Source organism: Bidens hawaiensis, unplaced genomic scaffold (genome assembly GCF_021521415.1).
Source record: "Bidens hawaiensis isolate Kalapana, Puna unplaced genomic scaffold, B.hawaiensis_p1.1 tig00011664_1, whole genome shotgun sequence".
In the NCBI taxonomy this organism is placed as follows: Eukaryota; Viridiplantae; Streptophyta; class Magnoliopsida; order Asterales; family Asteraceae; genus Bidens; species Bidens hawaiensis.
The window spans coordinates 72,490-144,578 of NW_027491920.1; the positions used below are offsets into that span (position 1 = coordinate 72,490).

The 72,089-nt window shown below is 35.4% G+C and overlaps 2 protein-coding genes and 1 pseudogene across 3 annotated transcripts; 1 reads left to right on the top strand and 2 right to left on the bottom strand.

Annotated features, from left to right (window-relative positions):
* Positions 1 to 3,258: 3,258 nt before the first annotated feature.
* Positions 3,259 to 4,310, bottom strand: LOC143538683 (ABC transporter F family member 5 pseudogene; annotated as a pseudogene).
* An 8,674-nt stretch (positions 4,311 to 12,984) lies between these two features.
* On the top strand, positions 12,985 to 18,053 carry LOC143538684 (uncharacterized). Of its 2 annotated transcripts, none has more exons than XM_077032184.1 (3): positions 12,985 to 13,102; positions 14,425 to 14,694; positions 17,841 to 18,052. In XM_077032184.1, the coding sequence occupies exons 1-3, from the start codon at positions 13,076 to 13,078 to the stop codon at positions 17,886 to 17,888; spliced, it is 345 nt and encodes a 114-aa protein (XP_076888299.1). In that variant the 5' UTR covers positions 12,985 to 13,075; the 3' UTR covers positions 17,889 to 18,052. The 2 variants fall into 2 exon arrangements, with proteins under 2 accessions (XP_076888299.1, XP_076888300.1); XM_077032185.1 differs by having other exon boundaries at positions 13,072 to 13,102; positions 14,428 to 14,694; positions 17,841 to 18,053.
* Positions 18,054 to 19,043: 990 nt separating this feature from the next.
* On the bottom strand, positions 19,044 to 26,724 carry LOC143538692 (putative inactive ATP-dependent zinc metalloprotease FTSHI 4, chloroplastic). The gene is made up of 15 exons (XM_077032191.1): positions 26,460 to 26,724; positions 24,802 to 25,403; positions 23,908 to 24,166; positions 23,674 to 23,805; positions 22,777 to 22,851; positions 22,584 to 22,709; positions 22,393 to 22,502; positions 22,236 to 22,314; positions 22,019 to 22,156; positions 21,800 to 21,911; positions 21,535 to 21,698; positions 21,348 to 21,453; positions 21,206 to 21,282; positions 20,920 to 21,063; positions 19,044 to 19,397 (listed from the first exon to the last, which is right to left on the bottom strand). Exons 1-15 carry the CDS (start codon positions 26,685 to 26,687, stop codon positions 19,254 to 19,256), a joined length of 2,496 nt encoding a protein of 831 aa, XP_076888306.1. The 5' UTR covers positions 26,688 to 26,724; the 3' UTR covers positions 19,044 to 19,253.
* Between the last annotated feature and the right edge of the window lie 45,365 nt (positions 26,725 to 72,089).

A 72,089-nucleotide genomic window follows, 5' to 3' on the forward strand; every position in this document is an offset into this window, starting at 1 on the left:
TAACGGATGGAAACTTTGGCAAATGGATGTGAATAACGCCTTCTTGTATGGCGATTTGGATCGTGTTATTTATATGGATCAACCTACCGGGTTCGAGAACATTACACATCGAGACTATGTGTGTAAGTTGAAGAAGGCACTCTACGGGCTTAAGCAATCGCCAAGGGCATGGTTCGGAAAGATGGGCGAATTTTTAAGGCATAACGGGTTCGAAAGTACATCTGCAGATGCAAGTTTGTTTGTAAGGAAAGAAGGTGACAAAGTTGCTATAGTTCTGGTATATGTGGATGACTTAGTAATTACTGGTGACCTTGTTGATATAATTGCTCAAGTTAAAGCAAACTTGAATACTAGATTCAAGATGAAAGACTTAGGTGAATTAAAACACTTTTTGGGATTAGAGGTTGAGTACAGTAAGTCATGCATCAGGTTACATCAAAAGAAATATGTAGTTGACATTCTTAGAAAGTTTGACCTGTTGTACTCTAAGCCGGCAACTACACCGATTGATGTTAACAACAAACTATACGCTGATGAAGGAAAGGTATACGAGAACCCTACCGAGTACCGGAGAATGGTGGGAAGTCTTATGTACCTAACATTGACCCGTCCCGACATATCATTTGCAGTGGGGGTACTGAGCCGGTTTATGCAACAGCCGCGTTTGCATCATGTATATGCCCTTAAACGAGTGATGAGATATGTTAAAAACACCATTGGTTACGGAATAAAGTTTGAGAGGGAGGCCGGTGTTATGCTACAAGGTTTTTGTGATGCAGATTACGCAAGTGACCCAAGCACAAGGAGATCAACTACTGGGTATGTATTTATGATAGGTGGAAGTGTCGTATCATGGTGCAGTAAGCGACAACCAACAGTTTCGTTGTCAACAACGGAAGCAGAGTACAGAGCCGCTGCTATGGCAGCTCAAGAGATGGTATGGCTCGTACAACTCTTGAAGAATCTGAATCAGATAATAGAGTATAAAGTCAAGTTGTTTTGTGATAATCTGTCTGCAAAACAGTTAGCCGAGAATCCGACATTTCTTGCGCGAACAAAACATATTGAGGTACACTATCATTTCATAAGGGAAAAGGTTTTAGAGGGAGAGGTCGATTTGGTGTACATCGACATGAATAATCAAGTTGCTGATGTGTTAACAAAAGGTTTGGCTAGTGTGAAAATTCGAGAGCTATGCAAACGCATGGGGCTGGAAGAGTTCGGTGTTGAGAGGGAGTGTGAAAATACAACACCGAATGGGTCTAATGGGCTGGTTGTTAAAAATAATGGGCTAATGTTTAAATCAAATAGTGGGCTAGCAAAGTGGCTGAGAGTGAATCGGAAGTTTAGGCTAAAGATTTAGATGCAGTTCAAGTTTGACTTAATTTAAGTTTGGTTTGTTTTAATGTTTTTGAATTTGAGTAGGAGTCAAATAAAGTATCGTAAGGAACAAGTTAATGGTAGTATAAATAGGGGTCAGAGTTATTTGTTTAGTTTTAGTTGAGTCTTGTAATCAGTTTTTGTTTTTTTTATTAATAAAGAAAAGAGTCGAGGGTTGTCTTCCCAAGACGGTGTGTTCGTGTTCGGTTTATTGCTCGATTCACTTGTGTTAATTTAACAATACATCGATAATTTGAAAGGAGATAAATGATTTAAAAACTTGAATGGTTTAGCAAGTCTTGTTCAATTGATGGTTCAAACAAAGAAACACCATTCCTTTGCATTGGTGTATTGTTTAATAAAGTTGGCTCTGGTATTACCCGTCGCAACCGTTGAAAGATCATTTTCGGCGATGAAGTATGTGAAGTCCGATTTGCGTAATCGAATGGGTTATGAAAATTTAAGCGACAACTGTATTTGTTACATTGAGAAAGACTTGCTTGTCAATGCTAAAGTAGATGATGTAATGGTTAGATTTCAAAAAATGAAAACTCGTAAAGAACAACTTTAATATATTTGTTTTCTAATATTTTGTTTGGTAATCTTTTTTTTATATATATGACCCGACTCGGCCCGATTCGACCCGACCCGATTCGACCCGACAGTTGTATTAGTGCCGACCGTAAAAATTCCCGACTCTTGTGTGAAAATTTTCTGGATCTGCCACTGACCCTGACTCGGCTCGTCTGGTTTGCAGCCCAATGTCAACTTAATCCCTGCGAAGTCGACTAAGCAACTTCAACATAATTAATCTTTTTAGACGACTAATATTATTTAATCAAATTTGTTTTTAACAGCAAAATTTTTTTAAAAAAATGAAACCTTTTCAGCTGTAGATGCGCGTCCAGAATTTGCTCCAGCACTTAACCTGCGAATTAAGCCTCGTGTATGCTCGATTTCCTTTTGCTTCTCCCATGCTTTAAACTGAGCTTCAATTCATGATGCCTTACTGATTACGTACTGAGAATAATTTCCATTGAATTTCCTAGAAACACCCATCTCGGTCTCCACTATCTTTGTGCATAATTGATCAAGAAAAGCTCTGTCATGAGATATGATCACCATTGGAACATCTTGCTTGTTAAGATAACCTTCAAGCCACTCAATTGTGTCTAGATCAAGATGATTTGTAGGTTCGTCTAGTAGTAACAAGTCTGGATCCTGCAAGAGTTAACATACTCAATCCCCTTAGCCATGCATACGTCTGATATTCAGTTTTTTTCGTATCCTGTATTAAGGGATGCTTAAATGTGTGTTTTCAAAGTTATAATTGCGACTTGAACAATATGTTGCTAGCATAATCAAGTTCTTGATGGTTGGAATTAGTCAAATTAACATTGATCTTAATAATCACTTTCCTTAAAGCAACTGTTTACCATTTTCTCCAAATGTAGCTATTTTGACACAAAATAATCAAAAAATCAAAATCATGTAAAGTTCACATCCAAGCACTAGAAGAGTAAGAGTGCACACAAAACTGCAATAACTGAACAGTAATGAGCGTAATCGACTTAACCAAATCCAACAAAAAACTGACGGTTTGATTTAATGTTTAAAAAAACGATTTTTTGGTTCAGTTTTGGTTTGCTATCAACCAAAAACAGAAAAAAGCAAACCATAATACCAATTTTTTTAAGCCTTTCAAAAAAAAAAAATACTAATTTTTAAGTACTTAAAAAAAATGGTGTGGACCAAAAAGTTTATGTACAAATTCGCAACAACAAACTAACCATTAGTTAACAATAGACATTTAGGCCCAAAGGTTCAAGCTTTAATTCCTTTATGGGACATGTTTTTGCAGCCCAATATTTTCAAGCCCGAATGGTAAAACCCAATGAAAATCGAACTATTTTCACAAACCAGGATTGCATTGTATAAGAAGGTTACATAGAGGTTCTGTATATAAAAATATTACACTTGGACTGATCTAAAGTTCTAAACATGATACATATATACAATGGTCTAATATCATAACAAACCAAAATTTGAAATTGATTTCTACCTGAAGCAATATCTTCCCAAGTGACATCCTCATTTGCCATCCACCACTAAAGGATGCAACAAGCCTATCCGAATCCTCTTCTACCGAAAACCCCAACTCAGGCATCATTTTATTAATCTTGACATCAACCACATCCAAATCCACAGCCTGTGCTCTCTTCTGCAGCAAATCAAACTCATCCAAAAGCCTTCCCATCAACTCCAAATTGTCCACGGACGCCTCAATCGCCTTCTGCACCTTCTCCAACCGCTTCGAGACCTCCATTTCCTCCTTAAAAGCATGCAGAAACTCCACCCTAACCGTCCGAATCTCGGAAACATCAAACTCCTGGCTCAAAAACGATATCCTCATGTTCGATTTCGCCTTTACAACGTTACCCGAATCGGGTTCTTCCGCACCCGATATTATTTTTAATTGTGTGGTTTTACCGGCACCGTTAACGCCTACTAATCCTACCTTTTCCCCCCTTTTGACCTCCCAGGATACATTACTTAAAACTGTAACGCCTTTAAATGTTTTGGTTATGTTTTCTAGCCTGACACCGGAGGATATTGATGATGCTCCAGTGGCTGATGGTTTGTTTCTTGGGCGGTGATACTGATCGGATGGGTTGTTTGAAAAGAGAGAGTCTATGTCGTCTTGGTATGTATTAGTATTAGTGGTGGCTTTGGTTTGTATGGTTATGTTTGTGGTTGATGTAATGGGGTTGTGTTTGTGGGTTAATGATTTAAGGGTGGTTATTGTTGGTGATGGAAATGGATGGAAATGGGGTGGTTTGTGGCGGTGGGAGAGGGTGGTTGTGGGGGTTAGGAAAGTGAGGTGGAGTTTGGTGGTGGCTAAGGACATTGTTTGTTTGTTGCTGTGGAGGTTATGATGGGTGAGTTGCAGGGTGGAAGAAGTGTGTATGTATAGTATAGGTGTGGAGTAAGAAGATGAAGGGGTTTATGGGGGGCTTTGCAGGGGGTGGGTATGAAGGTGGCAGTGTGACCCGTTGCCTTCAAGGCTTGACTTGAGAATGTAAGGGAGAAAAAGGGGGTGTTTGTCATTCCTTATGTTAACCTCCTAAGTAGTCCTAAGGTTATGTGTATTGGTGGGGCTACAATTTGGGGCGTTTTGCGTCGTGTGGCGTCCAGTCAGCAAGGAATGAGAATTTGTTTTGGGGTGTAATAGTGTAGGGGCAACAAATCGTAATATATTTATATATATATATATAACACATAGTAATATATTTCTTTTCCTCTTCCGGCGACAAAAACATCCCGCCCCTGCCCACTTTTGTCGCCCCGTTACATATGGCCTAAATAACTTATGAAGGTGTTTTTATCAATGTTTTCAGACCTGGGCCGGACGTTGACCCGAACGCCTTATCCAGTCAAAGGTCGGACCGATTCGAAAGGACGGGGCGGTGTTTGACCCGGATACCATCATAAATAATATATAATATAATTATATATAATTGTTAACTATTGTACTCTACGGTTAAGTGGTTACCCACAATTGTTAAATGATAACCTCTTTATGGGTTCAGGTAATGCAATTTTAAGAGTTGAGTAAGCTTTCGTTTCAATCTCCAAAGCCTTCTTTTCTTCTTTGAATATTGTCAGATGGCTTTAGGTGTGAATCCAATTGTTTCATCTCCAATCATTGGAACAGTGTATACTTCATCCAAACAATAAGAACAATCAGGGTGAACATAACCCAGTGAGCACGAAAACGAGGTTCACATTTAGCAAAGTCACTAAATTTCATCAATCGAGGACACTTGGAATGGGATCCAATTTCAGTGTCCAATTGTAACATTTGCTGCATGAGTACGTTTTGAGAAACTAACGCGTATAAACCAGCCATCTTGATAAGTAACAAGACAATCAAACTTCAAGGATTAAACTTGAAAATATGTTAACGAACGTGGAACAGTAACTATAACAAACTGTGAACAGTTTTTGTAACGAACTAAAATAACGAATCAATTATAACGAATTGAAATTTATCTGCGTAACGAATCAGGAACAGTGTCACACGAATTAGATTATAACGAACTATCAAACGAACCTAGTCAACGAATCAGGCCAAATTGACGAATCAGTTTGACGAATTAGGTTAACGAAGTAAGTAAACGAATCCAAATTCAAAGTAACGAACTATGGTAACGAATCTCTGAGTTCCGTTAACGAATTAAGTAACGAATCACTAAGTCAAGCTTAACGAATCACAAACTCAACTTAACGAATCTCTGATTCAAGGTAACGAATTAAGATGACGAATCTGCTACAGTTGATAGCGAATTAACTATAACAAACCAGGTTGTTATAACGGTTATAGCAAACTCTGACAACTATTGCCACGTGGCAAAAGTTTGTTAGATTTAAGGTTAACGAATCAGACCACGTGTCTGACGAATTAGAGAACACGAATAAGACTGATGACGAACTGAGTAACGAAGTGTGTAACGAATTGATTAAAAGCTAACGAATCACAGTAACGAATCAGATTAATGAAGAGGAATCTTCAACAGATGATGAAGATCTTCAAATCTTCATCATCTGTTTCCAGATTTCTGGAAAACCAAGAACACAAACAACCAAACCCAAATCCGTAATACACCTCCAATATTCACCAATTCGTTCAAATAACCTATCAAATTACTCGGAAACTTATCGCGAATCCAAATCAGACCAACTCGTAAACCAATTTACTTAAACACGAATCCAATTCGACCAAAAACACATATCTGTTTTGTCCAAACCCAGATTCTATCAAATTCAACACAGATCCAATCCAAAACACAATTCTAGTCCACCAAACCTTCCTTATACCTTACTCAACAACAATTCATTCTCACTCAATCCATATTCAATCAATTCAGCAGAGAATTTGATCAAAATCAAACCAGAAACTAAATAACACCAAATTACTATTAATATTACTTCAGTTAACGAATTAACACATAAATCAAGAGCAATCGAATCCCCGAATGCTCTGATACCACTTGTAGAAACGTCTAAAGATCTCAGATCTAAGATCTAATAAATGATTAACACGGATCTAGTTCATAATTACTCCTATAGATTATATGTTATGTATATATTAGTATGAGTGGTAGTATGTGTATATATTATGTAATAGATTAAGTATGAGAAGAATTGATAGAGAGAACAAATCGGCAGAGGTTCAATACGTTAAATCAAAACTTAAATAAAACAGTGGATGAACACCACTATATATAGAAGACAGGTCTAGTTCGTTACACATTCCGTAACGAACTAGGCTCCTGCTTCGTTACATTACATTAATAATAAACATTAACGAACTGCCTTCTAATTCCTTAAATATCCTTAACGAATTAGAAGGAAACTTAACTTAACATCTAGTTCATTAAACATCCTTAACGAAGTAGACTGTCCTTTAACGAACTACGTAATATAATAATAATTCTTTCATTGATAAATACAAAACATAAATACAAAGACTCGTGACGCAAAACCATGCACTAACATTTCCCCACTAGTTCCATGGCTCTTTCTCCATTTGGTTCTTTTGCAGGATTTGTGCAGTCACGAGCAAAGTGACCGGGCCCGTGACAGTTGCAACACCTCATCTTGCTTTTGTCGAATCCCACCCTTTTTTTGTGATAGCCTAGTTGTTCTTAGCAGTCTTCTTGGTGAAGTTCTTTGCCCTGAAGACGGCCATGGCCATCTACCACGAAATATCCATCTCCTCAACGTCTTCAGGATGAATTTGATCCAATTCAGCAAACACAACCGGCGAGACAATGTCACCAGCATGAAATGCATTTTAGTAGTTCATACAGCCTGCAATAAGGGCGATGTTCTCCTCAGTTTCCTTATGGATGGAGGGAATCTGAGACGCAGGCTTGGCTGAAGATTCCTTTGGTGAAAAAGAATTAGTATTGGCAGATGCCTTTGAGGGTCTTGGGGAAAACTGGCTTGAGGTGGATCTTGATCCGCTTGTTCCATCTTGAGCAGAGAAGGCGGTATTGGTGGATGGCGTATAACTAGCAATGTTATAAGAGCTAGCATGATTTATAGCATGTTGTTTGTCATCCATATCATATGAGTTAATAACGTCCTTCATCTCATTGATAGTTAGTCTAGTTAGGTTCTTTGTTTTCTTGATCAATGCCACATTCAGATCCCAGCTTTGAGGAAGTGAATTCAGCAACTTCTGATTAACCTCAAGAAAAGTTAGCTCAATCTTAGCAGATCTCATCTTGGTCACGAGCTTGGTGAATCTTTGTATTTGAGCAAAAAGAGATTCACCCAAGCGTGGTTGAACATATAGAAATCTTATTTTAGCAGATCTCGTCTACTCTGCAACATATCCTGATTTCCCTCAAACTTATCTATAATGGTTGCCCATAGCTCTTTAGCCAACTTTGCATCTTGAAGACCAATAGCAATATCCGGGGATAATGCTAGAGTGAGAGTAGAAAAGGCTCTCTCAACATCTTCTACCAGGGCAAAATCTTCATCAGTAAAACATATTTTCTTTCTGGTATGGGAGCCACAGACCTCTCACGTCGTCTAACGTATATGTCACCAAGTTGGACATTTTAGAATGCTTCCCCAACCCTTGGAGTCTTTCATCTTCATGTATCTTTCAAACCTGTACTTCCAATTGTCTTACCCTTCAGGAGATAACGGACGAGGAACATGAGTGGGGGTACCCATCACGGAGTCAAGGCCAACTATGCCATCCTTTGATTCCATTTTAGTCAAAAACCCACTTATTGGCCGAAAACACTGTGAGACGAGAAGATTTGGCCGAGAACCCTTAATTGAGAACTAGTAACACCGAGAACACACCTAGAACGTATGAATTAACCGAAAACCCATAACCAAGCCGCAAACACTTGCTGGAACGAGAACTCAATTCCGAGATCCTTTGTCACCGAGAGCCAAATCTTGCCGAGAACTATGCTTAACCGAGAACTCAGTTTTACTTGAACAATACTTCAAAGCTTCGATAAACAATGGATTTCGATATCTTTGGATTTTTTGAAAACATTTGAGCAAATCTTATCTCAAAATTCCAACCAAAAATCCTAACAACACGATGAATATCAGTTCTTCTTAGAAGACTCCAATAATCAACCAAACAAGAACATTCCGAAACTTCGATTTTATCACATTGAAAAATCCAAAAATCCGTTTCTTGGATTCGTTGATATCAAAACCAAGCTTAGAATAGGTCTATAGACTCCGATACCACTTGTAAGTCTTGAAACTGGATCACTACAACACAATATCAAACAAACACATGATTAGGTGGAATCCAAACACGTGGTGAATCAAGAAATAGATTGAGAGAACACAAACACAAGATTCAAAGCACACGTTTATTATAAACGTCACGTACTTACTTCCGAAATACAAAAACCGATTACGCTCTTACAGAGAATAATATAAGTGTCTCACCTAACAAATAATAAAACCATAACTTATATAGGTTAGTACAAGCCACACGGACCAAGCTCAATATAAACCCAATACTCGTCAAGCCTACCGAAAACCGTGGGGATTTCGGTCAATACTAATCAAACCATAAACGCTATACAAGGCATAAACTACAAAATATGTCCTAGCATGTACTATTGGTATTGTCATATTTTTTATGCAAGAACTATTATTTGATATAAGTTAATGCAAGTGTAGAGAATTTGATTTAACATATTAAACTTAAATTGCAGATTATAGAAACAAATGTGTTTATACAATTTATAAGGGAATTAATTGCAGGTTTTGACCTAGAAAAAGTCAAACCAGCTGGTTTAGGTTTGTTGATTGAAAAATCAAAATTGCAAAAGGGTCACCGGATTTATTTTACAATTGTATCATTTGTTAACAAGGGTAATACTTCTGATAGTTCGGGAATTTAACGTTGCCGTTTCGGGCTTCAACTTTGGTAAAATGGATCAAATTTATGGTTCAACAGAAGTGACACTTTTGCTAGAGCAAATTAAAGGTATTTTTATTTGACTTTGTGGTAGTCAATAGGGGAAATTTAGGCATTTCGTGACACAACTTCGGTTTAGGTTCAAACGTTAGTTGATCTTACAGGTTAGTACCAATGGCATTTTTAGTTCTTAAAATTTATAAATAAAATTCTTCTAAGAATATTCAAGTTTTTGTTACTGATCCCGATTTTGTATTTAGTTTTTTAAGGTTTGATCTAACAGTGTTTCATATATATGGGTTCAAGTCTCATTTGAGACATGTTTAATCCTATTTTTATACAAAAATTTTTACACAACCCAAATTATAACCAAGTAAACTCATATAAAAATTTTTTACACAACACAAATTATAACCAAGTAAACCTATATAAAAATTTAATTGTTTAAATCAACAAAATATTTCTTTTTAATTAAGGCTCAAAAAAAATTTTGCCTTCGCCAAATCGGGCCTGATGATGGTTCTAGGTCGTGTAGATGTGGATTAGTAATGATTGGTTGTATTTGGGCATGCTAGAACAGTCTTTCCCTAAATGAGGTCTCTTAATTAATGATGTAAAGCGAATGTTTTAACGGTGTAAAACAACTTATGAAACAAAAATATATTTTTAAGAGTTACTAATAGAACTCACTTAACGTAGTTTTTTTTATGTATGTTAAATTTTCTGCATGCCAACGCTCGAGGATCAGAAAGCTCTTGGCTTGAGCAAAGGATTTCTCGTCAGGGTGGCTAAGGCATTTGTTTAGAAAGTATTGTTATTTAACTTTGAATGACTTTTATGTAATGATTTGTGCTGCATATTTTATAATGAAATAAATCTTGTATTCAAGTATAAACATGTGACATGTATAAAATTGTATGAACTTGGTGTGGGGCCTAACAATGTCATTCTTGGAATGTTGAATTAGACAAATTAAATACTGTGTATTTAGATTTTCCTTAGAAGTTAATTAACCCAAATTATTAAAGAAAAACTTCATTAAATAATATTTAAATGTTATTAAATTATTAAAGAAATCAAATTAAATTAAACGAATCTAACCGATATGGATAGTACATAGTTCCTCATGGCATTTCTTAGCCGCACGATCCTATTGCCTTGAGGCACATGCATGGACTTAACATACAAAAGTGGTTCGTTAAAGTGGAATTGTTGATCCCCGAGAGAAGATTAGGGGTGTTTATCGAGTTGAATTTGAGTTACTCGAATTTGAAGATTTGAAATTTATATTCGAATTCTACTCGAATTCAAATACAAGTTCGAATAAGCCAATTCGAATGAGTTTTTTGAATTCAAGTCGAATTCCGGTTTATTCGATTAAGGAAAAGCTTTTACATAAAAATCAAAAAAAAAAAGAAAAGATAAGTCAATCACTATGTTCCTAAAGTTTTGAGAATCTAGCACGCAAATATATGCAAAATCAACGTAAAGAGTGTTGGGTGAAATTGCAAGATACTATGTTAACTGATGAGTTAAGGGTGGACAGAGTGGGCGGGAGGTGGGGGTGGTGTGGCATCGTACCGACGGGAACACCACCCCGCATCTCTTGCAAGCGCTCAAAATCATCCTGGGGTGGGATCTCCACACCCTTTACCATGCCAAAAGAAGAAGAAAAACTTCCAACGGTGATGGATGTTGGATTTTGGGATGGGATGGAGTGGGAAATTTACCTCGTCAATCTAGGTATCGAAGAATGATGGACGGGATGTGCGATGCACCCCGTCCACCGTAATTGGTCGATCAAATGTAGTTACTAATTAGATATTTTGATTATGATTATTATGTTTTCTTGTTTTGGGCTACAAAAATATTCGCCAGATGTCGAAACTAAAACACGCTCAAATGGTTGGTACCGAAAATACCAATATTGAAAATTTCCAAAACCGGGTAACAGGATCGAAAATGCTTGATATGGTACGGTACAGTTCGATTCGTTACCGGTATCACGCTGAATCGTAACTTGGGAATTCGAAACATATTAGAGCATGTTTGGGATTGAGTTTGAAAAATGTTTATTGGCTTATTGATGTTTTCAAAAAGCCAAAAAGTTTAAATGTGTTTGGCAATCACAAAAAAACTTGCTTATTTTAGCTTTTTGAAATGGTTAAAAAGCAGTTTTCCAAAAGCCTCAAATCCTGCATTTTCAAAATGACTTTTTGAAAAAACACATAAGTTAATAAGCATTTTTCAAACTCAATCCCAAACATGCCCTAAGACGTGTTTTAGTTTGGACAAAGGTCATTTTAGGCTGCCACAGGTCTCGATCCAGATTGTATTCTTTGCCGGTTAATGCCCAGATTTGTAGTTCCTGGAAGATGATAGCTAAGGTTATTGATGGGTTATTAGTTGAAGATCGGCCGCTTAATTTGAATATGGTGGCTGCTGTTGGGAATGGGAAATCTATTAGATTTTGGCACGACAATTGGCTTGGCGGTGTACCATTGAGATATAAATGGTCGAACCTCTATATCATGGAAAAGAAGAAGTTTTGTTTGGTTACAGAAAGATTGAAGCGAGAGAGCCATAGTTGGCGTCTTGAAAGGATACACTTTATGGGCCCGTTAGATGAAATTTATATTCGGGAGCTGACAGAACTGCAAGAGGCGATCTCGGGTCTGCAATTACGGAATGGGAGCGAGGATCAATGGACCTGGACCAACGAAGAAGTTGAGTGTTTCAGCGTCAAAGCTGTGAGACAACTTCTACAGAAAAACCGACAGATTGGTTCTCTTTTTGTACCGAGATGGGTGAACTGGATTCATTTGAAATGTATGATTTTAGCTTGGAGGGCGGCCATGGCTCGGCTTCCGGTTAAAACCGAGTTGATTAAAAGACACATTCATGTGGGTTCTACGCAATGTTCTTTATGCGAGTGGGGTGAAGAGACGATGGATCATCTTTTTTCGAGTTGTATAGTTGCTCACGAGGTTTGGAATGCAATTGGTTTCTGGTGCGGGTTAAATCCCATTTTTGCCTTTGATGTTCGAGACCTTCTGTCAACGCATAAAATGGTGGCAGGTAACAGGTGGAGGAAAAACATGGTTCATGGAATTATCATTATTGCTTGTTGGTGTATCTGGCGAGCGAGGAACGAAAAGATCTTCAGGGATACGAGGACACCGAGTAGAATTGTTATCTATAATATTAAAAGTTTATCCTTTTTTTGGTGTCAAAATAGAACAAAGTTTAAGATATTGTTTTGGGATGATTGGTGTAAGTCTCCTATGTACATATTGTAATTTTCCGCCGATCCTCGCTTTGAGGTCCTAGTCGGCGTATGTTGAATGAAGCTTAATTTTCAAAAAATAAAAAATTCGAATTCTCAAGTTAGTTAAAACTAGAATTTTGGTCTTATTCGAGTCCAATGGCAATCTGCGTAATTAAATGACTGTAACATGTCCAAAGACCCACTGAATAAAGTATAAATATCCCGAGGATTAAGTGTTGGACGACCATTCAGAATTGATTGTCGTAAAGTCACATTCACATTCACATTCACATAATACATTTACCACTCTGTCTCTTCATTTCTCATTTGAAGCTGTCGTCTTGCTGTAGCTTCTCTCTCTTTCTCTCTATCTCGATCTAGCTCTCACAGTTTAAGAATTTGTGTGTTTAGAATTTTAGATAGATCGCTCATTTGAAACAATAAATATTATGGACATGGAACATAGCAAGGATGAGGTATGATTTCAGCTTCATATTCTCTCTCTCTCTGTCTGTCTGTCTGTCTGTCTGATTTTGTTTTATGAATACTAATGTAAATTTTGGTGATTGTTTTATTTGTTTCATCTGTCGGAGTTTGAAATTCTTTGTATTAGTTTATTGAGAACACAAGTAGCTTCAGGTTTTGTTTAGACCATGGGTGTGAAAGTAATGGTTTGTGTTTTGGTGTTTAGATTAGAATCCATACGTACATATTATTCATAAAGTTTGTTCATAATAATATCCAATCCATATATCTATAGTTCTATATCATTATACCATATTTTAGGGATGTGTAAAAATATGATGAAACTCTCAAACTTATTCTTAAATTATATGGTTGGAGATGATATAAGAACATTCTCATCCGAATCCCTATAATTATGTGAGGGAAGTTTGCAAATTATAGGGTGAGGTTGTGAGTGATTGTGAATGTAAATTATAGGGTGGAGAGAGAAATATAGTGATTTTTTGTAAATTTGGGGAAACAATATTTATTTTTTAATATTTGTGGGATTGGTTGTGAGTAGAGGAGAGAGAAAACTGTAATGATAAATGTATAAAAAATATTATTTAATTAAACATGAGAGATAAATGTAGTATTTTTTAGTATAATTATAAAGATAGGGATGAGGAACCGGTTGAGAATGCTCTAAGGATTCTAATGTAAATGCTTTTATCGTAGTTTTTGATAAAATTTTCTGGTTTAGGGACACATCAAACGGGCGGGTTGCTTGAGTCAGGCTGACGAAAAAAATCTGGTTTTGACGGTTTGAACCGTTTCTGTTTTATTCTTTTTAAAATTAATAGTTTCTATTAATTTATTTTTAAAATATAAAAGATATAAATAATATTATTAATATGCTATGTTTTCATATTTTGAAAATGATTTTAATAATGGTAATAAATTAATAATAATAATAATAATAATAATAATAATATACCGTAATCAAAGCTATTGACTTTTTTTATACTACTCTTTCTTGAAACTTTGAACTATGAATGGTCTTCACTAACGAAGAAAGTCAAAGAAGTAGATTTAAGATCATGAAATCCACTAATGAAATAACTGACTTTTTATACTAGTTCACACCTTACAAGCTACAAATACATTTTCTAATAATAACTGACTGTGATAATCATATAATACGCACCTAATGTACGAGGTCCATACACATGTTATTATGTGATTACGTAAGCGTCTTGTGTATCACATTTAAACAATAAGTATAATATCGCACTTCTAAATATATAATTACTGGTTGTAAAACGAAAAATAACATGATTATTACATTGCTCAGAAGAATGCAGCACCATGGATGTCAGTACCTCAATTTGGAGATTGGGACCAAAAGGGACCACTCCCAGACTACTCTCTGAATTTCTCAAAGATAAGAGAGATGAAGAAACAAAACAAAAGAGAGATATCAAGAGCCAGCATTGGCAATGAAGAAGAACTCAAGGCCACCGCCAAACTCGATACCACAAATAACACTGCTCCTGTCGCCGCTCCCGCTCATCATAGTAATTTTGATCACCATCATGTCCAAGATGACCACCACTCTCCAACGGTAAACGACCTCGTTTTTACTACTTTGGTCAATGGTCATAAGTTTATGTCCTGTTTTAGGAACCAGTTTAAAGCTAGCATCCTCAATAACTAGGGGTGTGAGTTTATGACACGACAGGACCCTAACACAAAAATTGTAGGTTTTTGTTTAGTCTAAACAATTTCAGGTAAAACCCGCGAAAACATTTGGCTAAATGGGTTGGATTCAGATTGATCTGGTGGATTAACGGGTTCAATCTTTGTAAAATCATTTTTATGGCGTAACTTAAAATGTTGAGTATTTATGAACATAAAATTGTTTTTATGTCGTGACTTAAAGTTAAAAATTAAAGAGTTAATGTCCATTTTCGTCCCTGTGGTTTGCAACTTTCGCCACTTCAGTCCAAAGTTTGAAATTTTGTCAATTTAGTCCTTATAGTTTTAAACATTAGCCAATTGCGTCCTCTAGTCTAACGGCATCCAACTATGCCGTTAGTTTAAGGGGTATTTTTGTCTTCTATTTATGTTTAGTTAATGGCCAGTTTCGTCCCTGTGGTTTGATACTTTTGCTACTTCAGTCCAAAATTTGAAAATTTTTCAATTTTATGTTTAATTTATTCAGCTTTTTTTTCTTTTTTTTGTCTATAGCCTTTAAGAGCATAAGCCAAGCCCAAAACCATCAAGCATCGACCAAAACAGGTTTACGTTTACTCTGTCGATAACAATAATCATACCCCCCTCGTATTTAGTTTCTAGACATTTTCTAAACTCTCCCTCATGGTGGAATTCATTGGTAAAGTGGTCAAGGTAATTCCCTAAAACCGTACTATACCGATAAAACTAAAATCGTTTCTTTGGTTAATGCATAATAGTTACGGTTTAGAGATTAACATATTGTAGCAAACATCTTGGTCGAAATCACATCAGGAGGTCAAATATCCCGCATTTCTATGTTTGCTCAAGAAATCGATACACTAGATCGCATGTGTGTTCTTCAAATCGTGGTGTTGTTCTTGAATTCTTCATATCGACTACAATTCTAGGGTTGAATCCGACGAATTCAAGAACAATACCACGATTTGAAGAACACACATGCGATTTAGTGCATTAATTTCTTGAGCAAACATGGAAATACGGGATATTCGACCTCCTGATGTTGATTTCGACCCAAATGTTTGCTACGATATGTTAATCTCTAAACCCTAACTATTATGCATTAATCAGAGAAACGATTTTGGTTTTTTCGATATAGTTCGGTTTTAGGGAATTACCCTGACCACTTTACCAAATTACCAATGAATTCCATCATGGACTGAAGTAGCAAAAACAAAAAAAAAACTGAATAAATTAAACATAAAATTGACAAATTTCAAACTTTGGACTGAAGTAGCAAAAGTATCAAACTACAGGGACGAAACTGACCATTAACTAAATATAAATAGGAGAAAGACAATAATACCCCTAAATCTAACGGCATAGTTGGATGCCGTTTGACGGGGGGACGTAATTGGCTAATGTTTAAAACTATAAGGACTAAATTGACAAAATTTCAAACTTTGGACTGAAGTGGCGAAAGTAGCAAATCACAGGGACGAAAATGGCTATTAACTCAAAATTAAAAGAAAAATTGGTGTACAATTGTATTTTTTATTTTTTGTTGTAAATTGGTGATTTTAGAATATGAACATGCAAAACAAAATACAAGTCGTGTTCGTGTCAAATGGCAAACATTCACCACGGGTTCAACCTGCCAACTCGTGAACACGACCAGTTTTACACACAAATCAATAGCTAGCCATTACTGGATATAATAGTGTTTGCCTAATTGAGATTTGTACCAAAAGTTACCATAGGATCAAAGTTGGAGGTGTAGTTGGTATTTATCATTAGGGATAATCAATGCCTTGCCTAACAAGGCAGTTGGTGGTCGAACATCAACAACATTGGCGATAGTTTGGTGGTTGTGTCACTCCATCTGGTTGGCTAGCACATGACCGCTTTGGCCCATGATATAGACAACACGTTAACATAGCACGATTGTTTGTGCAATTGTGCCCATTAAAATAAATCCACTTTAAAATAGGATAGGGTGTAAATGAGTCGAATGCTGATTATTTAAAATCGGCTAGCTATAAGCGCAAGCCGGGGAGAGTTTTAAACTAGCTCGAGTCTAAATTTGAGCTTATTTAATAAACAAACCAAGCCTAGGTTCAAGCACCGGTATGTATATAAACTTTGTTTAGTTGAATAAATATATAATTACATAAAAATAATATTATTCATCTAGTCATGATGAAAATAATGAATAATGTGTTATGTTATATTTATATAATTAAAATTATAAATATACAAAAAATATTTATTTATGTGACTAAAATACTTAATAAATAGTAAACGGGCAGAAAAAATTTTACTCATAAGGTGAGTCTAAGCTTGAAATATTAATCACGAGCAGAGCTTGGGCTCTCTTATAACCTTATGTTTAACGAGTTCAACCCGAGCTTTGAGTTTAGACTTGGCTTGACTAGTTTACACTAGTTAGGCAAGATAAGTTTAAACATTCTTTTATTATTCTCCACGTACCAAAAGCCTAGGGATATTGTTGTAGATAACAAGGAATATATACATTGAAGGCATGTGCAACCATGTTCTCATCTAATAATATACAAGATTTATGATTGGCATGCTTGTCACAAATGTTCTCAATCCAATTCTAATCATTGTAGTAGATGAATGTCTACCCAATGATCAATGAATCTTTTTATTTTTTTTTATTTGGGTACTAATGGACCGTCTTTTTGAGTTGTGTTATTTTAGAGGATCTTTTCTTTTCTTTTTTTTTTTAATTTCCTCTTTTTTGTGTCGAAGACTAGTAATACGAATAATCATATTTCCGAGTCTAAAGAAAAGATGGGTGGTTCTGATTCGAAAAAAGAAAACGATTGATGAAAATGATAACTTAGGTAGAAGTTAGGATGGGAATGGGAACAGATTTTAGTAATCCCGGTCTCAATCTCAGTTATAAATGTGTTTCATACCCTTCGGGTGCATGTTATTCATTTCGTAGAAAATTTGATTCATTTGAACTTGATTGTAAAAAAGAAAACTAAGACCACCACATTATGTTCAATTATTGAAACTGATGTCAGATAAATGTGGTGATTGCAGGGGAGGAGAAGCATTTTGAGCTACTTCAATTGTTGTGTTAAAGCCTAATTTGTTTGTAATCTGTTTCAATTCTTTTGTAATCAAATCTTTCACTAGTCATATGTTGTTTGTTCAATCTTGCTTTCTCATCCGTCAATTGGTCAATGAAACAAAACAATTTGACCATTGCATACGTGACTGATATTTAACAAAAAAATAACTTAAAATTCTAGACATTCAAGATTTAATACTTGTAAGGATGAAGATTCGTTTGTTTATAGTGGAGAAAATAATAATCTATAAAGAAAATTACGTGATTTATTTGTATTTATATTATTTTACCAAAAGTATTTAAAATATTGGATTTACATTGTTACGCGAAACTCAATGTTTAGACCATCCTCAACAAGGAGATCTAGAAACACATATAATATTTATGTTTAACTAGTTGTCATGTTAGAAATAGGGGTGCAAACGAGCCGAGCTACTCGCGAGCTATTTGAGATCGGCTCGTTAAAAAGCTCAATCGAGCTGAGCTTATTCGAGCTCAAGCCCGGGCTCGAGCCTAAAAGTAAGCTTGTTTAATAAACGAGCCGGAGCCCGAACTTCACTTATCGAGCTCGAGCCGGCTCGCGAGCCTAAACGAGCTTGGCATTTATATTCTTTTTTTTAAAATATATATTTATTAATTATTAATTAATATATATAATGTTATGGAAAAATAAATAAAAATAACTATATAAAATATATATTATTTTATACATAAAATTATAATTAAAAATATATAAAAATAATTATAATTGTAAAAAATAATTGATAAATAGTAAACGAGCCGAGCTCAAACTTGAAAATCTACTCACGAGCCGAGCTCGAGCTTTGAAAATATAGCTCGAAACGAGCTGAGCTCGAGCCTAGTCGAGCTCAGCTCGTTTGCACCCCTAATTTAGAAAAACACTCATTCTTCAATAAATCTTAAACGGCATTTGTTTCTAACCACTCGTTCTCTCCATATATAGGGACACATGGCCCACCACAAACTTGGTTTTGGGAGTTGGGGAGAATGACCAAACCCAAAAAGCATCCCTCAACAATATAGCTAAAAACGAGTGAGATGGAGCCTATAAACAGCTTATCATAGCAACGAATTGAACCAAAAAAGTTGTGATCAAAACAACTATGATACATGAATGTTTTCATAAATGTTAAAACTAACTTTAACTAGTATTTCAATACATGGAAGGACAAAGTGTTCAAAACTATCTTAAATCTTAAGACGCTGATTTACCATTCTCAGGTCATCTTTAAGGTTTGTACACATCAAAAATGTTATCAAATGCTACTTTCTATATGAGAAATTACAACATTTTTCAAGTGCCATCATGATCTTTAATGAACCATCAACTAACAAATTGCATAGCTTAGACCTTTTCATAGTCATAGAAAATGGCTGGCGATCAAAACCCTCGGTTTCTCATTTTCTGCATCGACTTCTCTTCTTGCCCCATCTCTAATTTCCTCAACCCTCGTGTCCCATATTTTGTCAACTAGCTTCCACGTATCATCACTAACAACTTGAGTCTGCACACAACAAAAATGCACCATATACAAGAAAACACATGTTCAGACTTAAATCCATATGTACACATTTGTATTGTTCAATATATTAGATTATTATTGAAACAATATAACTTTGTAACCATACTTGACGCACTAATTAATAGTAAAAAAGTTGCATTTTTCAGACAAAAACTATAGGTGGCAATCATGAGCCATTCTTTAAAGAACGGGTTAATTCGGACAATAATAAATTGTATATGGATTTATTTAGGTAATCAATTAATCAACAGGTCACATGGGGCCTACTCAAATAAGTCAATAGGTCAAAACGGGCAGCTAGCATAACACTTTTTAAGTTAAAACGGGTCTAAATGAGTGAGCACCACACACTATCATTGTTAAATATCATTAGTACAAGCCTATTTTGGCCCGAACCAAAGAGACACTTAGGGGGTGTTTGGTAGAGAGAAAAGAGGGTGGAGAATTGGATTTCCATTGTTTGGGAGAATTAGGTAGAGAATTGGGGGGAGAATTGGATTTCTCTGGGAATTGGGTGTAGGCAAAAAATTGAGAAATCCAATTCTCTCCATTTTGAAGAGAAATGGAATTCTCTGTGAGCCACCATCGCTTCTCTGCTCTACTCATCTGTCTTCTCGGTGTAGGCAAAAAGTGTGTATGGTATTATTTCCATTGCTCCGACCGGCGATGATGTCCGGCACGGCGGAACCCTACTCCGTCGCGTTGCAACTAGCAACTCCGGCGATGATGTAGGCAAAAACATCCGTTCGTGTCCTACTCCGACTGGCGGAACCCTACTCCGTCGCGTCCTACTCCGACCGGCGTCCGTCCGTTCGCAACTAGCAACCCTAAATCGCGGCGGAGTGGTTGGCGGCAGCTGTGGTTTTAGTGGTTGGTGGCCGTGGTGGATTAGAAGAAGATAGAGGAGGAAGAACGGTCGCCGGAGAGAGAGAGGAGAAGGTGGAGTTGGTGGCAGCTGGAAGAGTTAGGTTGAGAGAAGGAGAATGATTTTCACTTCTTTTCTCTATTCTACCAAACAAAGGAAATGATTTTCAATTCTCCACCTATTTCCATTTCTTTCCAATTCCATTTCTCTCCTATTTCCATTTCCATTTCTTCTCATTTTTTTTCTCTGTACCAAACACCCCCTTATTTAAACGGACTGTATTTACCCGAAATCATTTTCACCCGAACCTCATTTTGACCCAAACCAAAGTGACAACTTTTTAAGACAGCCCGTTTGTGCGAACTCATTTTCACTCGGATCCATGCTGACCCAAACCAAAGTGACCATTTTTTTTAAAAACAGCCTATTTCGACCTGAACTCACCTTAACTTGAACTCGCTCTAACCTGAACCCATCTTGATCAGTAACTGTTTTGACCCGACACCCAACCCGAACCACCTGTTTTGCCAAGCCTAGACAAGACCCAACCCAACCCATACCAAAAGGGTACCTATTTTTGACCCCTTAATTTGACCTGTTACCAATCACTTCAATCACGTCTATAAACTTTGAACTAACCTCCATCGGACGCGGAGCACCAAAAGTTACAAAGCCGACATTTCCAGGAGCAAATGTGGCCCTACCAGGAAGAGATGCACCATATATTCCCCATCTTCCAGCATATATCAGCGCAGCATATTCATCCACCGGGGTCACACTAGGCTGAATGATAAAAAATGAAATTAATAATAATAATAAGAGAGCACATGCGTATATATTTTAAAACATCAATTTCAAATAGATTATATAGTGTAGACAATTTAAATAATATCTTATACATTCAACTGTAAGAGGAAGTGATAACCTGAGATATCCGAGGGACAGTTTTGTAGATACTCCAAATTTCATCAGCTTCAATTTCTCCCTTCTCAAGTAGAATATCTGAATACAGTAACAATGTGTTCTTATGTAAAATTAATTGAGTATGTTATATTCACTTCTCAAACCTGTGATCTCTTCTACCGCAGAATAATATTCTCGTAACACAGAACAACATTTTTCCATTGCAAAACGCATGTACTCGTCCTTTAATGCTTCTAGTTTGGAAGCAAGCTATGAAAATAAAATAAAACTATTTTCACGACCAACAAAACATGAAACCCTAAATATAGATTCATATGCAAATGCGCTTACATTTGGCACTAAATCATGTTTCTTCCGGTAGTAAGCCTTCCCAAAAGATGTCATTCCAGACTGGAGAATTAAAAACTCAGCATGCATTGAAGCTTCTAATGTAGCCTTTGCAGATATCCAACATAAATTGTCTAATCCAAACATCTCCTCTTCAATTACTCTAGCTATCATATTAATTCAGGAGAGAATATTAGATAATAGATACCATGTGTGCTGGTGGGTGTGGGGGTGTTATTTTGAAGAATCAAGATTGATATATACTTACGAGCACAAGCACGGACAATGGAGTTTACATAATCTGATTTCCTTTTAAACACGCGCCCTGAAATCTCTGAGTATTGCATGTTTAATTGACTCTTAACAGAATTGATATCTGTCTGCATATGAAACAATATTATAAAAGATGATACAGAAATACATACATATATTTATACACACACACACACACACATACACATATATATATACACACGCACACACTTACCCCCTGAAAAGGACGATGGGGATCCGGAAAGTAGCAAGCAAGAACTGAAACTGCAGCTTCTCTATACGCCAACCTCAGTTTTAGCTCTTCAGGGACTTCACTTTTATCTTCTTGACCCGTTTCAAAGGTTCCTTTTTGCTGAAAAATAAGCCATTAATATTTCTTAATCTCAACTAAATGTGACATATTAACTCTCTTCATAACGTTTAATGCATACCCTTTTCAAGGCTTCTAGAAGCTCTTCTCGCCCTATGTAGTCCATGTCCTTTCTGGCAGTCAAGATGCCAGCTTCATTCCTGTTGACTTCATTGTCAGCTTCTCAATTTCAAAACTAACACATTAGAAGTCACAACGTCAGCGTAGTTAAAACTTACAGTATATTCTGAAGCTCTGCTCCAGTAAAATCTTCGGTTTTGTCTGCGATTTCCAGTAATAATGTTTCCTTTTCCTCCTCGGATCGAAAAAACTTGTTTCTCGCATGGACCTAAAGTTATCAAACTAGAATAATCATAATAATTATATTTAACGAATGTGGATACTGGATAGCGAAGATGGGAATGTTTACCTTTAATATGGCAAATCTACCGTCTCTAGAGGGCAGACCAACCCTAACAATCTTATCAAACCGGCCTTTCCTTAAAAGAGCGGGATCAAGAATATCCAGCCTATTGGTTGCGCCAATAACCAACACCTACATAGTAGTGTTAGGTTGTGCAGGAGGACTATTATTAAGTATATAATGAAAAAAAAATGAGTACTTGAGATGTTGACTCTTTGAAACCGTCCATTTCAGTTAATATTTGAAGCAGCCCCTGTTCCCTCTCTGCACCACCCTATCAAGTCACAGTTAGGAACAGAAAATCATGAATGTATATTTTTATGTATGAATGTGTGTAATGTATGCATTTTCCATACAATACGTATATGTATGTATATTTATGATTATGTATATACATTATTGCATTTAAAATACATATGAATGTATGAATAAAATGTATGATGTATATGTGTGTGTGTGTGTACGAATACATACATATATCTACATATATATGTACGCATGTATATGTTTTTCATACTAGTAAAATGATTTTGACGTTTCACCATTATGTAAAGGCTGCAAATTAGTTTGGTGGCAAAAAACAAGTCGGCTTGTATTCTTTTAAATAACTAGCAATCTAATGAAGATACAGTTATTTGAGCTGTAACTTTATTGTAGGTAAATCAGATATAGCCGTAAACAAAAAATTATAGAAAAAAAAATAATAAAAATCAATTCTTGTGTTCGTTCTAACTGCACTGATGAGTCATGAGAGCTTTTTTAATAACTAAATTAGTCGAAAAGACTATATACGTCTACATATTTGTTAAATAAATACAAATATAGAAAATGAAAGAAACCATGATATCATATGTTAAAAGATATCAAAAAAAGATTTGAAATTTTGATCTTTTTTTCTACCAATACATATGACCATATGTACAGGGGTCTTTATGAAAAACTTCAGGGGCCATTAATGAAAAATCGCTTCTTTTTCAGACCTTGTCACGCATAAATGGTTTCAAGTACAATGTACAATATTTAAGAGGTGTGAACATACGTAAATTAAGATGTTAAAACATTATTTGGAGGTTAAAAGCAAGTACTGTTACCATACCCCGCCAATATCAGGACCGCCACGTTTACTACCAATAGCATCTATCTCATCAATAAAAATAATTGAAGGAGCAAATGATCTTGAACTAGCAAAAAGATCCTTTACACGCGATGCTGCAACTCCAACAAACATCTGCACACAATTTCAAAGTTACCCATCATCCTGCCAAACCTTAATTTTCCACCTTCAAATCTAATATAAATAAAGTGAAAGGTTTAATATACGGGGTTTGACCTCAACAAAATCTGTGCCGTTGGCAGCAAAGAAAGGAAGGCCCGCTTCACCAGCAATAGCTTTTGCTAGAAGGGTTTTACCCGTTCCGGGTGGACCGTGAAGTAGGACACCTTTAGGACAATATATGCCTTTATTTTGAAACTCTTCCTCATTCTTTAATATTCTAACAATTTCTTGCAATTCCCTCTTTATATATTCCTGTCCCGCAAAATCATCAAACGTGACACCCGTTGTCTCTTCCGCTGATATAAATTTCGCCCTGCACCCATTTTTGAGCACATGTACATATGAATGGATTGATTATTTAGTTATTTTTATAATATATTTATATATAATAATAATAATAATAAGTATATAATCTGGATCAGGATCATTATAAAACTTCCAAATAATTTAAAGACTTTTAATGACCAAACATTTTATTTATTTAATTTTTATATTTAATGTCATTTGAGGGTAGTTTTGTCAATTATTACGTCATTTTATGCTTACTTATATGTAAATTGGTTTACACATGTAAATTAGTGATTAAATAAATCATATATGTAATCATAAAATTACATATAACAAATGACAAAGCTATGCTCATATAAGATTAAATATATAAAATAAATAAAGAAAATAGTTAGTTAGTTAGGAATTCTTGAAGTTTCTTAAACCCTTTTGAGTTCTGAAAACCTATATAATATATATTAAATATGTTAACTAAAAAGTAGTGAATAGTAGGCTCGTTTAGGCTCGCAAGCCAGCTCGAGCTTGATAAGTGAAGCTCGGACTCAAGCTCGATTATTAAACAAGCTTACTTTTAGGGACCAGCTCGTTTAAGCTCGTCTCAATTCGAACTTTTAACGAGCCAATCTCGAGTACTTGGTTCATAAGAATTGAGGCACTTACCGACTCTCTCCTAAAGATCCAAGTGTCTGGTTTTTTATAGGTTGTCTAATCTTTTTGGGTGGACTACCCAAATCACACGGGATTAACTTTGCATAGATCGGTCTCATCATATTGTCAATCCATACATACAACCCTATAGCAAGTGCAAGTCGCATTGACCACACAACAATAGTTGCAATACTTGAGTACACTTCTGAATTCATGTTAACAACATCCACATTCACCACTTGTTGATGCAACTTTTGCCAAACATCATTCCAGCTGTCAACTGGCATACGGTCAACAATATGTCTCTTGAATACAACTTCCTTTTTTGACTCTCCATCCTTATAATATGGTAAAATCACTGATACTGTTTGACCGTAATTTGAGTACTCCATATATTGAACATTATTTGAATTAAGGAGTTGTAAGAATTCACTATACGCGATCTTGTGTGAATTTTCCGGGTCCCACTCGGTTCCTCTTAATTTTTGCTGCATTGTTAATAAAGTTCTGCTCCAATTTGAAGCCATGACAAGTTGTCTTTCTAACTGTGTGTTTGCTTTTCGGTCAAGCTCCTCAAGTTTGTTAATACGGTCTTTTTCTGACTCCTTCAGCTTCTGAAAACATAATCGGTTATGTACAAATATATTATTAGTTATGGGAAGGTTTAAATAAAAAGACTAAAAATCATGAGGGTAAAAAAGAGATTTAAATCGTTGATCAAGTCAGATCAATGGCAATTTCGTAAGAAGATGGGAGTTAATTAGGACTGGGAAAGGCAAAAGAAAAAAAGCCACACTCTAGTTGCAACATTTTTTAAACGCGTATAACTTTTATATACTTCATTATGTTTTACGTTTTTCAATGAACACATTTACCCCTTTCCCTATGGGGCGGCACGTCCTGGTGGCTTCTCACACTTGCCATGATTTAACCCTTTTCAGTATAACCACCCCTTATCATTATTAGATACAGATTCAAGTATAGTTGAATAAACTTTTCTTTTGCCTTCATTACTTAAACCATATCATATTATCATTCAAACATTTGTTTGCAAACAAACAAAATGTTAAATCTATTTCTAGTATAAAAATAAATACAGTTATTTATTTTTTATAGTAGAACATCATTTAAAAAAAAAAAAAACTTTGTATGGCAATGCATACGCGAGTCTAAATTATGAATCCCTAGTATGCCTGTAAACGAACCAAACGTTCATTGAACCGTTCGACAGGAAGTTCGTTTATTTAATAAACGAACGAACATGAAGAATATTTTTTTGTTAAATTAGTTAAACGAACAAACATGCATACATGCGTTTTTTTCGCTTAAGTTTGTGAACATTCGTTTCCGGTTGTTCACTTAATTGCTTAGAGTCTACTTTGTAAAATTAAGCCATCACTCATTACAATTTAGTCGAGTTTTATTAATGTTTTAGGGCAAAAATATAGTTTACTTCAAATTAGTGTTCACTCAGTCATGTTCATTCATTTATGTTGGTTACTACTATTGGCGATTTTCTTAAGGATTAAAGACGAACAAGAAAACCCCCGTTTGTTTAATTGTCGGCGGATGATCGTTTGTTTGGTTATAGTTAACTAAACGAATAATAATAAAGACACTAAAGTTAATAATAACTAAGGCCTAATTCAACTAAACAGTATGGAGATTACCTCGAACAGCTGCAATGACTCTGAATCCGGATGCTGAGAAGAAGAAGACGAAGCCTCTGAAGCCCTAATTCTGGGTCTACTGTTGTTGCCATTATTAGAAGATAAACATCGTGTCTTGTTGAGGTGTAATACACGAGTGAAGAAAACATGAGGAGATGAGTAGGATAATGGTTTAACTTTAACTAGGGTTTTATTACAAGCACAAGCAGGTGATGATAAACACACCATTTGCAGCCAGCTTTCTTCTTATCTTTGCAGCAATGGAGTCGAGAGTCCAAACGGGCGGCAGCCTACTACCTTTATCAACAAACAAGTCCGATCTTATTTTATATCTGCGCCTTCTTCGCCCTTCGAATTAATTTAATTTAATTGCCTTCAAAGATAACTAGTCATATTTTTGTTTCATGGCCAAATGTGATATCCTTATCGTACAAAAATGTATGTAAATCACGCTTAAGCCAAAAATAAAACATTCAAAGCTAAAACAAAAAACGTTCAAAATTAAAAACACAAAAAACGCTCAATACACTCAACAAAAAAACAGTTACGCTCAGGTCAAAAATTGATTCAATTGAAGATCCATATGCGTTTGTTTAGATGAACTGATGATTAATTTGATCAATTTCGAAGTTTAATTGATCAATTGTTTAAAACAAACATGTGAACAAAACAAAAAAGTTGGTTGTCGACGACGGTGATGGTGACAGAGGAGTGTTTGATGCCAACAATTGGTGGATCTGTGGCGGTGGAGGTGGAGATCGATGAGGCGTATTTGTGATTTAGGGTTTTTTTAGATCAAAGGGTTGTGGAATGTCGCATACGTTTTTGTACGATAAGATTATTGTATTCTATCATTTATCATTAACTAAGTTACACTGGTTCTGATGCCAAGTATAATCAAAGTACTAATAGCATGAAAAGCCCGAGGACGTTTGTGGCTAATGTGGAAGAGAGAGATGGGGCGGCTTTCTAAGATTGGATTTGTCCACATGCCTAGTAAAATTTTACTTATAGCAAACTATTTGTAGGTCATGGAAATGTGTGATAATTGAGGGCAAACGTTTCTTCACTCGCTTGAAATTGAGAGGTTGATTCCGTTAAAACTATCCGCTTTAAAAACAACTTTTTACATGTATGATTATAGTATGTTAGACAACATAAAATGTGATTATGGGAATCATAACAAAGCAACAACCCAAACAAAACTAAATAAATATAAAATTGATATAATATAACTATAATAATAACAAGATTATTAAAGTAACTTAAGAAGTTTAAAGGGAATTATAGAGAGGAGTGGTAAGAAATGTGTATAACTCTTGAGTTTATTCAAGATAGTGCATCTTTCTCATTACCATGGAGGTATTATTTATACTTCAATTACAATACTATTTTGTAGACAAAGATAACTATTTATGAGACAACTATGTAACAATTTTCATTCTTAGGTTTTGAATAAAATGGTCATCCAATGAATCTTGATATTTCATAACACTCCCCCTTGAATGACACATTTCAAAAACTTCGGGGCCTTGAAGTATTGCCTCATTAAAAACCTTACTACATAAAACCAATTGGGACAAACTTTAGCTAAAGAAAAAAGAGTGCAGTATATAGCTCCCCCTCAAGTTGTAGGTCATTACATTGTTGGTACATGTCGCATGCCAATATCATGAACATGTTTCCTAAAAGTCGTTGTAGGGAGTGCCTTTGTGAAAAGATCAGCTGAATTATTGCTAGATTGGACATATCTTATTTCAACTTGTTTGTCTTTAATAAGTCTTGAGTATATGAAAAGAATCTTGGAGTTATATGTTTTTTTCGGTCACTTTTAATATACCATTCTTTCATTTGTGAGACACAACCTGCATTGTCTTCGTAGATTGGAGTTGGACTTCCATCTTTCTCTATTCCACAAGAAGTTACTATGAGCCGTGTCATAGATCTTAACCAAACACATTGTCTAGAAGCTTCATGTAGTGCAATGTTTCTGAGAGCGCCATGAAATTGCAGTTCCTCTATTCTTAAACACAAATCGAGTTTGAGATCTTGCTTTATATGGATCAGATAAATAACCTGCATTTGCATAACCAACTAACCCTTCTTTTGAATCGTTAGGATAATATAAACCTAAATCAACAGTTCCTTTTAGATACCGAAAAATATGTTTAATGCCATTCCAATGTCTTTTAGTTAGGGATGAACTGAATCTTACCATTAAATTTACTGCAAAAGAAATGTCAGATCTTTTACAGTTTAAGATACATAAGTGCTCCAATTGCCCTGAGGTTACTTCTAGACCAAGAATCTCTTTATTATCTTCGCAAGGGCAAAATGGATCATTGTCAACATTTAGTGATCTAACAACCATCGGGGTGCTTAAAGGATTGCTTTATCCATATTGAAACACTTTAAGAATTTCTCAGTATAAGTTGACTGATGCACAAGTATCCCATTATGCATATGCTCAATCTACAAACCAAAACAATATTTGTTTTTTCCAAGGTCTTTATTTTAAATTCTTTCTTTAAAAGAGCAATTGCTTCATTAATTTCTTTTTGCGTCCTAATTATACTTAGATCATCAACATACACAACTATGATCACATATCATGACGTTGTCTTCTTAATGAAGACACGTAGACAAATAAGATTATTTGTGTATCCTTTGCTTATCAAATAATCACTCAAACGATTATACCACATCCTTCTAGACCGTTTCATTCCATACAAGGATCTTTGTAACTTGATGGAATACATTTCCTTAGGCTTTGAGCTTAATGCTTTGGGGAGTTTAAATCCTTCAGGAATTTTCATATAGATGTCAATGTCTAGTGATCCATACAAGTAAGTTGTGACAACGTCCATAAGACGCATCTCTAAATTTTTAGAAACTGCCAAGCTGATTAAATATCTAAACGTAATAGCATCCATAGCAGGAGAATATGTTTCTTTATAGTCAATTCCTGGCCTTTGAGAAAAACCTTAAGCTACAAGTCTTGCTTTATATCTTGTAACTTCATTTTTCTCATTTCGTTTTCTCACAAAACTCCATTTATATCCTACAGGCTTTATTGACTTTGGTGTAATAACAATAAGTCCAAAAACCTTTCAATTGTTTAGTGAATTTAATTAAGCTCGCATGGCATCTTTCCATTTATTCCAAACTTGTCGATTTTGAAATTCATTTATAGATTTTGGTTCATGATCATCATTTAATCCATAATATCACTTGTCATGTAATAAGAAAATTTATCATCAATATCATCATCTTTAATTCCATACTTTTAGTTGAAAATTTATAACAGCTTTTAGCGGTTATATGACTGTTTCATCAATGGTTATGTATATATATAGGGGTGAGTTTATTGGGAATCCAAAAACGTGGGGAACACCCTTCCCAACGTTTGATCAATTCCTCACATCTTTATGGTGCACCCTCAATCACATACATCACATCATTTTTATAAAAGAAAAAAAAACCCTAAAAGAATTTTTAAAAAATAATTATAAACATTAAAAAACAAAAGTAAAAAAACCAAAATGTTTATCTAGCATCGCGGTAAAAAAAAAACTTTTACCAAAATTCAAAAAATTAATTTAAGAAATATAAAAAACACGAGAAAAAAAAAGTAAAAAAATAACAAAATGTTTATCTAGCATCCCCGTTTCGAAAAAAAAATTCAAGCTCAGTTTAGCAATCGGGTTTAGTTTAGCTTTTAGCGGGTTTATATTTTTTTAGCTTGGGGGGGGGGGGGTTAAACATTTTTCATTAACATATTACACGTAAAACAACAAATCTTATTAACATTTTACATGTAAAACAACAGTTCATTAAGATTTTACATGTAAAATAACACTTTTAGTTAACATTTTACACGTAAATCAACAAATTTCAATAATATTTTACGTGTAAAAAAATAGTTCTTTAATATTTTACATGCAAAAATTAAAATTTTACATGTAAAATAACCCTTCATTAGCATTTATACGTAAATCAAAAAATCTTATTAACATTTTACATGTAAAACGACAGTTTTTAAAGATTTTACATGTCAAAATTAATATCTTACATAACTAATAACACCTTTCATTAACATTTTACACATAAAACAACAAATCTCATTAATATTTTACAATTAAAACAACAGTTTTTTTAAAATTTTACATGTAAAAGTTTAATATTATACATGTAAAATAGCATTTTTCATTAACATTTTACACGCAAAACAACAAATTTCACTAAAATTTTACATGTAAAACAACAGTTCTTAAAGATTTTACATGTAAAACAATACGATTTACATTCAACAATTATATATACCAACCTACGGCTATCTCACGAAATTTAGTGTTCATGAACATTTTCAAGTTATGATTTTACGCATGTATAAGATAATACGAGTTTCAATGTGACGGTTATAACCCTCAACCCGGAAAACTCACACCCCTATAAACCTATCCTTAAAAGTTAAACTAAACCCGAAGGCTAAACCCAGACTTTTTTTTAACAGGGGATGCTAGATATATTTTTTTTTGGTTTTTTTTACTTATTTTATTTTTTCATTTTTTAACTAATTTTTCGCTTTTTTTGAGGGACTTTTTGGAACCGACCCTCTACCGACAAAACCCCTGTTGCGCCCTGTAACACCCCGTAACCGCAGCGGAAACGTACACGGGATGCAACAGACACATCTGATATCAACAGCATTGCTTATAAAGAAAATACCACTACATTAATTTATAACATATTACATTGTTGCGAGTTTCATTACTGTCTAGGTGTTACACACAAATTTTACCGATAAGACATTAATAAATTCATTACAAAACAAAGAGCAACAAGCTTCCAACAGGTAGCACAGATAGTTAAGCACATATCAATCATTCCAACTTGGGCATACCTAGAAAACATGTAAAGAAAACGGGTCAACTACGAATAGTTGGTGAGTTTCACTAATTTAAATAAACACTGACAAATCATTTTAATAATCATTTATTAACAATATAATCATGCTGGGAACTATGTTACCCCAGAACATTTCCAATAACTTTCTGGGAACTATGTTACCCCAGAACAATAATAACCCCTGGGAACTATGTTACCCCAGAATAATAATAACCCCTGGGAACTATGTTACCCCAGAACAACAATAACCCCTGGGAACTATGTTACCCCAGAACAACAATAACCCCTGGGAACTATGTTACCCCAGAACAACAATAACCCCTGGGAACTATGTTACCCCAGAACAATAATAACCCCTGGGAACTATGTTACCCCAGAACAATAATAACCCCTGGGAACTATGTTACCCCAGAACAATGTAACCCCTGGGAACTATGTTACCCCAGAACAATAACACATTATAAACATTTTATATATTCTATGCATCAGTCCATATATATATAAATGTACAAGTATTTCCATACGATCGGTATGTACTTAAATACTTTAAATAAGACATGTTTTCCGCCCCGGGAAAATATAATTAAAACAATTCATTAAAAGGGGCTCGTGAAAACTCACCTTGTTGTGAGTTGGTGAGTAATATAAGGAACAGCTACGTGCCTGGATCTGTAATATAATATCTAGTCGTTACTATATAATTCCCATAACTTAAATACATATCAATCGGTACATCTGGGAACATTGTTAACCCAGTACTGTACTCGATTCGGGGACAATGTTAACCCCGTGACACTTCTAAGGACTCAGATTGACATTGCTTAGAGTTTGACAGTCAATTTAGTTAAGGTGATGAAATTATAGCTCGGTTTGACACCCCGTTTGGCCGTGGGGCCCGTTTCCGGTATTTCGGTGCCGGAAACGGTAAAATCGGGTAAAATTACCCAAATCATCCGAATTATTTTCGGATGATTTATTTTTACTTAATTTACTTAGATTTATGAAATAGTCTACTTTTAGAGTTTTCATGTACCAGTCAGCTCGCTTATGCGAACTTTGCCGGTTTACACGTTTTAAGCTTTAAAAACTTGTTTTTATGTTCTTTTTAGCACAAATAATTACCCGATTAGTCTCGGGTCTTGAAATTTTGCACAAAACTTAATTTGACAGAAAGGAATTTTGTAAAAATTTTCCAGATTTATTTTCTTATATTTATATTTATTTATCTATTTTTAAATCTTATTAAAATACTAAATATATCAAAAATACCAAAACACTTTAGAAAAATCCCAAATTTTTCTGGGATGATCTTTATCATCCTCATAAGTTTCTGGAATTTTCCCAGATTTATTTTCCTACATTTACATTTATTTATCTATTTTTAAATCTTGTTAAAACACTAAATATATCAAAAATACCAAAACACTTTAGAAAAATCCCAAATTTTTCTGGGATGATCTTTATCATCCTCATAAGTTTCTGGAATTTTCCCAGATTTATTTTCCTACATTTACATTTATTTATCTATTTTTAAATCTTGTTAAAACACTAAATATATCAAAAATACCAAAACACTTTAGAAAAATCCCAAATTTTTCTGGGATGATCTTTATCATCCTCATAAGTTTCTGGAATTTTCCCAGATTTATTTTCCTACATTTACATTTATTTATCTATTTTTAAATCTTGTTAAAACACTAAATATATCAAAAATACCAAAACACTTTAGAAAAATCCCAAATTTTTCTGGGATGATCTTTATCATCCTCATAACTCCCTGGAATTTTTCCAGAATTTAAAACTTATTTTTCAAGCCATTTTCACCCAAAACCGAGCTAGAAAGCCCTAGAACTCGTTTCACCGAAAAGCCTACTTAGACTTTTCCAACTGAGCTCAAATTTTGTGGGTGACTTTTATATGTTATAAAAAGCTTATCTTAAATTTTCCGGAATTTTTCATCATGTTTTGCTATTTTTCGCTATTTTTGGCCAAAACCGAGCATTAAATTCACCAAATATTCATCTTTTATCCAAAAATTACCAAAAATTCACAGATCTCATATTTTCATGTGTAGATCATCTCTGTGAAATTTCGTGACCCGACTCTAAGCACACGTAAATCTGTCCATTTTTTCATAATACACGAAAACCGAACTATTTTGTGTTTTCTAGCTTTAGATCGCAAGGATCTCGGTTTCTAGCCTTTGCTAGCCGCTAGATACAACACTTACAAGCACAATATCACTACACCAAGCAAGTTACACCAATAACCAAACCATTTCTTTCAAAGTGTCGGTTTTTAAGTAAAAACAAAGGTTTTAACCGTAGAAATCCATTCCCGACTCTTTTTACTCATTTCTTGGACCAAGATCCCTTGTATAACATGTATACATCTCTTGATCATGCAAGAGTCGGTTCCATCTCGGTTTTTCACCCATCTTTCACTTGGAAACTCATTTTAACAAGATTTTAACCGTAAAATTTTATTCTAAACACTTTTAACTCATTTCTTGGATCAAGATCCTTTGTATAACTTGTATACATCCCTTGATCATACGAGAATCGGTTTTATCTCGGGTTTTCACCCGTCTTTCACATGGAAACCTCCTTTTCTCAATATTGTAGAATTAGAATCAAGATTTAAGCATAAAAAAACCATGTTTATACCTTCAAAGTCTTGTTAGAAATCAAAGATTTTGAATGAATGTTGAAAGGATTTGAGAGATTGAGAGAGTTTTGATTGTGTTAAGTTAGAAAAAAAAAAGAAATGAATGTGTGTGTGGGTGTATAATGGCCGGCCAAAGAGGGGGTGTGGGGGGGGCCCACATCTCAAATATTGTCCACACATTTGGATTGTGTAATCCGGATAATGTTGTGGATAATCTGGTTCAGTTCGTTTCTCGTTTAAACTCGTAATTCGGCTTGAAACGGGCCTAAAATGGTTGTTTTTCGGGTTAAAATAAAATTTATATAAAACTGATTTAAAAAGTTTAAAAACTTAACCCATGACATTAAAACATCGTATTATTAATAATTACGCATCTTTTTCGGCTTGATTGATCGTCTCTTGCTTGGTTTGGTGATAAAGGTTTCGTTTAGCGTACCGACGTACCATTAAATCGAAATCCTTTTTCTGTGCTATAATTTACTTATCCCGAAGCATTAATACCTCGTAAATATCACTAAACATTATATACTTCGTCTATAATGTAATTCCCGATTCGTTCGGGTTTCAATAACCGATCAATGATTAATTGTAATTCTAATACGATTCACTATATAATTGAGTATGATTCATACTGTGAACCATATATATTCGTATCAATGTGCTATAACTCATATAATCAATATTAAATAACACGTAAATAGTATATTCCGGCTAGGGTATACCTGGAGTTGCCGGAATCGTTACATTCTCCCCCCGTTATAAAAATTTCGTCCTCGAAATTTTATGCGTCAACTACTTCCTTTTGAGGAAATAGGTGGGGGTATTTCTTCCGAAATTCATCCTTTCGTTCCCAAGTAAATTCTGGGCCTCGTTGCGAATTCCATCTAACTTTGACCAACGAGATCTTATTGTGTCTAAGTTGCTTGATCTTACCGTCTACTATTTCGATGGGCTCCTCTACGAAGTTGAGCCTACCACTTATTTGAATACCCTCTAAGGGTAACACCGATGTCTCATCCGCCAGACATCTTTTCAAATTCGACACATGAAACACGTTATGAACTGCACTTAGTTCCTCAGGCAGTTCTAGTCGGTAAGCTACCGGACCGATCTTTGCAGTAATAATGAATGGTCCAATATATCTAGGGGCCAACTTCCCCGCCTTTCCAAACCTGACCACTCCTTTCCAGGGTGATACTTTCAAATATACTTTTTCACCCTTCTCAAATGACAACGGTTTTCGACGGGTATCGGCATAACTCTTCTGCCGGTCCCGCGCGGCTTTTAGGTTATTCTTAATTTCAAGAATCTTGTTGGTCGTCTCCTGGACCAGATCCGATCTAATGATCTGCGGGTCTCCCACTTCAGACCAGCAAAGTGGTGATCGGCACTTTCGCCCATACAATGCTTCATAAGGTGCTGCCTTTATACTGCTATGATAACTGTTATTATAGGAAAATTCAACGAGTGGGAGATGTTGATCCCAATTTCCCTTAAAGTCCAGTACGCAGGCACGAAGCAAATCCTCCAAAGTTTGAATGGTCCTCTCAGACTGACCATCGGTCTGAGGGTGGTAAGCTGTGCTTAGGTCAATACGTGTTCCCAATGCTTCTTGGACAGCTTGCCAAAGTTTGGAGGTGAAATGGCTATCCCTATCGGAGATGATCGAGATGGGGATGCCATGACGAGACACTATTTCATTTATATAAATTTGCGCAAGTCTCTCAGTGTTAAAAGTATTCCTAATTGGAATAAAATGTGCCGATTTGGTTAATCGATCCACGATTACCCAAATCGCATCATGACCTCGGGGTGTCTTGGGGAGATGTGTCACAAAATCCATTGTGATCTGCTCCCACTTCCATTCGGGAATTTCCGGCTGTTGCAACATTCCCGAAGGTTTCTGGTGTTCCGCCTTAACTCTCGCACACGTCGTACACTTGCCGACGTATGTGGCTATATCCTTTTTCATACCTGGCCACCAGTAAAATTCTTTCACATCCTTGTACATTTTATCTGATCCCGGATGTATGGAATATTTCGATTTATGTGCTTCATCCATGATCAAATCACGAAGGTCATGGAGGGTCGGGATCCACATCCGATTTTTGAAATAAAGAATTTCGTCCACACGCTGTTCGAAATTCTTCTCATTCCCGTAAAGTCCTTCTTTAACCAATTGGCCCTCTTTCAACGCCTCGCGTTGAGCGACTCGAATTAAATCTGAAAGGTTCGACTGGACTATCATCCCCAACGCTCGCACACGTAGTGGCTTGACTCGATCCTTTCTACTCAAGGCATCGGCTACAACGTTAGCCTTGCCGGGGTGATATCGTATGTCACAGTCATAGTCACTCAGCAACTCGACCCATCTTCGTTGCCTCATATTCAGTTCTTTCTGATCGAATATGTGTTGCAAACTTTTATGATCAGTGAATATGGTGCACTTTGTACCGTAGAGATAGTGTCTCCAGATTTTAAGTGCAAAGATGACTGCTCCCAGTTCCAAGTCATGAGTAGTGTAGTTTTTCTCATGAACTTTTAACTGTCGAGACGCATAGGCTATGACCTTTTTATTTTGCATTAACACGCACCCTAACCCTTTACGGGATGCGTCACAATATACAACAAATCCATCGTCTCCGTCGGGGAGACTTAAGATTGGCGCTTGGCACAATCTTTGTTTTAGCGTTTGAAACGCCGTTTCCTGCTCTTCACCCCATTCATATTTCCGATCCTTTTGAGTCAGGAGGGTTAAAGGTTGGGCGATGCTGGAAAAGTTCTCTATAAATCGACGATAGTATCCAGCTAAGCCTAAGAATTGGCGGATTTCTTTCGGAGATTTAGGCGCTTGCCAATTCTTAATAGCTTCAACCTTACTCGGATCAACGTGTATTCCTTGGTGGTTTATAACATGACCGAGGAATTGCACCTCTTGTAACCAGAAGTTACACTTGGAGAATTTTGCATATAACTTCTCCTGATCCAGGAGCTCTAAAACTAACTTTAAGTGTTGCTCGTGCTCCTCTTTACTCTTCGAGTATATCAAAATATCGTCAATAAATACAATGACGAACTTGTCGAGATAGGGTTTACAGACTCGGTTCATGAGATCCATGAACACTGCTGGCGCATTTGTTAGCCCAAAAGGCATAACTAAAAATTCGTAGTGGCCGTAGCGAGTCCGAAACGCGGTTTTTGGGATATCCTCCTCTTGAATTCTAACTTGGTGGTATCCCGATCTAAGATCAATTTTTGAGAAATAGCTCGCACCTTGCAGTTGGTCGAACAAATCATCGATTCGGGGAAGAGGATATCTATTTTTGATGGTTAATTTGTTCAATTCCCTGTAGTCAATGCACATTCGAAGGCTTCCGTCCTTCTTTTTCACAAATAGTACAGGTGCACCCCACGGGGAATAACTGGGACGTATAAATCCCTTATCCAACAATTCCTGCAACTGGTTGGATAGTTCTTGCATCTCGGACGGTGCAAGTCTGTAAGGGGCCTTAGCAACAGGGCCAGCTTGAGGTAATAAGTCGATTCTGAATTCGACTTGTCGGGTTGGCGGTAATCCAGGAAGTTCCTCTGGAAAAACTTGTGGAAATTCGCGTACCACGGGAATATCGTCCACCCGTTTTTCCTCAGAATCAGCGGCCGTCAGGCTCGCTAGATACGCCACACATCCCTGACGTATATATTTCAACACCTTGAGGTGGGATATAAATGGTATCATGGTGCCGGACTTTTCTCCCTGCACTAATACCTCCTCGTCATCCGACACCCGGATCTTGACGGTTTTCTTTTCACAGTTTATTTCTACCCTATTACGAGCCAACCAATCCATTCCCACTATCACGTCAAAACTACCCAATTCTACCGGTAACAAGTCAATCAGGAAGGATTGTTCGCTCAGAATAAAAGGGCAATTCCGAACAATCCGATTGACTATCATGGTTTTACCGTTAGCGACCTCTACGGTGTAGGGTTCTATGGTTTCACCAATAGGAAGGTTTGCTATCGAAAGGAACCTAACGGAGACAAAACTTCTATCGGCGCCTGTATCAAATAATACAGAAGCGTAATGATCAGAGACGAGGAAGGTACCTGTCACTACGCTGGGGTCCTGGCGCGCCTCGTTCGCTCCCATCACAAATGCTCGGCCTCGCGCCGGATTGGAAGCCGATGGCTGACCCGCGAGTTGTCTCCCGTTTCCTCCCTGATTCAGTTTCGGGCAGTTCCTTTTGAAGTGATCCGTGCTGCCGCATTCGTAGCAAGCACGGCTAGTGGTCACCATCTGGTTTCCTTGCGGGTTCTGCTGTCGGGCTGGTTGAGTTCTAAATGGTTGCGCACGAATAGGTTGCGGTTGACGGTTCAGGTTGTTCAGATTTGTCTTACAATTTGGTGCGTAGTGTCCAACCCTGCCACACCGGTGGCACACCACCTCCTTGCACACGCCACTATGGTGGTAACCACATTTCCCGCATTTAGGAAACGTTCCCCTCTGCGGTTCTTGCCTTCCGCCCGAACTAGTCATGGCATAGCTCTGGGCAGCGGGCCTAGCTCGTTTGTTTTGCTGCTTCTCTCGGATCCTATTGTCATACGTACCTCGCTTTCCCCCAGCCGACTCTCCCGTCGCCTTTATCGATCCGCTCCTCAAGAAATCATACGTGACAATACCAGCCTGTGTCACTGCACCCTCATACGTCTGGTGCCCTCCCGCGTTAACTATACTCCTCACTACTGGAGTAAGTCCCCAAATATAACGTTCTACCCTCTTTGACTCTGGGGTGACCAACCACGGCACTAATCGTGATAGTTCATTAAACCGGTTGGTATATCCCAAGTGGTCCGCCCCATGCATCTCTAGGTTCCACAACTCATGTTCCAGTTTCTGCAATTCATTCTTTGGGCAGAAATGTTTCAAAACAAGATCCTTAAGCTCTGCCCAGGTCATGCGGTTTGTCGCCGCCTGACCTCGAGTCTGTACTATGGTGTTCCACCATGTCAAGGCATGGTCTGTGAACGTACAGGTGGCGTACTTAACGACACAATCCTCGGGACAGTTGCTGATATTTACCACTGATTCTATTTTCTCTAACCATTTCACTAACCCATTCGGTCCTTCCGACCCGTTAAATTCTAAAGGCTTGCATAACATGAAATCCTTGATTGAACAACCCCTGGATGGTCCAGTGCGGTTGGTCTCTACAGTAGGGATAGGGCCATTACTGTCGGTAGCGACCACCGTAGGCGGTGCGTCAGTACTCGGCATAGTGTTATCGGCAGGTGGAGGATTAGCATTATGTTCCCCGCCATTATTTATGGGCGTTTGATTGCTCGGAGGGGTTGGATTAGACGAATTATTAATGCTGGCGGCGATGCGCGATACTATATCCGGTATCGCCGCCTCCAACTGTTGAGCAATCAAACGGCTCACATCTACTTCCGATACTTTCGTTGATCGTTTCGGTGCCATTCTACACAATCATCAAAGAAATATATATAATCAATACCATCTCAAAATATAAAACACAATACATACTTCATTCATTAGTAAACATTGATTCATATTACACAAACATCAATTTACATACTTCCAGTCAACATTACATAACTACGTTTTAATACAAAGGGCCTATGTTGGTATCATCCTCGACATAACCCGCAATGGGTCAGTGCTTGAATGATACCCAAAAGTATCGATAATGATATGCCCTACAAGAGACCCCCTATGGGCCAGTGGTTGTACTATAACTAAACAAGATTCACTCCGTGTTAGTATCACCACTAACTACTTACACGGAGTATCAAAAAGCGGTTCAAGATTCCACCATCCAACACGTCTACACATGGTGGTAAACCAACCCCACCAACACCGCCACCAGCACCACCAGCACCGCCATCATAACCCGCATTCGGGTTTCCATCTGGTCGATCAACCAGTGGGAGTATGAGCACTCCCTTTTTAACTGGTTAATAGCATACTGGTGGTCCAGTATGCTGTCCCCGAGGTACGCCCGCCTCTGAACCCCCACAACCAGGGCGGCAGAGTGCTCGTTCACCTGCTCGGTGAGAACACGTAGCCACCCTGCCAAGTCCCGCTCCTGCCTCGGAAGACCCCACACAGGTAGGGTCGCAGGCTCGGGCTGGGGGCGGGAAGACTCGCCCCTGTGGTATGTGGATCTGGGTGGGGTAACAGTGGGCGGAACATACGGGGCACTGATCCGCGCCGTGAGGCGGGGACCGTGCCTGGGGGGGATCGGGACGGTCTGTGGTGCGGGCGGGGTAGGAGACCTGGTAACCCTAGCAGGGGAGGGTAAACTAGCACTCCTAGCTGGGGTGGTCTGCCTAGAAGCACTAAGACTGGCCTCCGAAGGCTCGGAGCTGGGTGCTACACTTGGGCTTCCAGAGGCCCCGGAACTGACCTCTTCCGGGTCCTCTTCCGTCGACACACTAGGTGTTCTTGCCATTTTTACCTGCACACAAGTTAACAAACATATAGTCCTTTTCGTAGTGTAATTCATAATTAAATTAACACATACTTATTTATACAACTTTACCACATAATAATATTATCATATATTTACACATATGTTGCCAATTTTACCTATTTAAGTCCCCCGTGACTTCCCCTGAATTTCCTCGTGCAGACAAGTCTGTTATTATGTTCCGGACCATAATAACCCACTTGTCCATCCAAGTTCATCCCGATCTCGTCACAATATATTATTAGTTGATATTCAGATCCTATAATACTTGAGCTACTGGTTATATTTTAGGTATCTTTTTCAGACATCCTAATTCTTTATAACCAATGGCTCTGATACCAAGTTCTGTAACACCCCGTAACCGCAGCGGAAACGTACACGGGATGCAACAGACACATCTGATATCAACAGCATTGCTTATAAAGAAAATACCACTACATTAATTTATAACATATTACATTGTTGCGAGTTTCATTACTGTCTAGGTGTTACACACAAATTTTACCGATAAGACATTAATAAATTCATTACAAAACAAAGAGCAGCAAGCTTCCAACAGGTAGCACAGATAGTTAAGCACATATCAATCATTCCAACTTGGGCATACCTAGAAAACATGTAAAGAAAACGGGTCAACTACGAATAGTTGGTGAGTTTCACTAATTTAAATAAACACTGACAAATCATTTTAATAATCATTTATTAACAATATAATCATGCTGGGAACTATGTTACCCCAGAACATTTCCAATAACTTTCTGGGAACTATGTTACCCCAGAACAATAATAACCCCTGGGAACTATGTTACCCCAGAATAATAATAACCCCTGGGAACTATGTTACCCCAGAACAACAATAACCCCTGGGAACTATGTTACCCCAGAACAACAATAACCCCTGGGAACTATGTTACCCCAGAACAATAATAACCCCTGGGAACTATGTTACCCCAGAACAATAATAACCCCTGGGAACTATGTTACCCCAGAACAATGTAACCCCTGGGAACTATGTTACCCCAGAACAATAACACATTATAAACATTTTATATATTCTATGCATCAGTCCATATATATATAAATGTACAAGTATTTCCATACGATCGGTATGTACTTAAATACTTTAAATAAGACATGTTTTCCGCCCCGGGAAAATATAATTAAAACAATTCATTAAAAGGGGCTCGTGAAAACTCACCTTGTTGTGAGTTGGTGAGTAATATAAGGAACAGCTACGTGCCTGGATCTGTAATATAATATCTAGTCGTTACTATATAATTCCCATAACTTAAATACATATCAATCGGTACATCTGGGAACATTGTTAACCCAGTACTGTACTCGATTCGGGGACAATGTTAACCCCGTGACACTTCTAAGGACTCAGATTGACATTGCTTAGAGTTTGACAGTCAATTTAGTTAAGGTGATGAAATTATAGCTCGGTTTGACACCCCGTTTGGCCGTGGGGCCCGTTTCCGGTATTTCGGTGCCGGAAACGGTAAAATCGGGTAAAATTACCCAAATCATCCGAATTATTTTCGGATGATTTATTTTTACTTAATTTACTTAGATTTATGAAATAGTCTACTTTTAGAGTTTTCATGTACCAGTCAGCTCGCTTATGCGAACTTTGCCGGTTTACACGTTTTAAGCTTTAAAAACTTGTTTTTATGTTCTTTTTAGCACAAATAATTACCCGATTAGTCTCGGGTCTTGAAATTTTGCACAAAACTTAATTTGACAGAAAGGAATTTTGTAAAAATTTTCCAGATTTATTTTCTTATATTTATATTTATTTATCTATTTTTAAATCTTATTAAAATACTAAATATATCAAAAATACCAAAACACTTTAGAAAAATCCCAAATTTTTCTGGGATGATCTTTATCATCCTCATAAGTTTCTGGAATTTTCCCAGATTTATTTTCCTACATTTACATTTATTTATCTATTTTTAAATCTTGTTAAAACACTAAATATATCAAAAATACCAAAACACTTTAGAAAAATCCCAAATTTTTCTGGGATGATCTTTATCATCCTCATAAGTTTCTGGAATTTTCCCAGATTTATTTTCCTACATTTACATTTATTTATCTATTTTTAAATCTTGTTAAAACACTAAATATATCAAAAATACCAAAACACTTTAGAAAAATCCCAAATTTTTCTGGGATGATCTTTATCATCCTCATAAGTTTCTGGAATTTTCCCAGATTTATTTTCCTACATTTACATTTATTTATCTATTTTTAAATCTTGTTAAAACACTAAATATATCAAAAATACCAAAACACTTTAGAAAAATCCCAAATTTTTCTGGGATGATCTTTATCATCCTCATAAGTTTCTGGAATTTTCCCAGATTTATTTTCCTACATTTACATTTATTTATCTATTTTTAAATCTTGTTAAAACACTAAATATATCAAAAATACCAAAACACTTTAGAAAAATCCCAAATTTTTCTGGGATGATCTTTATCATCCTCATAAGTTTCTGGAATTTTCCCAGATTTATTTTCCTACATTTACATTTATTTATCTATTTTTAAATCTTGTTAAAACACTAAATATATCAAAAATACCAAAACACTTTAGAAAAATCCCAAATTTTTCTGGGATGATCTTTATCATCCTCATAACTCCCTGGAATTTTTCCAGAATTTAAAACTTATTTTTCAAGCCATTTTCACCCAAAACCGAGCTAGAAAGCCCTAGAACTCGTTTCACCGAAAAGCCTACTTAGACTTTTCCAACTGAGCTCAAATTTTGTGGGTGACTTTTATATGTTATAAAAAGCTTATCTTAAATTTTCCGGAATTTTTCATCATGTTTTGCTATTTTTCACTATTTTTGGCCAAAACCGAGCATTAAATTCACCAAATATTCATCTTTTATCCAAAAATTACCAAAAATTCACAGATCTCATATTTTCATGTGTAGATCATCTCTGTGAAATTTCGTGACCCGACTCTAAGCACACGTAAATCTGTCCATTTTTTCATAATACACGAAAACCGAACTATTTTGTGTTTTCTAGCTTTAGATCGCAAGGATCTCGGTTTCTAGCCTTTGCTAGCCGCTAGATACAACACTTACAAGCACAATATCACTACACCAAGCAAGTTACACCAATAACCAAACCATTTCTTTCAAAGTGTCGGTTTTTAAGTAAAAACAAAGGTTTTAACCGTAGAAATCCATTCCCGACTCTTTTTACTCATTTCTTGGACCAAGATCCCTTGTATAACATGTATACATCTCTTGATCATGCAAGAGTCGGTTCCATCTCGGTTTTTCACCCATCTTTCACTTGGAAACTCATTTTAACAAGATTTTAACCGTAAAATTTTATTCTAAACACTTTTAACTCATTTCTTGGATCAAGATCCTTTGTATAACTTGTATACATCCCTTGATCATACGAGAATCGGTTTTATCTCGGGTTTTCACCCGTCTTTCACATGGAAACCTCCTTTTCTCAATATTGTAGAATTAGAATCAAGATTTAAGCATAAAAAAACCATGTTTATACCTTCAAAGTCTTGTTAGAAATCAAGGATTTTGAATGAATGTTGAAAGGATTTGAGAGATTGAGAGAGTTTTGATTGTGTTAAGTTAGAAAAAAAAAAGAAATGAATGTGTGTGTGGGTGTATAATGGCCGGCCAAAGAGGGGGTGTGGGGGGGGGCCCACATCTCAAATATTGTCCACACATTTGGATTGTGTAATCCGGATAATGTTGTGGATAATCTGGTTCAGTTCGTTTCTCGTTTAAACTCGTAATTCGGCTTGAAACGGGCCTAAAATGGTTGTTTTTCGGGTTAAAATAAAATTTATATAAAACTGATTTAAAAACTTTAAAAACTTAACCCATGACATTAAAACATCGTATTATTAATAATTACGCATCTTTTTCGGCTTGATTGATCGTCTCTTGCTTGGTTTGGTGATAAAGGTTTCGTTTAGCGTACCGACGTACCATTAAATCGAAATCCTTTTTCTGTGCTATAATTTACTTATCCCGAAGCATTAATACCTCGTAAATATCACTAAACATTATATACTTCGTCTATAATGTAATTCCCGATTCGTTCGGGTTTCAATAACCGATCAATGATTAATTGTAATTCTAATACGATTCACTATATAATTGAGTATGATTCATACTGTGAACCATATATATTCGTATCAATGTGCTATAACTCATATAATCAATATTAAATAACACGTAAATAGTATATTCCGGCTAGGGTATACCTGGAGTTACCGGAATCGTTACACGCCCCGCCGCAACGCGCGGGCTCTTTTGCGTGTATATATATAAATATATGCGTGTATATATATAAATATATGCGTATATATATACGCATATATTTATATATATACTAGCAAAAGAGCCCGCGCGTTGCGGCGGGGCGCAACAGGGGTTTTTTCGGTAGAGGGTCGGTTTGTTATGGTATTGGCATTGGCTGTGGATCCATGGCGATTGATTGAAGGGTGGTAGCAGGTCCTAAGGGGTATACTCATGAAAATCACTTCGCCTACCCATCCGTTCAATTGTTGGCATGTTCGTTCCTTGCATGTTCAACGGGTTCCTAATAGATAAAGTCAAAGGTAAATCATGAGCGTATGTGAATATATGCAATTAGCCCGCTGCATAATGACAAAATAAAACTCATAAACACCGTCACTCAAACTCTTAAGATAAAATTGCTAGTTAGATCACAATGATCATTTTCTATATACACATGCATCCCAACCCCATTGGTCTTTCCAAAAGCTTACTATTTTTTCCTTCATAAACAATTTAACATAACCGATTAAATTATTGTGTAAAGTCTCAATAATAATTCCATATGCACAAGGACATCCAGATACCCGCTAGCAAGTCCTCCAAATTGTTATTATGTTTCATAATTAGAGGTGTCTATTGTGATCATACTTAGGAAAAGAAGAGTGAAATGTAAACTGAGGCTCACATACTTGAAAGTTAGAATTTTTGAAACATAAGAGAAAGACACATGAGCGTACTCACTTTCTAAAAATATAAATATAATTCTTCAACCAATAAGAAGGAGTAAGATTATGTTCTACTAATTAAAAAAAAAACTAAAATAAGAAAAACTACATTTGTAACATATAAAGCTGCAAGTTTCTATATAAGTTACAACCAACCAGACAAATAAGTTGAAACCCAAGTAAGAAATCAGAAAATGTACAAATTGTTAGTTACTTACAGCACCATTGTTAAAAAGATGGCCGAATAAACGGTTTAGTATTAAAGCATTGGCTGCATTATTAACCTACAAATAACATTAGCGGAAGGATAATCAACAACCCGTAAAGTCAACGAAACCCTGGTCAAAAAGTTGCGTATAATTTATGAAATTCCATCATACCATGAACTTGTCTAAGCATAATAAGATGGATTCATCCGATATCCGTCCTGCAACGACTTTAAGTGTATCAGACACACCTCTGTGTTTCTGCATTGTGAATTAGAACCATATTATTAAAGAATATTTTAGTCATTTCTAAAAACATTAACAAAAAGTTCACCTCCATCCGCCTGTCACGAATTGAACGTTTAATAAATCATTCGGCTAGAAGTTCGTTTGTTTCATAAACGAATGAACATGAACAAAAAATTTTGTTCATTTAGTTAACGATCAAACATGAACACGTCTCCATTGTTCATCTGTGTTCATGAATGTTCATTTGAATTCATTTATGCTCTTTGGTTTGCGTTCATTTATGTTCGTTGATATATATATTTAAAATTTTAGGCCCACTACAATCATGTAAAACTGAAGGAATAAATTTAATTATTGACCTACCTCTAATTTGGCTTTGAAAAGGTCCAGTGCAGGTGGAAAACCGTATCGCGTCAGCAAAAACAAAATCCAGCTCCTTGGTCAAATTATCTTATGTTCTCTAAAATTCTTCACTGTATCCAAACAAACCTCTAGCTAATTTAATAAGATTAATTTGGTTTAATTTAGTTTATGCAATCTGTCTTCTGCTTAATACATATCAACTATACACCGTAGTTTATCACTCCAATCAAATTGATTACCCCCACAAAAGCAAAACGAATAACAATGGCAAATCAAATTGACAAACCTTGATGAAGATGCCAACATCGCATTCAATTCCTAATTGTCATTGAAGAACTGATCTGTATGATAGTCAAACATTCTTAGAACCACATAAGGCAAGCAAAACAGAAACATATAACAAATTAGGTACAAAATAGAAAAAAGAAGAACATCTTACCTGATAATATGGAGGTGCAAGAGCGTCAAGAACGATTACGAACCTACCTTCACCGCCGCTTCAATCATCGGTGTCTCTGTCATCACTCTCCTTTTCACCTCCACTTCACACAATTTCATTGAACCTAAACAATACGAATTGGAAACCGAATGAATATAATATGGAGGTGCAAGAGCGTGAAGTTACCAATGAATATAATAGTCATTTATTATGATGTCAATGGAAACCGAAACACCTGTTAGGAATCCAATTAAAACTGAAATCAATTGAATACCCATTCGTGCCCTAATCAAGTGCCAATGGGATTGTAACAGCCGACGACGATTCATAAATCAATTGAAGAACCTTGAATGTTTGAAGATGAAATTAAATGGGGACGTCAGCGTGAACGGCGGGAACGAAGGATGACGGAAAATTGAAGATTGAAATTAATATAACGGCGTCTTTTTACGGTGTCTTAGTTTTTTCAAATTACAATTTTGTCCTTTTAAAATGTTTTATAGATAATATAGATATACACACACATTATATGTAAAGATATAAAAAAATATTTTGTAAGTAATAGAATAAATGAGATATAAATGATAATCTATTAAATAAGATGTAAAACTAGTGTGCATAATAATAATAATAATAATAATAATAATGAACTTTTTAGCTAAACATTGGTACATGAATAAAAGTTAGTGTGTATAAATAAATGTTAGATACATAAATAAAAGTTAGATGCATAAATAAATATTAGAGAGTTAGTAGTCCCATAATTAGTAAAAGTCCATGATAAGATGCATTTTATTGATCGATGGTATTAAACCGTTTAAATTCTTCAATTCTTTAGAAAATAGTGGTAAGAGATGAGTAGAATGTGTTGATTATATCGTTAGAACATAAGCAATATTAAGAACCACTAACAAGTAAACTCAATCATGAACATTAGATAAATGCATTATTAACCATACTTACTTGTATGGATGGTTATCTTAGATGATGATGAAGCCATTATACTAATTTTTCTTACTTCCATTTAGATGTCTTTTTCTTGATGGAGAGTGTGTGTGTATGAGATAATCAAGTGGTGTTATTTGCATCTCTATTTATACACATATACAAGACATCAAAGGGCAAGAGTTATGAGTCTTTTCACATTATGCAATTACACCCATCATATAATTGCAATATTTAATAAAAACATTTATTGTCATTTTGGTTAAATTAAGATAATGATCTAGAAGGCCATACTTAATGTAGGTTATTTTCCAACATTCTACCACTTGGCCTATTGATCATTTGTGATTAGTATTCATTAATTTTGGCCAAGTTAAAACACTCATCAAGCTTTACATTGAAACTAAAGTAGATAGTTACAGTCATTTGAATTTATATTAATTCAAGACCCCCAACAGTCATACTAAAGCCTCAATATAACACAATTAAACGTAAGACCCAAATAACTATGATGTACCCTTATTGTACAATATTTAATTTGTACAATTTTGTCTATAGATCATTAAGTGTGCACATACTTTATTATAGACAAAATAAACATTCGAGGAAATTACATTAGTAAATAATGCACACTTGATGTGCTATTACAAAAGATCTTTACTAAAACCCATCCTTGTCACTAGTTCTTGGAAAGTTTTGGGTGGTAGACCTTTAGTCATCTGATCCGCAAGCATATCATTTGTGCTAATGTGATCGATACAAAGATTATTTTCCTCTACTCGCTCATGTACGAACAAATATTTTGTATCAAGGTACAAACCAGCTTCACTCGAACTATTACTGTTCGACAAACTCACAGCAGCTGAATTGTCACAGTAAATCTTCAACGGCCGTGATATGGAGTTAACAACTTTGAGTCCAGTAATGAGGTTTCTTAGCAACATCCCATGGCAAGTTGCATTGTACACTGCAACGTATTCTACCATCATTGTGTAGGTTGTTGTCAACTGATGTTTATGACTCCTTCATGAAATTGGTCCGCCTGCTAGCATATAAATGTACCCCGAAGTTGATTTCTTGTTATCTTGCATTTTGCAAAGTCAGAATCAGAATAGCCCACTACTTCCAAGCTATCAGTTCTTCTGTATGTCAACTTATAGTATTTTCGTTCCTTGAAGATAACGCAATACTTTCTTTACTGCTTTCCATTGATCTAAGCAAGGATTAGATTGATATCGGCCTAGCATTCCAGCAATATATGCAATATTTCGACGAGTACAGACTTGAGCATACATTAAGCTTCTGAAGAATAAGGTATCAATCTCATTTGTTCCCTCTCAACCTCTGTTTTTGGACATTGAAAAGAAACAAAAACATCTCCTTTAACTACTGGAGCTATTGATGGAGAGCAATGTTGCATCTTGTATCGTATAAGAACACGATCAATATAATCCTTTTGAGGCAATCCTAATATCCCATTGGCTCGATCTCTGTGTATTTCGATGCCTATTACGTAAGAAGCTTCTCTGAGATATTTCATGTCAAAATTATGCGAAAGTAATCGCTTTGACTCATGCAACAAATCTAGACTATTACTTTCCAAAAGGATGTCATCCACATAAAGGACAAGTATAGCAAAGTTTCTCCCACTCATTTTGAGGTAGGTACATTGATCTACTTGAATTTTTATGAAACCTTGTTTCTTCATGGCCTCGTCAAATTTTAAGTACCATTGATGTGATGCTTGTTTTAACCCATATATGGATTTCTTTAACTTACAGATTAAGTGTTCTTTACCTTTAGGTTTAAAGCCTTCAGGTTGAGTCATGAACACATCCTCATGTAAATATCCATTCAGGAAAGTAGTTTTGACATCCATTTGATGTAGCTCTAAGTCAAAATGAGCTACTAATGTCATAACAATCCTTAAAGGAATCCTTCCGTGATACAGGTGAGAACGTTTCTTGATAATCAATTCCCTCCTTTTGAGTATAGCCTTTAGCAACCAATCTTGCTTTATAGTGTTTGACATATCCATTTGGGTCTAATTTGGTTTTGTAAAACCATTTAAAACCTACGGGTTTTACACCAATGGGCAATTCAACCAGTTCCCAAACGGCATTATGTTTCATGGAATCAAGCTCATAAATCATAGCATTATTCCATTCAGAAGAATAATCGCTGATAATAGCTTCTTTATAGGAGGATGGATCGTTACATTTTTCTATATCCATATCAGCTTCATTAAGGTAGGTTACATAATCGTCAAAATTAGTCAGCCGTTTAGACCGTGATGACCTCCTTAGCTGATTATCGGGTTCAACAGTTTCAGTAGTTATCTCAGGGACTTTCTCTTGTGTGTTTGATGTGCCTTCATTTATAGGAACTTGCTCCTGCACTTCTTGGAAATCAAAGACTCGTCTTATACTGCTCCCACTGACTTTAGAGTTCTCTAGAAATTCAGCATTACGAGTTTCTACAATGCGAGTAACATGGGAAGGGCAATAGAATGTAAATCCCTTTGAATATTCGGGATATCCAATAAATAAAAAACTGACGGTCCTCATGTCAAGTTTCTTTTGATGAGGATTATAAAGCTTAGCTTCAGTTGGACAACCCCATACTTTCAAATAGTTTAAGCTTGGTTTCCTTCCTGTCCAAATCTCGTAAGGAGTTTTAGGGACAGACTTAGAAGGAACCATATTCAATATATGAGATGCTGTCTTTAAAGCCTCAGTCCATAAAAATCAGGAAGATCTGAGTTTGCTAACATACTTCTTACCATATTCTATTTCTTCTCTCAGCAACACCGTTCTGCTGAGGAGTACCCGGCATGGTAAATTAATTCACGATCTCATTTTCTTTATAAAAGTCAAAGAAAGGACCGGGAGCTTGACCAATGTCAGTATGTCGGCCATAATACTCGCATCCTCTATCTGACTTGACTACTTTTATCTTAAGGTTTAGTTGATTTTCAACCTCAGCCTTAAAGATTTTAAACATGTCAAGTGCTTCAGATTTCTCTTTGATTAAATACAAGTACATGTAACGAGAGTAATCATCTATGAAAGTTATGAAAGGCGTATGGCCAGTTATGCCAGGAGAGAAACAACCACAAATATCAGTGTGTATAAGTTCTAAGAGTCCTGAAATCCTGGTGGCACCTTTCTTATTCTTTTTCGTCTTTTTACCTTAAATACATTTAACACATTTTTCAAAATCAGAGAAGTCAAGATTTGGTAGTACTTCATCCTTTACGAGTCTTAACATTTGATCTCGTGAAATGTGGCCTAAAGGTTGATGCCACAACATGGATGATGTTTCCAAATCTCGTTTTCGTTTATTAGTGTTTTCATTCACATTATATGATAACAATCATTTTGAATATTGATCATCTAATTCTAACTTATAGAGACTTCCTTCTAGAGAACCACAACCAGTGACATGAGAGTTTAAAGTAATAGTGATTTTGCCATTTCCATGCAAAACATTATAGCCGTCATTATCCAACTTTGGTTCTGATACTAAATTCCGAGTTATTCTCGGTACATACAAAGTATCATAATACAATAACCAGTTTTCATTATTAATTGCATGGTACCAACAGCTTCAACATTTAATTTGTCACCATCTCCCACTCTAATTGTCCTTTGGTTTCTTTCCAGCCTCCGAATTTTAAGGAATCCCTGTATAGAGTTAGTAACATGTATCATAGAACCAGAATCAACCCACCATGTGTTAATTGGAACATTAATATTAAAGGAATCAAATATCATAAATAGATGGTTACCCTTTTTAACTAGCCACTCCTTGAATTTTGGGCAATCTCGCTGTTTGTGCCCTGTGTTACGGCAGAATTTACAGCTGATTTTTCCGGGTGTGGCTTTTGAGCTAGGAGCTGCACTTGTACTAGCTTTATGGACTTTGGAGTTTTCCCCTTTGAAGTTTCACTTCCTCTTTAATGGTTTGGTAGTGGTGACGTGAACAACATCTGGTTTTTCTAACTTCAAACGTTCTTCCTCCTGCACGCACATTGCTATCAACTCACTCATTAACCATTTATCTCTCAGAGTGTTATAGTTAATTTTGAAAGCATCAAAACGTGCCGGAAGAGAGGTCATAAAGAAGTGTACTAGAAAACCATCACTGATTTCCATGTCTAAGCTTTGAGTTTATTAGCCATGTCATTCATCATCATTATGTGTTCACGTACACCACTAACCCCATTATACTTTAAGTAAGCATCTTCAGAATTAAGGTGCTCGCATATGCTTTTGAAGATCCTTTGAACTGTTCCTCCACTGAGTCTAGATAAGTTTTAGCATTTTCAGAGTCAGGCATTGCTCCCCTAATAGCAACTGAGATGGAATTCTTGATTACCATCAGACACATTCGGTTAGATCTTTCCCACCTTTCATACTCTTGTTTCAGTTATGTTGTGCTTTTATCAGTAAGAGTAGCGGGAACGTCATGCCTCAGGGCATAATCAAGATACAACATGCCAAGAATAAGTTTGAGCGAGTCTCTCCATGAGGCAAAGTTTTCTCCAGTTAGAACTTCAACTCCAAAATTTGGAGTAATAGTGGATGCTAGATTAATACAAGTAGAAGTGGCAGAGTTGAAGTGAGTTAAATAACTGGGTAATCAAAATAAACAGACATAATTAATATGTTGAAGATAAAACCCATTATAACACCAAAATTATAGGTTAAAACTAAAGTTTTGGTTGAACATTGGATTTGCGTTGGCTATGACCAATATCCGAATGTTATGAGCGAAAGTAATGTTCCACTTGAACTTTGGCTTCGCGTTGGCTATGACCAACGTTCAAATGCTATGAACAAGACATTGTATGGTTCTACTTGAATATTGAATTCGCGTTGGCTTTGACCACCGTTCAATTATTATGAACATACATATATAAAACAAGAAATCCGGCACATAAATACACACATCACCGTTGGGCAGAAGTGTGTATATATGACTGCTAAGCCCATATTGTAACATGTCATAATTATATATATGAATTTTAAAAGAATAAACTTAGGACATATATAGATAAAATCATATTATAACACACATTATTAAGTCATAAGTATATAAATTAAACCAAGTATTGATTATGAACTTTATAAGCACTTCTAAATTCATTTGTACGAAAGTATTATGATGCATGAATAAAACAATCAAACCCAACAAAATAATCAGATTCACAAATAAATTCTATGGGTCGTACAACATTTGTGAAGTTTATGGCCACGTAATGAATAATCAGATTCACAAAATAATTATAGCGATTTTATAGATGCCATAAAACGGATTTTGAATCATGTTTCTAACTCACAATTCTAAAGCTGTGCAATTTACTCTCCACCGGCTAATAATAATAATAATAATAATAATAATAATAATAATAATAATAATAATAATAATAATAATAATAATAATAATAATAATAATAAAATGGCAGGTGAAAGATATAGCAATTAAAATTTCAAAGTCAATTCATATTCAGAATTCAATTTGAAGATATTTATGGAAATCAATAATAAAATAAAATATCATTCATGAACTATCTAGATTCATAAAAAAAATAGTTAGGCACTAATTAATGTGGGCCAAAATAAACATATGCTAGAATGCAATTAGTAATTTATATTGTCAACTAGGTGGCCTGTGAAGTGACTAAAAAAAATTTAGCATGAAAAGCAAACCAATAGGATAATAAAAATAACAATCGGCTAATTAATTTCCCATAGATACAAGTTTGAATTCCACACACATGAGATATAGGTGTGAATCAATTATTGGAAAGTCAGGATTTTCATGGTATCAATCTCTAATTTACAAACTTGATTCATCACATAATTCGAATACTTTTGATTATCAATATAAGAAAATTTAATAATTCAAAAGTAATTTGGTTTCTGTTTTCAAGAAATCGATTCAACCATTATCAAGGAAACACAAATTAAATTTCATGACTGAATCGATATAATCAACATATGTTCTGATACCACATGTTGATTATATCGTTAAAACATAAGCAATATTAAGAACCACTAACAAGTAAACTCAATCATGAACATTAGATAAATGCATTATTAACCATACTTACTTGTAAGGATGGTTATCTATGATGATGATGAAGCCATTATACTAATCTTTCTTACTTCCCTTTAGATGTCTTTTTCTTGATGGAGAGTGTATGTATGAGATAATCAAGTGGTGTTATTTGCATATCTATTTATACAAATATAAAAGACATCAAAGGGCAAGAGTTATAATTCCTTTCACATTATGCAATTATACCCATCATATAATTACAATATTTAATAGAAACATTTATTGTCATTTTGGTTAAATTAAGATAATGATCTACAAGGTCATACTTAATATAGGTTATTTTCCAACAAAAAAGTTTCTCCAAAATTTAATTCTTCCAACGGTTGTATCGTTTAAAGGAAAAGCTAAAAAACATAAAATCGGTTATCAAAGGGTGGGGCGTTAAACGGGCGAAACATCTTGAAGGAAATTACCTAACTTTATCGGGTAGGTTAGCGGAGATTTATAGGTTGATAGGTGTGGGGGCAGGATCTGAGGTGCTTTACAATGAAAAAAATGTTTCTTTTAAAAGAGATTAGAAAAATCGAGCATGATAAATTACTAGATGACGATCAGAAAGCCAAAAAAATGGAGTATAAAGGTAGAAGAGAATTCAAAGCTTTTTCATGGGATTATTAACCAAAAAAGAAGACTTCTCTCGGTTCATGACGTTAAAAATAATGGCGAGTGGATCGATAATCCAGATGATATGAAACAAGTCTTATTCGAGTTCTTTTTGAATTAATTTAAACGAGTGGAATGAATTAAAGTTCGGTCAAGAAGTAGGTTGTTAAACGTCTATCGGGATGGATTCAAGGATGCTTGAAGCTGAAGTCACAATTAACAAAATTAAAGAGGCGCTTTGGTCATCTGGTAGTCAAAAGTCTCCGGGTCTAGATGGGTTTTCTTTCGGTTTTGTTAAAAGGTTTTAGGATCTTCTGAAAGATGATATCTATAAACTTTTTTCTGATTTCTTTTGTACCAGATACTTCCTGATCGGTTGTAACTCGTCGTTCATCTCTCTTATTCCAAAACTTGATAGTCCCATACACATGGAGGATTTTAGACCTATTTGTAAGGCCCCGTTACCGGTGCCTTACTTTGGACGTTGGATTTACTCATAAACACAGGTCTAAATATCAGAGTTAATTAAAACTTTACGCGGAATATAAAACTTCAACCATAAAACATTACATAACTTTCAAATCTTGTCTTATCAAACATTTATAGTCATTTAAAAACAAAACATAGTCTTTAAAACATCATAACATTTCCTTGAGACGCCAGTGTCTTCAATTCGATGCCATGTGTCCTCGTCAAGCGAACTGCCTCATTCTACTCACCTGCGTGCATACTAAAAATCAGCTACGCTGAGTGAGTTCTAGTCAATCACACATAATACAATACATACACTTACCTGCAATTATGCATCCGAAGATACATAATAATTACCTTACTAATTTACTTTCATTACATAAGTTCATACATACGTTCTTACTTTATTACTTTCATACTATATAAATTACTGTCCTTTTCTATCTCAGATATTATTAGGGTCCGATCCCTTCTCTTTCTATCTTAGATATTATTAGGGTCTGGTCCCTCTTTCCTTTGTCTATCTTAGTTATTATTAGGGTCTGATCCCTTTCTTGTCTATCTCAGATATTATTAGGGTCTGGTCCTTTTTTACTTCTCTATCTTAGATATTATTAGGGTCTGGTCCCTTTCTTCTCAATCTAAGATATTATTAGGGTCTGATCACTCTTTCTTCATCTTCGTACATACTGTCTTTATATACCCATAACATACATACTTTCTTTAATCATTCATACATATTCATATATTGTACATATATCTGTCATACCCATTCATCTATCATAAACATACCTCCCTTGTTAGCACGTGCAATATCCGAAGATCGTTCACATACCGACAAGCTTTCATTCACATTTAAGATATACATACATAATATATAAACCAGATAAGGCATACACTTACCGGTTAAGGTAAGTGTATTAACTATCACATCGAGTATGCACACAGCCCCGAAAACATAACAAGGAAATGGGGCTAGAAACTCACCTGCATGTGGTTACGTTCACCATTAATAGTTATTCCCTTCTTGAGCTGTGCACGACTAACAGTATAACAATTACACGTATCAATTAACTATAACTACTCACATCGTATTTCTATCTCTATATAACCCATAAGGAATAGGGGTCCGGGGGCAGCGCCCTTGGTAGCGGGGTTCTAGGGGCGGCAGCCCCTAGCGGAGTCCAACGGGCAGAGCTCCTGGCTGGGGTTAAGCTGCCAGGTCAGCTTGGAAAATTTTTATTTCCATTAACTGTCTTAACACATTTTCCATTAGGATTTTAATTTATTTTCTAATTCGTTAACTCATTCTTCATAATGAATTAAGTCAGATTCGCTATCTGATTCGTTACCCTTGCTTACGCGAACATAACTCAAGCGAACGTAACTTAAGCGAACTTATATAGACACGAACTTAACATCCGACGAGCTTAGTGTCCGGCGAACTTGGTGTACAGCGAACTTGGAGTCCGGCGAACTTGGTGTCCGACGAACTTGGTGCCCGGCGAACTTGGTGTCCGGCGAAGTTATACGGCGAACCTAGTTGCAGCGAACTTACCTGCAGCGAACTTAGCTGCAGGCGAAGTTACCCAGCAGCAGCTACGGTTCGTTCTAAACCCCTTAATCGTATCCGTTTCGTTGTGAAATCCTTGGATATGATACTAACCAAACCTGAGAGCATTCCCATGATCTTTTTCGAGCAAAACTCGGCCCAGAAAAGCATAAAGTTTGAACCTTTAGGCTTAAAACATTTAATACTAGGTCTAAGGTTTATTTTAAACGAGCCGCACCTGTTTGTAGGTCCATTAAGTTCGTTTTAGCATCAAGTTTACAACTTTACATTTCATTTACACTCGATCTATTATCGTTCTAAGTTTCAAGGTTAAACGTTAATAAAAACTTAAACTTTAAGATCAAAACATACCTTTTTTCAGGTTTGTTGGCTTAGTTATGAACGTTATATCTTGTATTTATCTTGTGTATTGAAGAATCTATCAAGAATCACGTACGCTCGATCTCGTTCCTCCCTTTCCTTTCTCGGCCGTATATATGCGGTTGTATGTGTGTGTGTTTTGAGTGTGTAGGCAAATATGGAAGACGGAATGAGGATTAGGGTTTTAGGATGGTTTAAGGGGGTATTTATATCCCTCAAAGCCTATGGACCTAAGGCCCACTACCCTTTAATCCATCTTAATTAACCCAAGTCCATCATCTATCTTTATTTAATACTAATTACTTATTAACACACGACAACCTAACACAACTTCCTTTATTAATATTTTAAATATTTAGGATGTTACACTATTAGCTTGATAAATTTGCAATATAAGATTATTGCAAAAATCTTGGCTACTAGGTTAGCAAAAGTTATTAATTCGATTGTTAGTACGGAACAGTCAGCTTTCATTAAAGGAAGACTGTCACACCCTCAAAAGCCACTAACGGAGTTTTATCGTCAGAGGGTGTGAACTAACAGGATCGGAATCATTAGTTATAATCAAACACCATGTTTAAAGTTTTCAAACCAACAAGACATTAAGTCTTAAATAAAATGCGGAAGCGTAAATTGTAAACCAAAACGTTTGCGCCACACAGGACGACTTAAAAACCCAAGTTATTAAGATAAAAATTAAAAGAAGTTTTCAAGCGATGGTGTTTAGCGAATGCATGTTCCTATACCGCGCGACCACCTCGGCTACCTGAGAATAACATACTAAAAGTGTCAACACAGGGTTGGTGAGTTCACAAGTTTATATAATTAAAGCGTTTGCGTTTGCGTTTACGTTTTGCGTTACCAGATAGTGTTAAGTCAATTATATATCAATAGGTAGCTAACCTATCAAGCATGTATTACTAAGTGTTCGACACCGAAGCTGACTGTTTATCAATTTCCTTGCCACCATGTCAACCACGACCATGGTAATGTGTTAGCCAAGATTACACCCACTCGGCCAACACTCGAGTTTAGAGTTAGGTGGGGTTTGTCAAACCCAGTAGTACTACTCAACAGTGACTCGCTATTATCCAAATATTAACCGGTTCAATGTTATGAAGGACTTTAGTTGGTTTGTTGCCACTTAGCCTTACAAGTGATATATAAAAAAAACTAACAAAATCTACAGCGTTGGAGTATGTTATCTCCCCCAAATAAAAGCGTTTAAAAAGAGTAAAAAGGGGACGTGAAACTCACTGTTTGCGAAGAAAATCAAAAAAGAATCCGAGAGAGGTGTGCGTCATAGAAAACCCTCACTAGTGCTCTAACAAAAAAAATGAGATTTTCTAAGTATTTAAACTACAAGTGAGTCCCTAGACTCGACACATACAACTTATGTATGAGAGGCGTTTCGTGTTCTATTTGTGAAATAAGTGCGACTCGGCAAACACGTTGGTGATACGTTACATGTGTGAACAACTACTTAAGTGTCAATTATTAACATTGTACATTACTAGCAATTATCCCCCACAAGGGCAATTTGGTCAAAACATAGCAAACATCGATCAGTTATGCACTTTTCATGACAATTCAAGTAATACAGCAGCTAAATTGTCCAGGCAGATTTTCACTCGACAAGATTACTCTTATTAATAAATACTAACATGTCAAATAAATCACCAAAAATCATCACATAAGTACAAGTGGGTTTGGTTTTTAAAAATATTTTTATTATATTTTTATCATATATGGTTTTATCACAATGATCAAAACATCACAGAAAACACACAGAAATCATTATCATGCGCAACAGAATGTTATTTGTTATTCCCATTAAATGAAAAATCCAATTAATGCAAGACCAATTGGGTTAGATTCCTAACTCAAAATATTAACTTCCAGAAGTGGAACCAACCCATTTGATCTTGTAGTTTATGAGATATCTTAGTCGCAAAACTGCTTACCAGCAGGCTTCCCAAATCAGACTTGCACAACAGATTTGTAAAATAATAAAAACTAACTTTTATACGTTCAAAAATTACAAACTCAGACTTTTCAGAAACTAGACTCGACCTAGTATATTATAGAATCAACAATCACATCAAAACATGTAATTAACATCGAGTTACAGTCATTTAAACACGAAATCAATAATCTGTCCAGTATCAGTTTTCATCAAAACTCAACATATCATTAACCTATGAACTATAACAATACATACAACCTTCTAGATGCATAATTCACCAACCATTCATCTCAATTATCACTTTACATACACAATTAGGGTTTTACTTCAAAGTTTAATTTCAAGAAACATGTAATTAACAATCAATAACAACATAACTAGTTATCAATTCACTAGCAATCATCAACAAACACATAATTAAACCCTAACTCATCTTAAATCATCACTTTCAAGATTTAGGGTTTTGATTAACACCTTCAATTGCCTAATTAAACAATTGGAATGATTAAAGGAGATGTTAATTACTTATCTAGCACCTTGAATCCTTCAAAACAAGCTTGAAAAGAGATTGTATGTGTGTGTGTAGCTCATGGCTACCAAGAGAGGGAGGGGGAAAAAGATCGATCGTATGTGGGAGGGAGGGGGATTAGGGTTATGTAATAACCTGATTACAATATTAATTATATTACACTTAACCCCCTAATCTTCTAGTTAATCAATTTCTAGCACAAGTTAGTTTATTTTCCACATGAATTAACATTATGCAAGTAAACACCAAGTAGCACATAAACGTAACACATAATTATCAACTTCTTTATGATACTTATCGAACACATAATTATCAACTTCTTTATGATACTTATCGTTTGTTCACCAACGGTTTGAGTCGACTCGTGTGTGTTTCGGTGAAATTCCGAAAGACTTCTTGGTCACGCGTCATCTAAACCCTAGTTTAAATGTAATGAGATATGCGTTACAGTTCGTGTGATCTTAAGTTTGAATTAACGGAGTTCGGATTAACGGAGTTAACCTGAAATTGACGAGTGTCACAAAGACAAATTTTAGATGGGCCTTTAGTTCTTAATGGATGTGTGGATAAGGTCAAACGTTCGAATGGCAAAAAACTTTTATTGAAGTTGGATTTTCCCAAGGTATATGATTCGCTTAATTTGGATTATCTTGATACTATAATGTCGTTCCTTGGGTTTGGAGTTAAGTGGTTGAGGTGGATTCGCGCTTGTTTATTTTCCCATAGAGCTTCGTTAAATAAATGGGATCCCTTCAGAGGAATTTCAGATTGAAAGGTGTCTTAGACAGGGAGATCCGATCTCGCCTTTCTGTTTATCATTGCTATGGAGGGGCTTCATGTGGCGATAGAAGATGTTGTCCAGATTGATCTTTTCAAAGGAGCCAAGATCGGAGAAGGTAACCTTTCTATTTCACACTTGTTTTATGTTGACGATGTCATTATTCTTGGTGAGTGGACAATAACACTCTGTTCCCGAGTTCATTTAAGGATGGAAAAGAAATGAAATAGAAGGAAAGAAAGAAATTATTGTGTTCTAGAGTTTTTTTGTAAGGAAAGAAAACAAAGGAAGTGGTAGAAATTTGTGTTCCTGAGTTTCATTAAATTGAGGAAATGAAAACAAATTGCGAAACAAAGAGCAAGATGGAAAAAATGTTTTCTTTCCAATTTGAAAAGAAATATGAAGAAAAGAAATATATCTATTCTAATCAAAGACTACCTATTTTTGCCAATTGTCATCCTCATAGCCATCATCACATTTTTTTTTCACTTATTTCAATATATGGTCCTTATGTTTTAAGCCATGTCAATATATGAATTCAAGTTTGTTTTTATTATATGTAAATCCTAATCGATTCATTCATTAACATTAATGGTGAAATAAGAAAATAAGGATACATTAAAATTGACGTTACAGGTTTGTTAGAATATAATTTGAAAGTCACGGGCAATTGCAAATTAAAGCAAATAAAGATGCATTATTGTCGAAGAATTTGGATTCGTACGGTAAACTAAAAATTGTTTTTTAAACTGGGATTCGAGCAACATTGCATAATTTTTATATAAGATTGGTTTCAAATTTGGATTTAACATCTTCTCATATGCATTTGAACTCGAGAAATGTGTATTTTCTTAATATACTTCAAACGTTTTGTAACATAGAGAATACCTATTATATATATTGGTATTTAGCATTAAATTATTGAAATTGAATTATATATTTATAATCTATATGTATACCGATTTACTATATGAAGTATATGTCATTTATTTATATGACTTTTTTTTGCAGTATAAAGGGTTTTAGCAATAAGAAAATCAATATTTAGTTTTCAATATTTTCTTTTATAATTTAGACCAAAATGCTCCAGAACATATATTTTCACATTAATTTAAAAAAAATAGTTAATCCGGTTAAAAGTCATTTACCATGCTTCCATCAAATCCGAAATCTTTGCTTTTTTTTCTATAAGTTTTTACTATATATATATATGTATATATTAATTAAATATTCCAACAACTCCCATAATATTAACAAATAACAGGGAATCAGTATTCAAAATTTAAGCATTCCTTATCCAATAATTTCAACTATTATAAATAAGAATCACTACCTTCACTTTATTTAGCTTTAAATCTTATATTATTCTACTAATTCAGAATAATCACTTTCATTTGAACATTACTTTAAGGTTAGTATGTCTTTGTCATTTTCCTTTAATATGAAATGAAAAAAAATCATTTTGTTATATTTTAATTTCCGGTTTTATATGCTGCTTGATTAAACAATTGTTAATTGTAAAATATAAAACCAAGTACAAATTTGTCATACACAGGATATTAATGACACAAAATTTATCATGATCAATCAATTTCAAATTCTAAAAATTATAAGGATGACTATATCATCAAAGTTCAGGTAATATGATTTTTTGGATAATCATGTTGTTGGGATAAACATGAGCACATGATCTCAGATAACATTATATATATTAAATGATTAACAGTATGATATTTTATGTCTATGCATATTTTTTTGTTAGTTTCATGGATATATTATTATTTATCTAGGGTTGGTATGCACTTGAAGAATCTTATTTATCGCATGGACAATTATACGTAGCTATATCAAGAGTTATAAACATACATATATGTTACATTATCAAGAATTACAAGCAGGCATGCACTAAAGATTTGATTTGTGATAAATAATGTATACTAACCAATACAATCACAAATAGGGACTGTTTGGTACGGGGTAATGGAATGAAGGGGGAATGGAATGAAGTAGGGAATGGAATGGAGGAGAGAATGAAATGGATTATTACCATTTCATAGTCATGTTTGGTTATCATGTGGGATTGGAATGAATCATTTGTATATGTTATTTGGTATATGGAAAATTGGAAACAATTAAAAACTGAAATAGTTTTTTTTTAACAAAAATACCCCATTTCAAAATACTTTTTCTTTCAATTTTCACAACATTTTCCAATTGTAATTTATAATAAAATTGTGTTATGAAAATAGATATATATTTTACTAATAAAATTTTAAATTAATTCAAAGTTATGAACTAAAATAAAGTTAAAATTATTCAAACTTTTGATTTTAGTCAATTCCTTGTTTAGATGATAGAAAATCACAACTATTAAAATGGATTATTGAAATGGATTGTGTAGTTTAATCATATACTTTTTTTGTTTTTTACAAGAAAATTATAATAAATTAAAGATAATTGCTAAAATAGAGGAGTTAAAATGGAAAACCAAAAATAGAATGTCATGGAATCAAAATGAAAGAAGGGGGTGTGGAAGGAATGACATTCCTTTTATAATGAATGATTTCTTTCCATTATTCAACCAAACATACTAATTTCATTCCCTTTGAATGGGCTATTCCATTCCTTCTCTCATTACCACATACCAAACACTACCATATAGTGTGCAAGGACTGTTTTACTTATTTGTAACATATTTGTGTAATCTTAGTTATGTAATAATTGTAACTGTATAAAATATATGATCATTTTGTTAATTATATTTCACTTAATGGTTAAAGTACAAAAGTTTCATCAATTACCCGTATAATACACGGACCTCAAACTAGTGAAAGATAAAATAGAAAACAAATGAAAACAAAAATATTTTTTCGTTTCTTTCTCACATTATGTGAACTCGGAAACAAAGTGTAAAGAATCTTCAGCACATTGTTATGGTTTTTAACTGCTTTTATTTGGCTTCGGGTCTGAAACTAAATATATATAAATCTATCTTTTTGGAGTGGGGGTGGTCCAAAGAAAGGTAGATTTGTTTGCGGAGTTTGTTGGTTGTAAACCAAGTAAACTTCCTTTTATTCATTTGGGTATTCCAGTGGGTGCGAATATGGGTAAAATCAGCAATTGGGATGACATCGTTGACAGGTTTAGGAAAAAATTGTTTAGTTGGAAATCAAACCTTTTGTCTATTGGTAGTAGAGCGACTCGCTTCAGTGCTTGGTTCCATAGGGATTTATTATCTTTCGTTTTTTCTTATGCCGGTGGGTGTGAGAAAAAAACTAGAATCTCTTCGGTCGAATTTTTTTTTGGGGATCGGGGAAAGATGATAACAGGAAGTTGGCGTGGGTTAGGTGGGAGAGCGTTGTAGCAAAAAAAAAAGTAAATGGGGTTTGGGTATAGGGAGTTTGAAGAATTTTAATATTGCTTTGTTATACAAATGGAGATGGAGATATGTAAATAGCCCTAATTCATTGTGGGAGAAGGTTATTAAACCTATTTATGGTGCGAATGTTAACCAAGACAGTGTTTCTCGAATTATTAATGGGAGTGGTATTTGGCCTCGGATTTCTAAGATGGTTAATAATCTAGATGATGATCAGATCTTACCTCACTCGGTCATTAGAAGAAAGGTGGGGAAAGACGATAATACTCTTTTTTGGAAGGATGTTTGGATCGGAGATTCTAGCCTTCATGCCCGTTTTCCTAGATTATTCGACTTGGAGATAAAAATATTGCTTGTTAAATGAAATATTATTTAATTCGATCTAGACTTGCGAATGGAGACGCGATTTGAGAGAGGGTGTAGAGTCAGCCCAAAAATTTGATCTAGATTCGGCTCTTTCATCCATAGTGCTTTCAGGTGGCAAAGATAAATGGGAGTGGGAGTGGGACTCAGATGACTCATTTTTGGTTAAACGTGTTCGTTCGTACCTTGATCGGATATAGTTCCCCAATGCTTCGCGTCCGATGAGATTGAACAAGTTTGTGCCTAAAAAGATACATATTTTGGTTTGGCATTTGCTTTTTAATCGTATTCCTACTAGACAAAATCTCAGTCTTAAAGGTACATATATTCCTTCTATCTTATGCCCGGTTTGCTCGAACTTGGTGGAGACTTTGGATTATGCGTTTGATGGTTGTCTTCAAGTTGGGAGGTTTTGGAACGCGATTGGTAGGTGGTTGGATATGATAGTTCCATCCAATAAAGGTCCGGAAAGCATCGTTGACTGGTTTGATTCTGCTAGATGGTTGAAAAATAAAAAAAGATGTGGTCGAGGCGATTGTCTTTACTACTTGGTGGTTCATTTGGAGAACTCGAAACGAGGTTATTTTTGACTCCTTTGAAGGTTATAGAGATCTTATTTTGATTCCATTGTTTTGGTTTTTCTTTTTTATGGATTTAATCTCGTAATTGTAAGTTACCTTTGAACTAGGTAGAGTGGCTCATAAACCCTTTGCTCCATGTGTAATTCTTGTCCTTCGGTTTAGGCTTTTCTAACCCGAAGTTGTGTTAGTTCAAATTTGCTTTTCAAAAAAAAAAGATGACTTTTATATTTGTTTTGTTTTATCATTATAATTATCTTTATAATCATTATTAACGATGGGTTTACCTTGTTTATGATTGACGTCTTCTTACTTGGTTGATCTTCTTGATTAAGACACAAGCGAGTCGTGTTGTAACATGTTATAATCACCACTAACTAAAACAAGATTATTAAAGCAATCTTTGAAGATGATAAGAGAATATGGAATAGGTAAATCATAACTTTTGTTGATATCACAATTATTGTTACATACATTGATATTTATAATACTAACTTCACTATTGCAAACTACTATTAAGGAATATTATTTGGGGAACAACCACATATAATTACGTTAAAAATAAATAGTCATCCAAAAAACGTGGATAAAATCATAACAAAAAGTAAATTATCTCTAACATGAAATTGTGGGTAAAAATATAGTAACAAAAAATAATATATCCAATAATAAACTAGAAAATGTGCCACTAATGCCTTAAAAGTTAAAAGTATCTATGTGATCTCCTAAAAGTATATACGCCAAGATCACACTGAGACTGTGTGTTGTCGACGAAGTCGGCCTCCGAATTCATCCAATAATATTATGCCATGTAGTGTTGACAGGATGCTGACTGAACACTCGTTGAAGCCACCGCTAAAGCCGCATGAGCCTGCTATGGTTCAGGCGAACAATGACTTTAGTGAATTTTCTAATTTTTTAATTTAAGAAAAGAATATATATTAAAAGATAATTTTTTACAATAAAGACAAATATTAAATACTAGTTTTATAAATAAAAAAACCGAACTTATATAAATTATATACACCCAAATTATATACTAGTTAGTTTTATAAATCACAACCCAAACAATACAAGAATTAGGCCCAAGTTCAATAATCTTTCAAAAATAAAAAGTCTAACAAGAATTAGGTTAACAAAAAAAACCCTACATCTTCTTCTCCACCCTTTCATTTTTCTTTTTTTCCCTTTCTTCTTCTCCACCCTTCCTCCATAGTATGAAGAATGTAGTTTGCAGGATAAAAAGTAAAAAATGAAAAAACCAAGTATTCTTCACTTCACCAGTCTAGACCCGGCTCATGACGGCTTGCGGGAGTCCGTTAGCGCCACCACTTGCAGGAGGCCGGCGTGGTGTGCGCCTTCTACGTCCCGCCACCTCCTTCGCGGCTCCACTCGCCCACAACAACGGACAGTCTAAGGCAAGGCTATAGAAAATATGAATCCATAAATTGACCGCCCAATGAATTCAATTTGATTATTCCTTATTATTATTAAGCATCTGAATCATGACTTGTCTTCTTATGACTCATGAATCAGATATATTCTTTTTTTGAAAGAATTGTTCAAGGAAAAAGTAATCCCCTCACGCACTACCGGTTGATCCTCCGACCTGCCCCCATCTTATTCCATAAAATAAATGGATTCTTAGATCTTGTTCATGAGATTAAGAAAAAGAACTCTCTTTCTATTTTGAGAGAGTTGAATAAGCACTATCTCGTTGAAAAGTTCTATACATCTGCCATTTCTCAACGCATTTCTTTAGACAATGACTTCGTTTTTTCTTCTTTTCTGATGATAAAGATTTCTCCGAACATGGAGTGTGTATAGCCCTAGAGCCCTATACATACAATTCAAACAATTCACGAATAAATATTCGAATACAAAATATTGTATCTTTTTTTATTTGATTTTCTTCGTTATTGTTTTAACTGACTGATTGCTTCATCAAAAGATAATCATTCCTATAAGCCCATTCATTGAGAAAGAAAAAACACATTTCATTTCAATGGAACCAATTGATCGAACATGAAAAAGAAGAGTGTCATTTTCACTCATAAAAATTAAAGTCTCTTTTCCTCATAAAAAAGAAAGGGAAGGAAGCATATAGCATATAGCATATAGCATATAGCATATAGCATATAGCATATAGCATAATGTAATAAGAAAGTGATTCGTGTGCGGTGCTTGTATGTGATACATCAAGTCAAGCTATGCAAATTGGTAATAGGATCTTTAAGTCAAGCTATGCAAATTGGTAATAGGATCTTTTGGGAAAAAAATGTGAAAATGAGTCCTTTTCACCACATGGAAAATGTGTTTTTTCACTAACTTTGGACAAACGTAGTTATGTAATTGATCTAAAACAAAGCTAAGATGAACAAGATATCGATACTCGAAGTTGTGTGTTTGAAACTAAAAAAAGATATGTAAATTGAAAGAAGAAAAAAAGGACTATAATGAGTGGGAACTTGTTCGACATAGAACGAATAGCAAACCCTGGAGTGAGTAATAAGGGATAACTCTTTAGATAGTGTTTCATTAGGCAAATGAATTAGTGAGGACCCTAAGGGTGCGAAGCAGCTTCACTTTGCATTTCACATTCGCGTCATCTTTAACCACTTGAGGCTAGAGTGGTCTTTAACTTTTTGAAAGTGCATTCGGTTCAAGGGAATATGTTCAAAAGTGGTCCATAGCCTCTGATTCATAAGTTATGGCCAAAGACCTCAAAACTTATTTTGGTTCAGAACCTTTCGAACTACTATGTGCAGAAGTTCAGTCCAAGGTAAACTCGAAACTTCTCGGTCCATATGTTGGTCCAAAGATAGATCATGCCTCTTAAGGGATGTTTGAAGACACTCATAGCTCTCTCAAAAGTGTAACAACATATCATAAAGACAGTTTAACTTTTTCGTGAAATAAAGTAAAATGATTTGATAGTTTTTAGTGACTATAAAACTAAGGTGGTATTGTAGTTTAAGAAACACTTGAAAAACACGCGCATCTCATAATTAAGAGCAAACATAAACAAATATTCTAGCAGCAAAGAACATACTCATGTTCACCCGGTATATTTCAGACTTGGTGGTGAATTCCAACAGTATAACTATTGTTCTGGTTGTAACTTGAGAGACAAAAATGTTCACATGTGAGACACAACATGTTTTTGAGAGAACTTTGCCCTACACTTGTTCAAGTTTTCCTTAATATTTTAACTATAACAAATGATTTAATCTTTTCTTTATGTTTTGTAACTTCCGTTTCATACCGTAATTCGATTTAGAGGTATGTTTCTTGATTTCTAATGGATTAACGCTTAAAGTGTTGTACAAATAGAAAATCCATAAGACAATATATGCAACTTTGGTATCCGGTTTAACTGCACTGAGTTTTCTAGAACCGAAAACGATATTAGTTTAGTACCAAACAGAAATCCAAGTATGTAATTTAGTTTGGTGTTAGTTGGGTTAAAATCAAATATTGAAGATCCCTAATGAGCCGTCGTTGATCATTGCCGTGGTATATCAGAAGACTACTTAATAGAAATAGTTGATTAATCCATTCGAATAAGCCAAATCACATCTTTAAGTCTAAAATCCCCTTAATTATGATATCCTAAAGTCTAAACCACCTTCAAGTTACCCATTCCGTGGCTACTTCCCCTGTTCCCCGTTTGTTTTCAAAATTAAATTTAGGCTTTGTATAGCCATCAAAAATTTTATTTTGCAAAGGTCTTTGATCGATGTTTAATTGCCCAAAAAGTTGTCTGTGATGGTGATGAATGAGACATCATTATGAACCGCCTTCCCCACCTCTTTTTAACCCATGGGAAGCACGATTTATCTACATGATTTGCATTTTGACTTGAACCACCGACACACTAGGTCGACGACAGTCAAAGAGGAGGCGATGCGGCGACTATTTCTTTTTCTCCTAAGCCATACTTGTCGACTATTAAAGGGTGATAACTATCGTATACTTGAATATGTTTACCTTTATATATTTCGTTATTGATGACGTGGGAACCCCCAACCCACTCATAACTCTAAAATGAATTAAAACTTCGATGCCAAAAAGCTACAAGCACTGACTTCTAAACAAAGAAGCCAAGAAGCTTGGAACCTCACCAAAATGGCTTATGAGCTCATAAGCTTAGTAGCATCTTGCTATAGTGACTTAGAAAAGTCGACTACGATATTACTTAAAGTAAAAGCCTGCTAAAAGTAACCATAAGTACTTGCAACGCCTCCTTATGTGAACAAGTATAACACCTTTCATCGAAAAGGGATGACTCTTTACCACTTATGGAAGCCCAAATGACTCGAGAAAGCTCCCATTTCACCTACAAAAGGAATCACATGCACTTCGTAACATTCATGCCAACTCACACTCTCTCTCTTTATACTTTGACATCTCTTTCACTTATCACCTCTCGATATAATATCTTACTCTCACGTCAAAAGTTGATCACAAGAGGTTCCCTCATGCGATGAGGCTAACAGTGTTGTTCTTAGCAAGCCCGAGAAGTTCTTAGCTTAGTATACCTTGAACCCTTAGAAAACCATATTCTATATTCTTGTTGTAGCAACAATTATGCTTATCTAATTCCTTGTTTAGCAGAGTTTGATTTTCTGGAATGTATAGATATAAACAGGGCCATTGTAATATAGAGTGCTCTAACCTAAAATTGTTATACTCCTTCGTTTTGTTATACACATACATTCTTCCTTTTTGTCTCAATCACAACCCCATGTTCCTTTAACTTAAACCACCAGTCTTCATTTATAGTATGGCTAATGTTAAACCACTAGCTTTCTTGTATAATATGGATTCCAAAAATTCATGATCTAGATGTGAATAAGTCAAATGACTTTTCCCTAGGTCTATTAGTGAACCTTCTCTCCAGGGATTATGAAAGTAGAAATATTCTTGTTATTGCTTTGGTTCATATTCCCCAAAAAGTGGATCTTGCTTTAATACCTCCGAATAAATTAAATATGTGCATTAAGATACGAAGGCTTCTTCTTCCACAACGAAAGCACTTTTTCACTTTGAAAAGAAAATCTTCCATACTAATGGATTCGGGTCCATAACCATGGGTTCCAATGCACGAGATCTTGTAGCACTTACTAGTGAGACCATATCGATTAATATTACACAGAAGAAATCAATTATAGATACTAATACAATTAGATCTGCTTTTCATAGATAAATTTGGGATTTGCGATCCCAGGTAAGATCGGTCCAGGATCATGGGATCTCCAAACCCAAACTATGTGGTGTGATTTTTCATTTCCGATAACATTAGTGATGAAGTGGTGGCATTCAACGACGTATAGAGGAGTGTGTCAAACACACGTTTAGAGAGGGAAGGGGCGAGGGGTCGAAAATTAGTAGGAGGTGATACGTTTTGTAATAATATGTGTGTATCTATATTACATATAAAAGATATAGGATGTCTAATATGGTAATTTTACAAATCCGACTAGACGCTGGTAATTTTAATGTGCATCGTCGTCTGCCAACATTACACTTCAACTTCAGGCCACACTAACGCTGTGTTCCCGAGTCTCATTAAACGAAAGAAAGGAAAGGAAATGGAGAGAAAGAAGTAAAGTGTTGTGTTCCTGAGTTTCACTAAAGGAAGGAAAGGAAAAGAAACAAGGAAATGTGTGTTCCCGAGTTTCATTAAAGGAAAGAAAAGAAAGGAAAGGAAAAGAAAAACAAGGCAAATGAAGAACAAATTGGATGTGTTTATTTTCTTTTCAAATTGAAAAGAATTGAATGGAAAGGAAAGGAAAAGAAAAAAGGAAAGATTATGAAAATGAAAAGAAAGGAAATGAATCAATTCCTTTCCTCTCTCCTTTACTCAACTCGGGAACACAACGTTAAACTCACAGAATGATGGCAGCGACATTCGATGGCGGGTGGTGGTGGCAGAGGAGACGGCCGGTGGCAGGTGGGGGTCAATGACGATAGGTGACGGGGACGTCCAAAATTGACAGTTGCAAACGGCATTCATGACGGCGGCGTTGGGTGGCCGGAGGCGACTGGCTGCAGCAATGGGTTGGTGACAATTGACGGGCGATATGTTTGATTATTTCAGTAGTAGTTGGGGATTGGTGATAGAGGTGGGGATTATTTATGGTATTTAAAAACATTCCTGTAAAATCCTTCAAACCATCAAAGGAATTTGAATTCCATCTAGTGTGAGATTGGTTGGAATTAAATCCAATTCCAATTTCTTTTTCTATCCAACCAAACACATTAAACAATGGAATTTAAATTCAAATTCCATTAAATTCTAATGGATTCCAACCAACCAAACAACCCCTAAGAGATAATTAAAACATGTTTTTAAGTGAAAATAGTGAATTTGTCTTTTGTGTAAGCCTAATCTTGTACCCTCCTTTAGCCTTAATTAACACACAATTTACAGTTGTATTATATAACTAGGATAGTCCCGTGTTACACACGGATGGTGTTGGGTTTAATGTGGAGGCTCGATTGTTTTGGGTCTGGTTCTAGAGAACTATGGACCAGAATATTAGAGATCAAAAGGGTTGGCCCTCTTTGTTTTATTAAAGCCTATATTAGTTTTCTTTGTGAACAAGTGGAAAACCCGAACTTGTATTTATATATATTTATTCATGTACTTGTAATTCCTCATCACGAGTGAGGCAGAAAGCAATAATAAAAATATTTCGGTTGCAGCCCGTGGACGTAGGTCAGCCGACCAACCATGCAAATCTCGCATGTTCATCTTTGTTTATATTTTTCTCTTGCAGATTATTTGTGTTTTTGTGTGTGTTGTAATACCCGAATCCCTAACAATTGGTATCAAGAGCTTAGGTTCATTACACACGATAAACACTTCGCGAAAGAAAGAGGTTGTCGATCTAAATTTTCGGTGTCAACACGCCAACCGCCATATCCAGCGATCGACCGGAAGTTGAAAAGGGTAGCATCGTTTTTTTTTCTGTCGAAGTAAGGTGATTGGGTTGTTCGTGAGGTTATTGATGGTTGGTTAATTGTATACAGTTTAGTTCGTTTATTTCTTAGATTTAATCGTTTATTGTAGGAACTTCGATACTTCATACGTGTTTATTGTATTTCAGGTCATAGACATTAAATTACTTAATTTAGACCTGTTGTGACACGGTATGAAGACCCGGGATATCCAGCACACAAAACGAGAAATATTAATGAAGTTTGCTGGTGAAAGACCCATCGCAATACGCGATGGGCATGCTTGAAGACCCATCGCGTATCGCGATGGGACTAAAATAATATGTTGACTTATGGTCCATCTCGATACGCGATGGATTAGTGAAGACCCCATCGCGTATCGTGATGGGAGGTGCAGACGGGAGAGTTAGGGTTTTAAAGTTATTTTCATCAAACTCGAAAAAAACTTCGTTTTTATCAAAGAAGGCGATTTCCAGAGCTATTGCAAGGCGATTCTACCATTCTCAATCAATCGGAGAGTCATTATATGATTTATATCATCCAGATTGAAGATCTTACGATGCCGAGACGCGGCTAAAATCTTAGAATCTCACCCGGGAATGTATATTTTGTAATTCATTCAGTTTTCACATGTGACTAAGAA

Excerpts from the sequence above, each read along its gene's own strand:
- LOC143538684 (XM_077032184.1), top strand. The coding sequence starts at position 13,076 with ATGGACATGGAACATAGCAAGGATGAG. Across the intron at positions 13,103-14,424 it reads TGGAACATAGCAAGGATGAG|AAGAATGCAGCACCATGGAT; the intron begins GTATGATTTCAG and ends TACATTGCTCAG. Across the intron at positions 14,695-17,840 it reads ATGACCACCACTCTCCAACG|GGGAGGAGAAGCATTTTGAG; the intron begins GTAAACGACCTC and ends TGGTGATTGCAG.
- LOC143538692 (XM_077032191.1), bottom strand. The coding sequence starts at position 26,687 with ATGGTGTGTTTATCATCACCTGCTTGTGCTTGTAATAAAACCCTAGTT. Across the intron at positions 22,315-22,392 it reads GCAGAGCTTCAGAATATACT|GAATGAAGCTGGCATCTTGA; the intron begins GTAAGTTTTAAC and ends TGAAGTCAACAG. Across the intron at positions 21,283-21,347 it reads TGCGGTAGAAGAGATCACAG|ATATTCTACTTGAGAAGGGA; the intron begins GTTTGAGAAGTG and ends TACTGTATTCAG.